At 44.7% G+C, this 72,089-nt stretch overlaps 3 protein-coding genes across 3 annotated transcripts in view; 1 reads left to right on the top strand and 2 right to left on the bottom strand.

Annotated features, from left to right (window-relative positions):
* Positions 1-12,035: 12,035 nt before the first annotated feature.
* On the top strand, positions 12,036-17,427 carry LOC311148065 (LHFPL tetraspan subfamily member 5 protein-like; the record flags this gene model as incomplete). The annotated part of the gene is made up of 4 exons (XM_084184958.1): positions 12,036-12,267; positions 13,231-13,401; positions 16,948-17,184; positions 17,356-17,427. The coding sequence occupies 4 exons, from the start codon at positions 12,036-12,038 to the stop codon at positions 17,364-17,366; spliced, it is 651 nt and encodes a 216-aa protein (XP_084041084.1). The 3' UTR covers positions 17,367-17,427.
* Positions 17,428-18,231: 804 nt separating this feature from the next.
* LOC311147289 (SRSF protein kinase 1-like) lies at positions 18,232-52,612 on the bottom strand. Its single transcript, XM_084183976.1, has 15 exons — positions 52,558-52,612; positions 51,293-51,347; positions 46,405-46,523; positions 44,299-44,407; positions 44,018-44,105; positions 43,680-43,874; positions 42,349-42,514; positions 42,179-42,204; positions 40,835-41,069; positions 39,969-40,523; positions 37,147-37,247; positions 36,800-36,907; positions 35,596-35,665; positions 21,877-21,969; positions 18,232-20,247 (listed from the first exon to the last, which is right to left on the bottom strand). The coding sequence occupies exons 1-15, from the start codon at positions 52,568-52,570 to the stop codon at positions 20,060-20,062; spliced, it is 2,121 nt and encodes a 706-aa protein (XP_084040102.1). The 5' UTR covers positions 52,571-52,612; the 3' UTR covers positions 18,232-20,059.
* A 15,271-nt stretch (positions 52,613-67,883) lies between these two features.
* LOC311147450 (protein FAM50A) overlaps positions 67,884-72,089 on the bottom strand; it is a 7,288-nt gene continuing 3,082 nt past the window's right edge. The window contains exons 6-13 of the mRNA XM_084184145.1: positions 70,669-70,735; positions 70,223-70,284; positions 70,020-70,096; positions 69,622-69,676; positions 69,206-69,254; positions 69,041-69,111; positions 68,794-68,904; positions 67,884-68,253 (exon numbers count right to left, since the gene is read on the bottom strand). Of these exons, the coding sequence (XP_084040271.1) occupies positions 68,245-68,253; positions 68,794-68,904; positions 69,041-69,111; positions 69,206-69,254; positions 69,622-69,676; positions 70,020-70,096; positions 70,223-70,284; positions 70,669-70,735 (501 nt within the window). The 3' untranslated portion in view covers positions 67,884-68,244. The remainder of the gene's footprint in view (positions 68,254-68,793; positions 68,905-69,040; positions 69,112-69,205; positions 69,255-69,621; positions 69,677-70,019; positions 70,097-70,222; positions 70,285-70,668; positions 70,736-72,089) is intronic.

The following is a 72,089-nucleotide window of genomic DNA, read 5'->3' as shown; positions in this document are numbered from 1 at the left end:
TCATAAAAGAACAACTGTCCAGACAGAGGATTGAGTTTACGAATGGACGGTTTATTAAACCAACTTTACACAGGCTACTGTTTGGCCGTAGCCCACGCCAAATAAATGAAAGATAACCCACAAGCCAATCGTGACCTTCTCTCGTGAAGCCCAGACGTAAAGAGAGAGAACAAAAGCTAAACTTGGTCTTAACTTCCAATGCTCCATCCCCCTGCCCAACCCCCCTCCACGCCACTCCGCCAACCGCCAGGATGCCCGGCATCAGAACATTCCAGGCATTCCCGTGATTGGCAGATAGCAGGTTGATTGACATGTCGGACCCCGCGAACACTGGGTACTGGTAGGTACAACACAACCATCTACTAGCCTAACACATAACACACAGCTGTCTGTGCGGGTCGCTACACAGCCCCCCCACCACAAAGTCCCTCGTCCCCGAGGGAACAAACAAAGTCTCTGAAGCGACCCGGAGGTCTCCTTTGCCTGCGTGGCTGTGATGGCCGCAGAGTGCCCCTATGGGAACCAGGGGATGAAGGCAAGGACATGGGGGACAAGGAAGCGGGAACGGGTAATACAGTCCGTGGCTCTGGGGAACCACGCGGTGACACAGGGGGAGTGGGCTGTCTGGAGCCTTGTCTGCGGCACCTGGGGGTGGGTGCCTGGAGAATGTCATTGCCAGAGAGGGGAATTGTGGGGGTTCCTGGGGTTTGGGGAGAAGAGGCCCCTCTATATGGGGCTAACCTGTCCCGGTGCAGTGTCACCTTTCTCCCCCTGGGAGGAAGCTGCACCCGGTAAATAACCTCCCCTACCCTCTCCAGGACACTGCAGGGTCCCACCCAGTGACTGTCCAACTTGGGGCATCTGCCTTTTTTCCTTAGCGGGCTGTAGACCCAGACCAGCTCCCCAGCCACAAAGTGCCTTCCCCGGGTGTGCACATCATAGTTCCTCTTCTGCCTCACACCTGCATTCAGCAGCTGCTCTCTGGCGAAGGTGTGGGCTGTCTCCAGGCGGTCCTGGAGTCTCCGGGCATACTCCGGCCCCGGGGAAACATGAGGGCTATCCAGGGGCCGACCAAACGCCATCTCCGCAGGGGTACGGATCTCTCTCCCCAGCATGAGGAGGGCAGGCGTGCAGGAGGTGGAGTCTTGGACAGCGGAGCGGCATGCCATGAGGACCATAGGCAGGTGCTTGTCCCAGTCACGCTGGTGTTTGGAAGAGACGATGGCCAGCTGCTGTCCAAGTGTTTTGTTGAAGCGCTCCACAAGGCCATCACTTTGAGGATGGAGAGGAGTAGTGCGGGTCTTGTGCATACCCAGCCTCTCACACATGGTGGCGAACACACGGGACTCAAAGTTTCTGCCTTGGTCGCTGTGGATGGACTCTGCAGCTCCAAACCTGCTGAACATCCCCGCTGTCAGGGCGTCGACGATGGTCTCTGCCTCCTGGTCAGGCAGAGCATAGGCCTCGGGCCATTTTGTGAAATAGTCCATGGCCGTGAGCACCCAGCGGTTTCCACTGTCTGTGGTGGGGAACGGCCCAACTACATCCACTCCCACCCTCTCCATGGGAGCCCCCACTGGGAACTGTTGGAGCTGAGCATGAGAGCGGCCTGGGGGGCCCTTTCTCGCTGTGCAGTTGTCACAGCGGCGGCAAAAGTCTTCCACATCCCTCTTGTGCTGCCCCCAGTAAAAGCCCTGACGGAGGCGGTGCAGTGTTTTTGTGACCCCAAAGTGTCCAGTCCCCACCCCCCCATGAGTACTCTGGAGCACAGCCTCCCGCAATGCTTTTGGGACCACCACCTGCCACCTCTCCTCCCCCGTAGCTGACTCCTTCCATGCCCGCTGTAACACGCCATCAGCCAGCCGCAGTCGCTCAAACTTTGACCACAACCCTTTGGTCGCGAGTGAGAGCGCTGTCACCTCTTCCCATGGTGGCCTCACCTGCGCCTCTACCCACTGTAGCACTGGCTGTAGGTCTGTGTCCCGTCCCTGCTGCTGCCCCCATTCAGCCACGTCGACAGTCTGCAGCTCACAGCAGACAGGCCCGCTCGCCCGACACACTGTGGCACAGACCCCCTCCTCTGCACACAGCTCTCTCTCCCGTCCCTCTCTCCGTTCACAGTGGCGGCAGCCGTCTGCAGTACAGGGCCGACGGGACATGGCGTCGGCGTTGGAGTGGCGTGCCCCTGCCCTGTGCACCACCGTGAAGTCATACGGCTGAAGCTCCTCCAACCAGCGTGCCACCTGCCCCTCTGGCTCTCTGAAAGACATGAGCCACTGGAGAGCAGAGTGGTCAGTCCTTACAGTAAAGGGCAGACCACCCAGGTAGTACTTGAAGTGTTTGACGGAAGCCACAACAGCCAAGAGCTCCCGCCGGGTGACACAGTAGCGGCGCTCATGCTTGTCAAATGTTTTGCTGAAGTACGCCACCGCTCTCTCCCCCTCTGGCCCCACCTGGGCCAGCACCCCACCCATGCCCACATTGCTCGCGTCTGTGTCCAGGATAAAGGGCAATGTGAGGTCAGGGGGGGCGAGCACGGGGGCCTCGATCAGTGCACGTTTGAGGGTGTTGAACGCCTCCTCACACTCCACTGTCCAAGTGAAAGCCTTGTCCTTCGGCAGCAGGCGGTTCAGTGGAGCAGCAACGCTTGAGAAGCCCCGTACAAACCTCCTGTAGTACGAGGCCAGGCCCAGGAAGCTCTTCAGCTGACGCTGGTCGGTGGGGGTGGGCCAGTCTCTGACAGCCGCTACCTTGTCCTCCATGGTGCTGATCCCCTCCTTCCCCACTCGGTGGCCCAAGAAGGACACCTCTCTCCTCATGAAGTGGCACTTCTCGGGGTGGAGCTTCAGACCTGCGGCAGCCACCCTCTCCAGCACACACCGTAGCGCCCCCAGGGCTGACTGGAAGGAGCTGCCATGGGCCAGGATGTCATCGAGGTATACCAGACACTGCTGTCGGGGGATGCCATCCAGCACCCTGTCCATCAAACGCTCAAAAGTAGCTGGAGCGTTGCACAGGCCAAAGCACAGGACCTTGAACTGCCAGTGTCCTCTGTTAGTGGAGAACGCAGTTTTGGCTCTGGCCTCTGGGGAGAGGGGCACCTGCCAGTAGCCACTGCGGAGGTCTAGTGAGGAGAACCAGGAGGACCCCCTAACCAGGTCCAGCGACTCATCGATACGTGGTATGGGGTATGAGTCCTTCCTGGTTACCTCATTCAGCCGCCTGTAGTCCGCACAGAACCTCAGCTTGCCCCCCTTCTTCGGAACCATGACGACTGGCGCCGCCCAGGGGCTGTCTGAGGGCTCAATGAAGTCTGCCCGCTGCATCTCCAACACAGCCTTGTCTGCCGCCTCCTGGCGTGCCAGCGGGATACGGCGGGGACGCATCTTGATAGGTCGAGCATCACCTGTGTCGATCTCATGCTGCACCAGATGAGTCTGACCCACCTCTTCCTCACTCAGCGCAAAGCTGTCTCTGAATTCAAACAGCAACTGCCTCAACCGTTCCTGCTGCTCGGGGTCAAGACCAACACAGTTCCTCCCCCATATCTCCCTCACTGCAGACAGTGTCCTCTCCCCTCCCATCTGGGGTAGCTGGGCTGGGGGGGAGCGGCCCGGGCTCACAGAGGGCTGTGTCGTGGAGGTAGCTGGGGGAATGTAACACAACGCCGTAGGTGACAGGGGGGCTGGGGAAAAGTCACACCCAGATGTGGGGGAGGGGGGGCAGCCATGAGTCTCTGCTGCTTTAACTGTTGGAGTAAAGGGTTTGTTGGGTTGAATGAATGTGACATTAGGGGCCATGGTGACCTCCGGCCCTCCCTGGAAGCTCAGTGTGCCCCTATTTAGGTCTAACTGGCAGCCTGTGCTCCTAAGAAAGTCCAACCCCAGGATACAAGGGTCCTGCACAGCCGCCACCCACACAGGATGACGCACAGTCCTGCCCCCTACTGTCAGAGTCATTATTCCCTTCCCTTTCATGGGTGCCAGCTCACCTGTGACTGTGCGGAGCTGCACAGTTGTAGGCTCACACTGAGTCCAACCTGGCACAATATCTGGCCTCACCAGGGTTACTGTGGACCCAGTGTCCACCAGGGCGGAGCAGGGCACCCCCTCCACAGTGACAGGGACATGACAAAAGTCCCCAACACAGGTCCGGCCCACCACAACAACAGGCTCCATCCGCTTGCCCTCGTCTGCTTCTGGGGGAAGTGGAGCCTTGCTTCCCCGTCTGTGCCGGTGGGCTCCTCCTGAAGAAGATGGTGGTTGGGATAGAAAGCCAGGGGTCCGCACTACCCGGTCTATGCGGACCCCGAGCCGTTTCCCTGAGCTCTGGGGGACATGGGGCAATCTCGGCGCAGATGGCCTGGCTGGCCACAACCCCAGCAGACCCTGGGACCAGGGCGTGTGTTTCGTGCCGCCTGTAGCGACACAGCACGAATGAGTTCTGTCATTTCAGCCACCCATGCAGGCTTTTCCGGCTCCGGGCTGCTCTGCCCCCCAGCTCGCACAGAGGGTCTGTCTCCCTGCACCCCCACCAAAGCCCCAGCTGAAGCCCCAGCCCACACCAGCTCCCTCTCCAAAGCCATCTCCAAGGCTACCTGCAATGACTCAGGATGAGCCAGCTGGGTCTGTATGCGCAGCTCCGTAGGAGAGAGCGCCTGTATGAACTGGTCCCGTGCTAGCTCGCTCTGCACGGAGGGGGGCATGTGAGCATATGCCCGCCGAGAGAGGCTCTCAATGTCATTAGCTAGCACCCGTAGAGGCTCTCCAGGCTGCCTGCGTCTATTACTCAGTTCGGAGCGCAGTAGCCCGGGCTGTACACACTGTCCATAGCGCCTCCTCAGTGCTCCCACTAAAGCACCATAATCACGTCTGTCCTCGGGGCTAATCAATATCAAACAGGCCAGAGCTTCATCCGTGAGGCATAAAGCCAACTGCAGTGCCCTATCTTCATCCGACCACCCCCTAAAATGAGCTAACAGTTCAAACTGAGCATGAAAAGCTTCCCAATCCGCCTTACCGGAATACTTCGGGGTCTTAACGGATACGGACGCAGCCGGGAACTGGGTGCCGCCATGTTTGTTTACATCCTGAGCCCCAGATTCCTCGTCCTGCCGCGTCGACGTCACCCCTTCGGTCCGCCCACCAGAATCCGCGCGAAACACAGTCGACGAAGCACTCATGCCCGCTTCAGCCGCCATCACTCTAACGTCCTCCCTCAAGCGGCCTCTGGGCTCCGATGCCCTGGCGATCTCCTCAGCCAGAACCCCCGACGTCCATGCACACGCACCTCCTTGGCCATAATGGTCCCCTACCTCCACCTTCACTTTCGGATTCCCTCGAAGCATCTTCAACCTCCGTTCTCACCTACGGTAGCTAGCCACAGAAGTCAGCTAGCTAGCTGGCTAACTTTTATCAACGTTTTTACTTCTGACACCAATGTAATGACCTGACTAGATCATAAAAGAACAACTGTCCAGACAGAGGATTGAGTTTACGAATGGACGGTTTATTAAACCAACTTTACACAGGCTACTGTTTGGCCGTAGCCCACGCCAAATAAATGAAAGATAACCCACAAGCCAATCGTGACCTTCTCTCGTGAAGCCCAGACGTAAAGAGAGAGAACAAAAGCTAAACCTGGTCTTAACTTCCAATGCTCCATCCCCCTGCCCAACCCCCCTCCACGCCACTCCGCCAACCGCCAGGATGCCCGGCATCAGAACATTCCAGGCATTCCCGTGATTGGCAGATAGCAGGTTGATTGACATGTCGGACCCCGCGAACACTGGGTACTGGTAGGTACAACACAACCATCTACTAGCCTAACACATAACACACAGCTGTCTGTGCGGGTCGCTACAGTATGTTACACCACTGCCAACAACTATATATTAATTTGGGGACAGGTCGAAACACATATAAAACATTCATGGACATTTAGCTAGCTAGCTTGCTGTTGCTAGCTAATTTGTCCTGGGATATAAACATTGGGTTGTTATTTTACCTGAAATGTACATGGTCATTCATTTTTGCTGGATCTTTGTAGAATGTTGACCAATTTTGAGTCACACAAAACCGTGTGTTCTCTTGTCCAACAATTAAACCACAGATAAAAGAGGAACCCTAGTTTCTAGTAATCTCTCCTCTTTCAGTCTTCTTCTTCCACTGTGGATTGTATATGGCGGTTGGCAACCAACTTTAAGTTCTATTTTAGAACCACGTTCTATTTTAGAGACACTTGACACTTACATGCAACTTCTGCTATCAGAATAAGAAAATCGCATTGAAAAGACAGGCCAAGACCCACAACAGTTGCTTTGTGGTCTGATTGTGTTCAGATCTGGCTGACCACTTCAGGTGTACAGTGCCTTGCAAAAGTATTCATCCCCCTTGGCGTTTTTCCTATTTTGTTGCATTACAACCTGTAATTTAAATAGATTTTTATTTGGATGTCATGTAATGGACATACACAAAATAGTCCAAATTGGTGAAGTGAAATGAAAAAATTACTTGTTTCAAAAAATTCTAAAAAATAAATAATGGAAAAGTGGTGTATTCACCCCCTTTGCTATGAAGCCCCTAAATAAGATCTGGTGCAACCAATTACCTTCAGAAGTCACATAATTAGTTAAATAAAGTCCACCTGTGTGCAATCTAAGTGTCACATGATCTGTCACATGATCTCAGTATATATTCACCTGTTCTGAAAGGCCCTTGAGTCTGCAACACCACTAAGCAAGCGGCACCATGAAGACCAAGGAGCTCTCCAAACAGGTCAGGGACAAAGTTGTGGAGAAGTACAGATCAGGGTTGGGTTATAAAAAAAATATCCGAAACTATGAACATCCCACGGAGAACCATTAAATCCATTATTAAAAAATTGAAAGAATATGGCACCACAACAAACCTGCCAAGAGAGAGCCGCCCACCAAAACTCACGGACCAGGCAAGGAGGGCATTCATCAGAAAGGCAACAAAGAGACCAAAGATAACCTTGAAGGAGCTGCAAAGCTCCACAGCGGAGATTGGAGTATCTGTCCATAGGACCACTTTAAACCATACACTCCAGAGAGCTGGGCTTTACGGAAGAGTGGCCAGAAAAAAAGCCATTGCTTAAAGAAAAAAAGAAGCAAACACGTGTTCGCCAAAAGGCATGTGGGAGACTCCCCAAACATATGGAAGAAGATACTCTGGTCAGATGAGACTCAAATTGAGCTTTTTGGCCATCAAGGAAAACGCTATGTCTGGCGCAAACCCAACACCTCTCATCACCCCGAGAACACCATCCCCACAGTGAAGCATCGTGATTAGATTCTTACGAACACCATTGTGTTCTCCACAAGTGTCACGGGACTAGTCTGAAGGTAAACCGGTACCGGCTTAAAAAATTAATGGTATAGAGGTAGTTTTGTGCCAATCAAAAAAAAGGGCTTAAATCAAATCAAATTGTATTTGTCACATGCGCCGAATACAACCTTACCATGAAATGCTTACTTACAAGCCCTTCACCAACAATGCAATTCAAGAAATAGAGTTAAGAAAATATTTACTAAATAAAGTAAAAAAATTGTAACGCAATACAATAACAATACAGAGGCTATATACAGGGGGTACCGGTACCGAGTCAATGTGCGTTACAGGTTAGTCGAGGTAATTTGTACATGTAGGTAGGGGTAAAGTGACTATGCATAGATAATGAACAGCGAGTAGCAGCAGTGTAAAAACAAAGGGGGGGGGGGTCAATGTAAATAGTCCGGGTGGCCATTTTATTAATTGTTCAGCAGTCTTATGGCTTGGGGGTTGAAGCTGTTAAGGAGCCTTTTGGACCTAGACTTGGCGCTCTGGTAGCGCTTGCCGTGCGGTAGCAGAGAGAACAGTCTATGACTTGGGTGACTTGAGTCTTTGACAATTTTTTAACCTTCCTATATATATATGCCTTTGGAAAGTGTTCAGACCCCTTGACTTTTTCCACATTTTGTTAGGTTACAGCCTTATACTAAAATTGATTAAATAAAAACATTTCCTCAGCAATCTACTCATAATACCCCATAATGACAAAGCCAAAAATATATAAAAAACAGAAATACCTTATTTACATAAGTATTCAGACCCTTTGCTATGAGACTCGAAATTGAGCTCAGGTGCATCCTGTTTCCTTTGATCATCCTTGAGATGTTTCTACAACTTGATTGGAGTCCACCTGTGGTAAATTCAATTGATTGGACATGATTTGGAAAGGCACACACCTGTCTATATAAGGTCCCACAGTTGACAGTGCATGTCAGAGCAAAAACCAAGCCATGAGGTCGAAGGAATTGTCCGTAGAGCTCCGAGACAGGATTGTGTCGAGGCACAGATCTGGGGAAGGGTACCAAAAGATGTCTGCAGCATTGAAGGTCCCCAAGAACACAGTGGCCTCCATCATTCTTAAATGGAAGAAGTTTGGAACCACCAAGGCTCTTCCTAGAGCTGGCCGCCCGGCCAAACTGAGCAATTGGGGGAGAAGGGCCTTGGTTAGGGAGGTGACCAAGAACCCGATGGTCACTCTGGCAGTGCTCTGGAGTTTCTCTGTGAAGATGGGAGAACCTTCCAGAAGGACAACCATCTCTGCAGCACTCCACCAATCAGGCCTTTTATAGTAGAGTGGCCAGACGGAAGCCACTCCTCAGTAAAAGGCACATGACAGCCCGCTTGGAGTATGCCAAAAGGCACCTAAAGACTCTCAGACCATGAGAAACAAGATTCTCTGGTCTGATGAAACAAAGATTGAACTCTTTGGCCTGAATGCCAAGCGTCACATCTGGAGGAAACCTGGCACCATCCCTACGGTGAAGCATGGTGGTGGCAGCATCATGATGTGGGGATGTTTTTCAGCGGCAGGGACTGGGAAATTAGTCAGGATCGAGGCAAAGTTAATGTTGAGGGAGCCTGAGCACACACAGAAGTACCTGGCCTGCTGGGCGGAATGTAGGGAAGTCAACACAGTCAGTTATTTTAGTATCCATTGCGAATGATAATATAGCCTATTAAAACTATAGTTCCTCACAGTAGGTTATTTGAAAAATCTTTCCTACAATCTCCCCCTCGATAATCAACAAGCCTCGGTGTGAAAGAGCAAAATATAATGATCTGATGATCCTATATATCCAGCAAAATGTCTTAAAATACCTGAACACTTTTTCCTTGGGCAAAAACAGCTCACTGGCACGGAAAACTCTAAGGGCCCGGAATAGGCTAGTTGATAAGATGTTGCAAGTCCGCTAGCGAAAGCTTCGGGACGGACACAGTTGATTGATTTGATACAAATGTTGCACTTCACTATAGCGATAGCTCAAGTCAAGACAGATATAAAGGGAGGCAGAGAGGCCGAGTAGAGAGATGAATGTGATTGAAAGAATCTGAGTTTTCATCATATTTTCTACTGTTTTTATTTGTCAGCATGATGTAGGCCTATTTTTACAGAAATTATTTGACAATTAAAGTTATGGGCCTACTGCTGCATTGGCCTATAGGCTATGAGTTCCACGCGCTCATTTCTTTAACCGCCAATGGATCACGGTGTTTCAGTGTGTCCATATGGCAGAGACCGGTGCTCTCGAATTAGTTGAATTTTTACTTTTTTAATTTGTATCATTTTTATTCAGATTTGTATGATTTAACCACATGACAATGATTTTGAGAAACAAAAACATTATTGTTGAAATGAAACTGTTCCACAAAAATGCACATCTGAAAATCCTAACTGGCACGCAGATCTGTAGAAATGTAGGATACATTGTAAGCTTCCCCAAACTAGAAACTCACGCGCTGCCTATGAATTATTTATAAAAGAATTGCATACAAGTTTCCATGGTCGGAATTTGTCTATAGGCTACTTTGAAGCAAGGTAAGACATGCCTCATAATATGAAGTAAAACGTGCCGGTTTCAAACAATCAAGTATGTTTTGAAAATGCATACTGCCTCCAGCTCACATGTTGAAGCGCTGACAGCCTGTTGCCTACACTTAAATGGAGAATGGGAGGCGCGCTTCAATTACCAGTTGATTTTTTTTATATATATATATATATATAGTAGCGCTTTTGAATCGTGTTTTTAACACGCAATTGCATTTAGAATTGTTGCTCAATGAATGGGCTTATAAAAGCACGTTTCACTCCAGCAGCAACCAGCTGAGGAGCTTCAGGAGAAATCCCTCTCAGAATAGACTCTGTATGCTGTGTGATAGTGTTGGATAAATAAGATACATGACAACTGACGGAAATACACACAGGCCAATTTAATTCCACACAATTATGCAAATTAACCTATAGACCGATAAGCATGACGGTCAAATGTATTTACATTGACTGGTATTTCCATTTTTTTTTTTTATTGTATTTATCCCGGTCATTTTGACATGCAACAGTTAAAGTTTTATTTATTAGCTTTTCATTTTTTGGATCGGCCCAAAACCAACAATGGCCGGTTAATGGAAACCCTGTGTGTGAGGTACATCTGGTGTGATTCCCATGTGGAAAAGAACAGTCGACAACATACATAACATGGTCCAGAGCTATATAGTGTATATACAGTATTTAGCTATGCCTTGTGCTAGTACCGTGTGACTCCAATGTGACATGCCAGTAAACTCTGTACATTTACAACAGGGGAGAATGACTGCCTCCTCTCATTGAAACAAGTTCAAGGCCGACCGTTGTACTGCAGAAAACAGGATCACCCATTATAGTGAATGGGGAAATGGCAATCTTCGTGGTGAATCTTCATGTAAGATGTACTCCTTGAACCGATTATTTTAAAATTGCACACAGAAAAGTTATAAGGATCAACTTCAGTTGAGATAGCCTGCAACGTCACTTCCTGGAGTAGCTCAAACTGCTCATGTTATGTCTCCATGAGACGCCATCTTAACATATTTCATTTGGCTTCAATGCGCTATTGAGTCTTCAAATAGAAATGAATGGTGTTAAGTGATTGATGGCTTTGTACTTAAATGTTACCCAGAAATGATTTGATATTGAGATAAAAACGGCTCCATTGGACCTTTAATATTGTAACAAAGCTATGTTATGTTATTAAAAACAACTACTTTTTGCATTTGTGAACAATGTTGAGGTTATTACATCACATTGGAGAAATGTCACGTTAGTTAGTCAAAAGTCTTATAAATAAATCAAAAGATGAACACCTAGCTAGATGTATCTGGTTCCACTAAGCAACATGTTCCATCACCTTACTCCTAACGCCTCTCATCTCCTTACCTTGAATAATTCAACATATCACACCTTTACTGGCAGGGGTTGATTCCAACACCTTGGAGACACACCAACTCTAACAAGTAGGATCTGTTAGCATGATTAAGGGAAGCAGACAGTTTAATTAAACTATTTGTTTTAAACTACCTTTACTTGTTGTAAATCAGGCGAATATCCTCATAATCATCATGCTTTTCAAGTTAGTTTGTGAGAGTAGAGAGTTCACCTCGATTGAAAGCCTGACCAGAGTGCGCTGGGCGTCAATGTAACGTTACGTCATCAGGCGGGATGGAAGGTGCGCGGCGCTGTCCCTAGTGCTGAAACACTGGTCCGCTGTCCAGCTGCAGGAGAACACTGATCTCGTCGCGGACTTCAACACGAGCCAAAGGAAAGTAAAGAGAACGACCTGAGCGCTCAATTATTGGGTCTTGTATTAGAAAGGATTCGTTTTGTGGACTTAAGTCAGCTTTTTATACATTCAATTATAACTTCATATGACAAGTTAATCTGGATGCTTGGAAGTGTCTGGCAGACGACCAAACGGAGCGTTCACTGAAAACAAGCTGGCAGTGAAGAGAAACTCAAACTGACAGTAACTGACAGTACGTGCTGAAAAGTACCTCATCTGAAAGCTTCATGCTCATACTTTCTGGTGACTCAAGAAGAGTTATCTGCGCATCTTCCACGTCTTCACCCTCATCCCCCTCTATTTCCTTGTCAACAAGATGTCGACAACAGAGAAAGTTGAGACCAAAGTTAAGACTTCGAAAAGTGAGAAAATGCTCCCTGCACAGGAGGCGGCCAAAATCTACCACACCAACTACGTCAGGAACGCGCGAGCCGTCGGCGTCCTGTGGGCGATATTCACCATCTGTTTTTCCATCATAGAAATGGTGGTGTTCATCCAACCGTACTGGATCGGGGACAGCGTCAACACCCCGCAGGCTGGATACTTCGGACTGTTTCACTACTGTATCGGCAACGCCCTGACCTCCGAGCTCATCTGTAAAGGCAAAGCACTTAAAAGGGGCCAATCTGCAGTTAATACATCAATTTCTGGACTTAAAAATGAATGATATGAACCCGTTGATTCTTGGAGAATATAACTTATGAGCTTAGTTAAGCTTAGTTAAACTATTGTACCTCATCAAAACCCAAACTATAAGCTTGTTTTACTCCAATGTTTGTAAACAAAGTAAATGTAATCAATCACTGTATAGCCTCAAAATATGGTTACAAATATAATATTGATATCATGGATGGTCAGTCCTTGCATCCATAGCTCTGTCTATACATTTGAGAGTGGTAACATTTCTCCAGCCCCATCCCTCCGATTTTTTACCGAAACAGTGGCAGTGAGTCGCTTTGTAATTGTTACAACAGCAGATTGCCCCTTTAAAGGGTCACTTTACTCAATAACTATCTTTTAGTATTTTGTTAATTAGTCCACCGTTGACACAATGTCAGCAGTTAATTTTTCAAGACCGAGCACCTTCAGTACAGAGTAAAGACTGTGATGGGGATGCAAAACGCATTCCATTGAACCATTGCTATAAAACGCATCCCATTGAACCATTGCTATAAAACGCATCCCATTGAACCATTGCTATAAAACGCATCCCATTGAACCATTGCTATAAAACGCATCCCATTGAACCATTGCTATAAAACGCATCCCATTGAACCATTGCTATAAAACGCATCCTATTGAACCATTGCTATAAAACGCATCCCATTGAACCATTGCTATAACCACTAAACTGCTTAATGGGCACCATAGTATGGCTGCCCTATGCTCCAACCCTCAGAGATCCTATTACATTCTAATCATATTATGTAATTCTCTGCTCCAACCTCTATGTATGTGTTGCCTATTTTTCATTGGACATCAGAGAACATTGCAGTAATCTTCTACTTCTTCTTCTTCCCCTCCTCCTCCTCCTCCTCCTCCTCCTCCTCCTCTCCTTCATAAAGGAAGTGCCTTGGACTTTGCGTCCATCCCGTCCCCAGCCTTTAGGACAGCCCTCTTCTTCGTGGGTACGTCCATGCTGCTGATAGTGGGATGTATGGTCTGTTTCACTCTGTTCTGGTTTTGCAACACCGGGAGCGTCTACAAGATCTGTGGGTGGATGCAGTTTGCATCAGGTGAGATTAGAAGACATTCTCTAACCTGCACATTTTAATGTATAGTGTCCCATGTTTGGTGAGCCAAATGTAATAATAATAATAATAATAATAAATGTATATCCAGGAGCGGGCCTAGGGGAGATTGGGGGGGCCGTTTCAAAATGCCCTTGCTGGTCCACCTCTGTATCCTGCCTCTAGGCAACCTTGGCTCATGAACAGTCATACCGGCCCCTGGTTGTAGTTCTGTCATACCGGCCCCTGGTTGTAGTTCTCATCCCTATTGTCCAGGAGAGGTGACAAACCTATCGTGTCCAGTCAGTGACACCCCAGTGAAATCTCTCCTCTTTCAGAGGTGGCGTGCGTCCAGTGCTATCGTCACTAGGTGACAACAACACTGTGGACGCCAGCCCAAAGGGATTGTTTCAGTCCAGACTCTGACACCTATGTTCACACAATACATGTAACATGATACATGTATCGTTTTGTCTCTCGGTACAAGTCTACATCTATATGGAAGGTTCCGTACACACTCGGGTTTTACAACTGATGTACAAGGCTTTTGACAGAACTGTTGTGATACATCAGATATTTTTGAAGAGCTTGTCTGCACAAAAGTTTTGACACAACCATTGTGGATAGTCTCCACTGTGCCTGTCTGTCCCTCCCCCAGACATACAGTACATATTCACTCACTCATTCATTCATTGTATTTCTATACACTCACCTCCATATGTATTCAGACAGTAAATGATAAATGTGTCTCTATATGCCAGCATTTGGGATTTGAGAACAAATGTTTCATATGAGGCGACAGTACAGAATGTCACCTTTCACTTGAGGGTATTTTTATACATATCTGTTTTATCGTTTAGAAATAAAAGCTCTTTATGTATCTAGTCCCCCAATTTGAAGGAGTCATAAGTATTTGGACAAATTCACTTACAGTGTATTAAAGTAGTATAGTATTTTGTCCCATATTCCTTGCACTCAATGACTGCATAAATTGTGACTTTACAAACTTGGATGCATTTGCAGTTTGTTTTGGTTGTGTTTCAGATTACACTCTGCCCAATAGGAACATTTGATCTCAAATCCAAAATGTTGGAGTATAGAGACAAATTAAAATGTTTAGCTTCACTGTCCAAATACATATGGAGGTCACACAGGTCAGCGTATATCCTTGGTCTGTCCCTCCCCAGCCATCCTGAAGGTGATGGGCTGTATGATCTACCCTGACGGCTAAGAAGCTCCCTGTCTGCGTATCTAACTGTCTAACCCATTCAAGCTTTCCCACAGGTCTTTTGAGTAAAAAACAACAACATATATACAGTATTAATATATATAATTTATATATGTGCATTCGGAAAGTATTCACACCCCTTGACTTTTTCCACATTTTGTTAGGTTACAGCCTTATTCTAAAATTGATTCAATAGTTTTTTTCCCCCTCGTCAATCTACACACAAAACCCCATAATGACAAAGCAAAAACAGTTATTTAGACATTTTTGCAAAAATAAAATGTTCAAAAAACGTACATATCACATTTACATAAGTATTCATACCCTTTACTCAGTACTTTGTTGAAGCACCTTTGGCAGCGATTACAGCCTTGAGTCTTCTTGGGTATGACGCTACAAGCTTGGAACACCTGTATTTGGGGAGTTTCTCCCATTCTTCTCTGCAGATCCTCTCAAGCTCTGTCAGGTTGGATGGGGAGCGTTGCTGCACAGCTATTTTCAGGTCTCTACAGAGATGTTCGATCGGGTTCAAGTCCAGGCTCTGGTTGGGCCACTCAAGGACATTCCGAGACTTGTCCCGAAGCCACTCCTGCGTTTTCTTGGCTGTGTGCTTAGGGTCGTTGTCCTGTTGGAAGGAGAACCTTCGCCCCGTTCATCTTTCCCTCGATCCTGCCTAGTCTCACAGTCCCTGCCACTGAAAAACATCCTCACAGCATTATGCTGCCACCACCATGCTTCCCCGTAGGGATGGTGCCAGGTTTCCTCCAGACGTGACGCTTGGCATTCAGGCCAAAGAGTTCAATCTTGGTTTCATCAGTCCAGGGAATCTTGTTTCTCATGGTCTGAGAGTCCTTTAGGTGCCTTTTGGCAAACTCCAAGCAGGCTGTCATGTGCCTTCCGTCTGGCCACTCTACCATAAAGGCCTGACTGGTGGATTGCTGCAGAGATGGTTGTCCTTCTAGAAGGTTCTCTCATCTCCACATATGAACTCTGGAGATCTGTCAGAGTGACCATCGGGTTCTTGGTCACCTCCCTGACCAAGGCCCTTCTCCCCTGATTGCTCAGTTTGGCCGGGTGGCCAAACTTCTTCCATTTCAGAATTATGGAGGCCACTGTGTTCTTGGGGACCTTCAATGCTGCAGACATTATTTGGTATCCTCGACACAATTCCTTTGACCTCATGGCTTGGTTTTTGCAGATTATTTTTTTGTACCCTTCCCCAGATATGTGCCTCGACACAATCCTGTCTCAGAGCTCTACAGACAATTCCTTCAACCTCATGGCTTGGGTTTTGCTCTGACATGCACTGTCAACTGTGGGACCTTATATAGACAGGTAGTGTGCCTTTCCAAATCATGTTCAATCAATTGAATTTACCACAGGTGGACTCCACTCAAGTTGTAGAAACATCTCAAGGATGATGAATGGAAACAGGATGCACCTGAGCTCAATTTCTAGTCTCATAGCAAAGGGTCTGAATACTTATGTAAATAAGGTATTTCTGTTTTTGTTTATTTATACATTTGCAAACATTTATAAAAGCCTGTTTTCCTTTTGCATTATGGAGTATTGTGTGTAGATTGATGAGGATACTTTTATATTTAATCCATTTTAGAATAAGGCTGTAACGTAACAAAATGTGGAAAAGGGGAAGGGTTCTGAAGACATTCCGAATGCACTGTATATACTGAACAAAAACATAAACGCAACATGCAACAATTTCAACGATTTGACTGAGTTACAGTTCATATGAGGAAATCAGTCAATTGAAATAAATTAATTAGGCCCTAATCTTTGGATTTCACATGACTGGGAATACTGACATGCATCTGTTGGTCACAGATACCTTAACCCTCCCGTTGTCCTAGGGTCAAAATGACCCGCCACTGTGTTGAACCAACTTTATTTAGTTTTTATATTTTTTGGATCATTTGTGAGAAGGAGGCAGTGATACTTTCTTTAAAGTCTCACTGCCTCCTTCTCACAAATGATCCCAAAAATATAAAAATTAAAATAAAGTTGGTTCAACACAGTGGCGGGTCATTTTGACCCTAGGACAACGGGAGGGTTAAAAAAATGGGCCTAATGAACAAATTTTAACAGTGAGTAAATATAATCCATTTTAAGTGCGGCCCTCCGGACCACGGTGAAGACCGAATGCGGCCCACGGTGAAAATGAGTTTGGCACACCTGGTCTAACCCTAATGGTAATGTCTGTCTGTCTGTCTGTCCCTCCCCAGCCATCCTGATGGTAATGTCTGTCTGTCTGTCTGTCCCTCCCCAGCCATCCTGATGGTAATGTCTGTCTGTCTGTCCCTCCCCAGCCATCCTGATGGTGATGGGCTGTATGATCTACCCTGACGGCTGGGACGCCCCGGAGGTGAAGAGGATGTGTGGCGAGATGACAGACAAGTACACCCTGGGGAACTGTACGGTGAGGTGGACCTACATCCTGGCTATCATCTGTGTCCTGGACTCTCTCATCCTGGCCTTCCTAGCCTTCACACTGGGTAACAGACAGGACAAACTGCTGCCGGACGACTTCGAGGTGGAGGGGCAAGGTGAGAGGATAACATTAGGTGATACTTGTTGCATGAGGGATTAATTCTAAATGTTTGGGGGGGGGGGGACAGAAGAGTAAAGGTTTTGGAGTGTGGGACACTGGGATTATCTCAGGACATCTCCCTACTTTTTTATTTATCAAATTTTAATTCATCCCGTTTCCATTACAGAAAACCAATGAGGCACTGGAGTAAGACGAGAGAGAGGCCACGTTTTAAAACAGAAGAATGTTAACATCATTCTGGCGCTCGTGACCATCAGGCCAGGGATATGGCCTCCATGGCTAGGGGTTCTTTATTTATTTTTTTACAATAGACACAAAGTTGTCCTTTCCTCCAAAAACATTATTCCATTTTATTAGTCATTATGCTAGAGGGCAGTTCTTTAGACTGTACTGTACCCAATGGCACCCTGTTTTCATGTGTTTTGCCCTCTTTTGAGCCTTGGTAATTAAAACAGTCTTATTTTTTTCCTTTTTATATTTTGGATGAATGAAATGTTTTCTGTAAACAATCGTCAATACACGTTTTACTTTCTGAATGAAATTAAGTTCCAACGTTTTCTGCTCCTTGGTAAGGTCATTGTACTTCTCATGAAAAACTATCCCATCAACAGTAGTTGGGCAAAGAACCAAGTTAGACAAGAAGCATCGCAGAAGTCATAATATGAAGGCCTTTTGTTTTATTGTACGGTGTGGGGTAGTATGCAATTTTATAGTGTCCTAAATTGACATTTCAAATATGTGTGATTTAACCCTGACTGGCAAAATGGAGCTTGATGTAAATGGCCGTCTCTCCCAGTAGATCCCAAGACTCAAAATGTGAAACATTTACTTAGGACATCACTACAGTATAGAGAGGGGTGGAAATGAAGAGGAACCTGGGGAAATAATTTTGACACGTTAAAATGAGCTCTAAGGTTTGCGCTTCACAGTGACATTTTCCCCATTACCACCCCTGAACATTAGAGCACCGTCTCATCTTATGGACAAATAATAGTGACATTTACAAAACAGCTGGATGGACTTCCACACAAGAGAGCTCGCACACTTCTTCCAAATGCTTTATTAAAACATTACTACCAAGCTAAATAATTTTAGCTAAAAGACATAGTAGGGTCCATCACAAAACGCCACCCTATTTCATATGTAGTGCACTACTTTTGACCAGGGCTCCGGTCAAAAGTAGTGCGCACTACATAGGGAATATGCTGCCATTTCGGCCGCACCCTAGGATTTGTTAAAAACTGTACATGGCTGTAATACACAGAAAGGCAAACTCCTTGGTACAGGTGTGTGAGATATATATATACATATATACACACACATGTCATTTTAGATATCTTTCAACAATTTCTCTTCTTTCGGGTTGGTGTTCTTATGAACATATTACTTAATGAAAACCACAAAACCAGTCTCCCATTGGCTGAAAGTGAATATATGAAAAAGTCAGTACTATAAACAGATTCTGAATGATGTCAGGTGATATGGGTTTATGGGTTTTACTGGCTAATCTGAACAAGACAGTCCTCGATTGTACTTATTGGTGGTGGAGACCTAGAAATAAAAATAAAAGAGAGTGGAGTGCATCCTACAAGTCTATTCATGTTTGTCTGCTCTATGTGTAACTTCCTAATACTACGCTTTAATACAAAGGAAAACGATGCCTTATGGGTGAAGGTGTAACACAGAAGTATACGCTTCGCCTTAAAAAGGGAACACAGACCGACACCAATGACATGTAAATCAGAGAAAAACCAAGTGGTATCAAGATATTTAAAACAGAGACAGGGTTACAAAAGTGGAGGGGCACTACAGTTCATTGATCTTGATCTGTTCCGGGTCTTGTGCAGGCGTAGAACGAAACAAGATGGTGGTAGGAGAGTCACGATAACAACAATTACAAAGACAAGTCCTCATATAGGTGAGAAGAGTACAGAATTCTAGAACGCCAAAATGATTGACCATAAAACCAATATTGCCTAGTGGCTTCTTTAAACACCATCAGTACAAAGGAAAGAAAGGAATAACAAGCCTACAAACATCAGACGCTCCTTGATGATAAGAACAAGAAAACAAAACCTAAAACACAAACAAAACAGAAATAAATAAGTCATCTCAGATATGCTTGAATCGGAAAGTGATCTGTTGCAACAAGTCTCTTGTAAGGTGTTTAATATGCATCGCAGTGACTGGAGGCCACCACTAGAGGGCATACATCCAGGGGTGTTTTCAGGGAAATTATAATAATAATAATAATAAGCCATTTAGCAGACGCTTTTATCCAAAGCGACATACAGTCATGCGTGCATACATTTTTGTGTATGGGTGGTCCCGGGGATCGAACCCACTACCCTGGCGTTACAAGCACCGTGCTCTACCAGCTGAGCTACAGAGGACCACAAATTAAATGCTCATTTTACTTTTCAGTCATTTAGCAGATACTTAGTCGCTCTGGATAAGAGCGTCTACTAAATTACAAACATTTCATAATGTGACATTGCAGATAGAAATTGAAAGAATAGAGTGGACACGATTCCCTATTCTATTTGACAGATGATCATATCTCTCTGTTCAACGCCATACATCTGAAGGTTCAGTAACGTTACATGCTCCTGAACACGGCCCCAGGGTTTTACATTGCAGTTGTTGGAAGGCTCCATTAGAGGGTAATCCAGGCCAGGGGTGCATTCAGCAGGACAAAACGTTATGGAACGTTCTGATAGAAATCTCTAAAATGTAGAACAATCATGCCTCTATGACATGTAGAAAAGGGAACCATGTCAGCTCCAGTCATGACAGTTATCTGCAACATTCCACAATGTTTGCCTACTGAACAGGCCCCAGGGTATTTTGCATTGCAGTACTGGATGTTGTCACTGGGGGGCGATCCAGGGGTGGCGCAGGCAGTCTGCGGCCGTGGCCCTCTTCTCCGGTACCAGCTCCAGCATGGGGAGGAGGAAGTCAGCGAAACAATCAGCCTCCTCTTTGGGCCACTCGTACTTATCCTGCAGCACCTCTAGTAACCCCCACGGCTTCAGCTTGGTGATGTGCTTCAGGTCACCTAGGGAAGATAGCAGGGTTAGACACAGAGAGACAGCACAGTCAGTCTCAGAAAGATAGCAGGGTTAGGTAGGTAGGTCAGTCAGTCAGAGACAGGGATTCACATCACACCACCAACATGACAATACAATGACAAAACTCCAACATGACAAACACACACACCACTCAAGACTGTCATTAAAGTCTTCCTTATGGAGCAACGAACAGCCCTTGCTGTCTCTGCCAGGCCGGTTCCCCTCTCCACTGGGGTTCTCTGCCTCTAACCCTGTTGCAGGGGCTGAGTCACTGGCCTGCTGGTGCTCTTTCATGCCGTCCCTGGGAGGGGTACGTCAATTGAGTGGGTTGAGTTACTGACGTGATCTTCCTGTCTGGGTTGGCGACCCCCCCCCCCCCTTGGTTTGTGCTGTGGTGGAGACCTCTGTGGGCTATACTCGGCCTTGTCTCAGGATTGTAAGTTGGTGGTTGGGGATATCCCTCTAGTGGTGCGGGGGCTGTGCTTTGGCGGAGTGGGTGGGGTTATATCCTTCCTGTTTGGCCCTGTCCGGGGGTTTCTTCGGATGGGGCCACAGTGTCTCCGGACCGCTCCTGTCTCAGCCTCCAGTATTTATGCTGCAGTAGTTTATGTGTCGGGGGGCTGGGGTTAGTTGGTTATACCTGGAGTACTTCTCCTGTCTTATCCAGTGTCCTGTGTGAATTTAAGTATGCTCTCTCTAATTCTCTCGTTCTCTCTTTCTCTCTGAGAACCTGAGCCCTAGGACCATACGTCAGGACTACCGGGCATGATGACACCCTGCTGCCCCCAGTCCGCCTGGCCTTGCTGCTATTCCAGTTTCAACTGTTCTGCCTGCGGCTACGAAACCCCTACCTGTCCCAGACCTGCTGTTTTCAACTCTAAATGATCGGCTATGAAAAGCCAACTGAGAGACCTGAGCCCTAGGACCATACGTCGGGACTACCGGCCGTGGTGACTCCTTGCTATCCCCAGTCCGCCTGGCCTTGCTGCTATTCCAGTTTAAACTGTTCTGCCTGCGGTTATGGAACCCCTACCTGTCCCAGACCTGCTGTTTTAAACTCTAATGATCGGCTATGAAAAGCCAACTGAGATTTATTCCTGATTATTATTTGACCATGCTTGTCACTTATGAACATTTTTGAACATCTTGGCATGGTTCTGTTATAATCTCCACCCGGCACAGCCAGAAGAGGACTGGCCACCCCTCATAGCCTGGTTCCTCTCTAGGTTTCTTCCTAGGTTTTGCCTTTCTAGGGAGTTTTTCCTAGCCACCGTGCTTCTACACCTGCATTACTAGCTGTTTGGGGTTTTAGGCTGGGTTTCTGTACAGCACTTCGAGATATTAGCTGATGTAAGAAGGGCTATATAAAATAAAATTGATTGATTGATTGATTCCTTATGCTCTTGTTACAAATAAAAATCAAGACCGTCATTCAGCAGTAAACCAGTGATTGTGACTTAACAGTATACTATTGACATCCTTCAAGACTGATTAAGGAGCATAGAGGGACATCCAACAAAAAAACGAATGGCACTATGAACTACACGCACAGATGTTTGCGTTTACAACAAAGGGGTGATGGGTCTTAATTTTTAAACGTTACATAACAGCTTTACCTTTCTTGGTGAAAAAATCCTTGGAATATTTCCCAGCCGTTATGAGTTTGCGTGGGACTTGCCCCAGCAGCTCAATGATCAATGCAATATGGTCTGCTCAGACAAAGAGCAAAAAAAGAGAGGGGGAAGGGAAGAGGGGAGGGGAGGGGAGGGCGAGACAGACAACATATTCATCAGACAGTGTTCCAGTCACATGCCCACCCTGGGTGGAGGGGCGAGGGAGAGGTAAGAGGGGGTCAGTCTGACAGCACTTAGAGGAATCCACCTTTTATTTTTGGGGTGTACAATCCATTTTAAACCCACTTAAAACTAAGTAGAGGGGTCAATCAATTTGAATTCAATTACTTTTTGACAGCATATGTTTTGATTTGCCTATGGAAGATTAGCCAAAACATTCAGGAGATAAAAGGTATAATTTAAAAGCTTACAAAGTGTTGTCAAACAATTGTATTATTTATTTAAAAAATATTTTAGTACCATTTTTTTCCTTTTTATACCTTTAACGTACATTATTTAAAACGTGTAAACTCAGTAATTTTTGTCTTCCTATTCGCATTTGTTGTAGTTTAGACTTTCCACATACTCTGACATTTTTTGTGTTGTGCCCGCCATCGGTTGAGACACATTCTCTTGAATACAAGTTAGTAGTTGCCATGGCGCCCTGGTAGCAGCCTCGACAGAGAACTCCTGTAAATTGTTAAATATTTAGTTATTTTAAAAGTGTCTTTTTTAATTGTTTTTGGAACTAACATCTTTGTTTTTGATAACAATTCGTTTTTATTGCATAGATCTGGTGGTTTTGAGCCACGGATTTGCAGATTGACTGACAGGTCAACTCTTTTTGGCTTGGCTAGGTTTGAATCCTAAGGTTGCTTAGGATTCAAACCTTCTCAAACAGCCTAATTCATACGGTTAGAGGAGGTGCTCCCACAATGTGATTTGTACCGCATGCAAGTTCAAATATTATATTCTTCACACACACACACACACACACACACACACACACACACACACACACACACACACACACACACACCTTTTCAAACTTCTTTATTTATTTATGAAAGCAAGCTTTGCTTTATACTTACAAGACCATTCTGCTTGATTGAGCGAGCTGTTTTGTCTTGTATTAATGTGGTGCCTGCCTTTAGTTCCTTCAACCTTTATTTTAGCAAAAATATATATTTCATTAAAAAAAAAAATATGGTCAGTAGGTGCCCAACATAACACCAAGTGGTGGTGTTAAGTCCCTCATATATAGAGGTCTATAGAGCCCGTCTACATTCCTGATTTCTGTAACCGTTAGCTTACCTGTGTAATATTGACATCAGCTCAGAAACAATACACATTTACAATAGGCCTATATAAAAAAAAATACACATTTAATAGCAGGACACTGTAAAGTAATTTATTCCTCTGAAGAGAATGAATTAGGCTGTTTGAATCCTAAGCAACCTGCATACACATTGTTTGAAGTACAATAGACCAACATTGCTACTGTAGTAGGAAAACTGAAAAACCTTGGTGGAGCATGGGTGGAGTAGGCATCATGGTGCTCTTAATTTCCTTTCTTTTTCGGCCTCAGACCAATCCCTACTTCTCACTTAAAACATTGTTTTTTGGTTTTAAAATGTCTATGTTTTTACACCGGAAGGTGATTATACAAACTTAAATTATACAAAATGTTCACATGCAAAAGGTGTCTTTTTCAAAAAATTGATTTGCGCTTCAAATGATGTAAAACGTTTTGTCTCACATCATTTATTGTCCAGGGCCCGGTTTCCCAAAAGCATCTTAAGGCTAAGTTAGTCAGAACCGTCGTAGGGGCATCATTAAATTCCCAAAACCATCGTTAACTAAATATGCACTTAAAAACACTATTTAACGACTGCCTCAGACCACTCATAGAACTGCTAACTGGAGTCAGTTGCTTTTTTTGCCCTTCCGCATCACTTTATACACAGAAGATCTCAGCTAAACATTGAATCAAGATGTTCATCTGTCCTTCTGTGACCACCGATAACTTTAGAATGAAGTTGACTACAATACAAAGTTGCCAGTGTCTTAGCAATTGTTATAAACAAGCAAAGGGTCAAAAAAGATGCTTCAAATGAAAACCAAGATGACTGCATTAAAAGATAAATGCAGTAGGTTGCATTGGCCGATATATTTAAATTATATTGAAATCAATTTAATGATCAATCAATTTAGTTCTATTTTGCTAATTGTAGGATACTGTCAAATGTTTTGCATCAATTTATTGATGTGTAGGCCTAACAACATGTGCGCAATGATGTGTCAAATATTTGCTTTAGTGCATAGCCTAAGCATTAGAATAAGCCGCCTCAATATTTGCCATAAGTGATTATTTCTCTCTAGGAGCTGATCCATCATCAGTATCGAATGTTAAGGAAAGATTTGAATGGAGAACGCTGAACTGAGAGCAGCACTGCCTTCTTTCAATCCTATCAGTATAGACACATGCTCTAACGACGTACACTACCAGTCAAAAGTTTGGACACACCAACTCATTCAAGGGTTTTTCTTTATTTGTACTATTTTCTACATTGTTGAATAATAGTGAAGTCATCAAAACTATGAAATAACACATATGGAACCATGAGATTCTTCAAATATAACCCTTTGCCTTGATGACAGCTTTGCACACTCTTGGCATTTTCTCAACCAGCTTCATGAGGTAGTCACCTGGAATGCATTTCAATTAACAGGTGTGCCTTCTTAAAATGTAATTTGTGTAATTTATTTCCTTCTTAATGCGTTTGAGCCAATCAGTTGTATTGTGGGGGGGTATACAGAAGATAGCCCTATTTGGTAAAATACCAAGTCCATATTATTGCAAGAACAGCTCAAATAAGCAAAGAGAAACGACAGTCCATAATTACTTTAAGACATGAAGGTCAGTCAATACGGAAAATGTCAAGAACTTTCAGTGTCTTCAAGAGCATTCGCAAAAACAATCAAGCGCTATGATGAAACTGGCTCTCATGAGGACCGCACCAGGAATGTAAGACCCACAGTTACCTCTGCTGCAGAGGATAAGTTCATTAGTTACCAGCCTCAGAAATTGTGAAGTATTTATTTGCACTGTCGAGTTCAAGTAACAGACATCTCAACATCAACTGTTCAGAGGAGACTGCGTGAATCAGGCCTTCATGGTTGAATTGCTGCAAAGAAACCACTACTAAAGGACACTGATATGAAGAAGAGACTTGATTGGGCCAAGAAACACAAGCAATGGACATTAGACTGGTGGAAATCTGTCATTTGGTCTGATGGGTCCAAATTTGAGATTTTTGGTTCCAACCGCCGCGTCTTTGTGAGACACAGAGTAGGTGAAAGGATGATCTCCGCACGTGTGGTTACCACCGTGAAGCATGAAGGTGGTGGTGTGATGGTGCTTTGCTGGTGACACTGTCAGTGATTTATTTAGAATTCAAGGCACACTTAACCAGCATGGCTACCACAGCATTCTGCAGCGATACGCCATCCCATCTGGTTTGCGCTTAATGGGACTATCATTTGTTTTTCAACAGGACAATGACCCAACACACCTCCAGGCTGTGTAAGGGCTATTTCACCAAGAAGGAGATTGATGGAGTGCTGTATCAGATGACCTGGCCTCCACAATCACCTGACTTCAACCCAATTGAGATAGTTTGGGATGAGTTGGACCGCAGAGTGAAGGAAAAGCAGCCAACAAGTGCTCAGCATATGTGGGAACTCCTTCAAGACTGTTGGAAAAGAATTCCAGGTGACTACCTCATGAAGCTGGTTGAGAGAATGCAAAGCTGTCAAGGCAAAGGGTGGCTACATTAAAGAACCTCAAATATAAAATATACTTTGATTTGTTTAAAACTTTTTGGGTTACTACATGATTCCATGTGTGTTATTTCATAGTTTTGATGTCTTCACTATTATTCTACAATATAGAAAATAGTAAAAAATAAAGAAAAACCCTTGAATGAGTAAGTGTGTCCAAACTTGACTGGTACTGTACTATTTGAAAGTTCTCCCTACGTGGTGTTTTGGGAAACGAGTGAGAGTTCTTCGGCCGTTATTGAAAATGCTGAATCGTTAAAACACGAGTTCCATCGCTATGGGAAACCGGGCCCTGGCTATTACTTCGTAGACATGGCTATTTGCATTCATGCAAAACATATGGATTCTCCCTTTAAAGAGGGGGGTGAATATCAACAGCTGCTTTTCATTAAGCACATACCAGTTCCTGTAAGTAACTCAAAGTACTGAATAAGTGAGTCCCCCCAGTCCCCCCTCCAGTTGTTTACTTGTTGATGGTTATTTCACACTAAGGGGACCTATGCCGACATCTTTTGAACATCTTTTTTTGGTCCTGTCCGGACTGTCCTTGATTTCAACGTCTACAGACGGGACTCACTAACAACGCGCCACTTCGATACAAGTGACTTTTCGTAGCAGGTTAGGAGAGCATTTTCGCTAACCCTAACCCTTTTCCTAACCTTAAACTAATTATCCTAACCTGCTATGTTAATTCTCCAAACTAGCTGTATCGAAGTGCCGTGTTTTTAGGGAATCTCTTCCATGGACGTTGATTTTTGGTCCGGTTGATTTTTGGCCCAAACTTCAGTGGAAAAGACTAGGGACACACAGGGGACAGCCCTGGTGCGTCAGATGAGAGCTGATTTTGAGGTAGTCATCTGAATGTTCCCCGGGACAACAGTGGTTTACTCTGACATCACACAATGGAGGAGTTGAATGTTCCAGTGGGAGCAGGACATCAATAAGCCCATAGAGATGTTCCAGTGGGAGGAGGACATCAATAAGCCCATAGAGATGTTCCAGTGGGAGGAGGACATCAATAAGCCCATAGAGATGTTCCAGTGGGAGGAGGACATCAATAAGCCCATAGAGATGTTCCAGTGGGAGGAGGACATCAATAAGCCCATAGAGATGTTCCTGTGGGAGGAGGACATCAATAAGCCCATAGAGATGTTCCAGTGGGAGGAGGACATCAATAAGCCCATAGAGATGTTCCAGTGGGAGGAGGACATCAATAAGCCCATAGAGATGTTCCAGTGGGAGGAGGACATCAATAAGCCCATAGAGATGTTCCAGTGGGAGGAGGACATCAATAAGCCCATAGAGATGTTCCAGTGGGAGGAGGACATCAATAAGCCCATAGAGATGTTCCAGTGGGAGGAGGACATCAATAAGCCCATAGAGATGTTCCAGTGGGAGGAGGACATCAATAAGCCCATAGAGATGTTCCAGTGGGAGGAGGACATCAATAAGCCCATAGAGATGTTCCAGTGGGAGGAGGACATCAATAAGCCCATAGAGATGGCCCGGCTCTCTGTCAACCAGCTGGTTTTGCATTTCTCCGTGATAGGCGCATGCCCACAATTCAAGCAGTGTGTCTCTGGGCAGTACAGTAGGGATGGCGTGCATCTAACGAATGAGGGCAACAACCTCTTCCTTGAGAGTCTGAGAGCTTGACTCTCCTCTGTTCTAGCAAGACGCACACAGTAGTACACACCACACTCACTGCCACTCCACGAACCCAAAGCTTAACTTAATAAATTAAGTGTGTGTTTGTGTGTGTGTCGGGACGGGGCTGTCATAACTATAGACGAAATAATGGTCAAAATGTCTCCTCTGGGAGGCGAACCCGCAATCTTCAGATCCACAGGCAGTAACTAACCATTACACCACGAACCCTGTTCTAAACACATTGAGTATGGTTACATGCACATATGTGATTGTGGATAGTCAGATTAATATAATAGTTTGATTCAAATGTTTACATGCTTTGCAAGAAGAACATTTCCCTAATAATCCTGTTTACATGGACACATCTGAAAATCAGGCTAGTGATGGCACTGATAAATGCAGAATATCGACAATCAAAATAAATGTTCTACCACAGCGTCCATGTTATTTTTGGGAAGCATATTTGACACTTCCCTCACACTAGAGAGGGAGGCTAGCTCGTCTGGTGCTGGCACATGCGCAGATCAAATACCTTAAAATCGGTGATCCAGCGGTGTGTTTACATGTCCTAATAATGCATTAAAAAGTCCTCAGAAAACCAGGTGTTTTAATCGGTGTATGCTTACTTAGATGTTGACCTTACGCCAATTAAGATGAGCAGAGTAAGACTTTCACATGACTATTGCATAATTTGCCTACTGCCATAATCAATTTAACAAACAGATCACCGACCATTTCGAATACCACCGTACCTTCTCCGCTATGCAATCCGGTTTCCGAGCTGGTCACGGGTGCACTTCAGCCACGCTCAAGGTCCTAAACGATATTATAACCGCGATTGATAATAGACAGTACTGTGCAGCCGTCTTCATCGACCTGGCCAAGGCTTTCGACTCTGTCAACCACCGCATTCTTATTGGCAGACTAAATAGCCTTGGTTTCTCAAATGACTGCCTCGCCTGGTTCACCAACTACTTCTCAGATAGAGTTCAGTGTGTCAAATCGGAGGGCCTGTTGTCTGGACCTATGGCAGTCTATGGGGGTGCCACAGGGTTCAATTCTTGGGCCGACACTTTTCTCCGTGTATATCAATGATGTCGCTCTTGCTGCTGGTGACTCTCAGATCCACCTCTACGCAGACGACACCATTTTGTATACATCTGGCCCTTCATTGGACACTGTGTTAACAAACCTCCAAACGAGCTTCAATGCCATACAACAATCCTTCAGTAGCCTCCAACTGCTCTTAAACACTAGTAAAACTAAATGCATGCTTTTCAATCGAACGCTGCTGGCACCCGCCCACCCGACTAGAATCACTACTCTCGACGGGTCTGACCTAGAGTATGTGGACAACTACAAATACCTAGGTGTCTGGTTAGACTGTAAACTCAACTTCCAGACTCACATAAAGAATCTCCAATCCAAAGTTAAATCTAGAATCGGCTTCCTATTTCGCAACAAAGCCTCCTTCACTCATGCTGCCAAACATGCCCTCGTAAAACTGACTATCCTACCGATCCTTGACTTCGGCGATGTCATTTACAAAATAGCCTCCAACACTCTATTCAGCAAATTGGATGTAGTCTATCACAGTGCCATCCGTTTTTGTCTCCAAAGCCCCATACACTACCCACCACTGTGACCTGTACGCTCTTGTTGGCTGGTCCTCACTACATGTTCGTCGTCAAACCCACTGGCTCCAGGCCATCTATAAATCACTGCTAGGCAAATCCCCGCCTTATCTTAGCTCATTGGTCACCATAGCAGCACCCACCCGTAGTATGCGCTCCAGCAGGTATATCTCACTGGTCATTCCCAAAGCCAACACCTCCTTTGGCCGCCATTCCTTTCAGTTCTCTGCTGCCAATGACTGGAACGAATTGCAAAAATCTCTGAAGCTGGAGACTCTTATCTCCCTCAATAACTTTAAGCATCAGTTGTCAGAGCACCTTACCGATCACTGCACCTGTACACAGCCCATCTGAAATTAGCCCACCCAACTACCTCATCCCTATATTGTTATTTATTTTGCTCTTTTGCACCCCAGTATCTCTATTTGCACATAATCTCTTGCACATCTAGCATTCCAGTGTTAATACTATTGTAATTATTCTGCACTATAGCCTATTTATTGCCTTACCTCCATAACTTGCTACATTTGCACACACTGTATATATATTTTCTGTTGTATTTTTGACCTTATGTTTTTTACCCCATATGTAACTCTGTGTTGTTTTTATTGAACTGCTTTGCTTTATCTTGGCCAGGTCGCAGTTGTAAATGAGAACCTGTTCTCAACTGGCTTACCTGGTTAAATAAAAAAATTAATAAAAAAATATTAAAATAATACTGTGCATGTAAACGTAGTCATTGACTGACAGACCATTTAAAATGGACAGTCTGGAAGCGTTCGTTCCAAAATGATTGTGTTAATTTAATGACGTAGCTAACCAAGTTAGCAAGCATTTTATTTTGACTGCGCACAGCAGGTTGCGCAAGCAAGCAATGATTCTGATGTTTTACCTGGGTGCACCGTGTGCAGCACCCGCAGACTACTTTTTAACCTTCAGATTTTCTGGGAACACGCTGAAAAGTAACTTGACACTATCAGTATGCCGGAATTTATTCTACATGTTTCAAACAGCGATGCTGTCAGTCGAGTCTGGTAAATTGCATAAACTTGCAGTGCACAACTGAACCGAGGCTATGTTTACATGTGTGTTTGGGGTTCAACCATTTTCTACATGCAGTTCAACATAGCTAGCTTACCGTTTCTTAAAGCACATTTTCTCGGCTATGGTTTGTGTTGTGGTCTTGGTTGTTCTTAGCCGAGGAAATGTAGCATAGCTAACTGCAGTGTTTATCCTGCCTGAAATATGTCTACCTTGTCTTACTGTAGCTTGGTCTATTGAGTAGGCTACCTAGCTAGTTTTGCAATACCCATTGCATACATTCTAAGGTAGTTAGCTAGCTGTGTGACACGTTCCCACAGTTTGCCGTTGGCTTTGAACCTGCTTTGAGCCTATTTAGCTAGCTATGTTTTGTGGAAGAATGTAGCTATGGCACATTACCAAAATTGGAGTTATGGTACAGTCTTGTTGGGGTAACGTTGGCTACTCAACTAGTTAAAATAATAAAATAATATGCCATTTAGCAGACGCTTTTATCCAAAGCGACTTACATTTATGCGTGCATACATTTTTGTGTATGGGTGGTCCCGGGGATCGAACCCACTACCTTGGCGTTACAAGCGCCGTGCTCTACCAGCTGAGCTACAGAGGACCACCCATACACAAAAGTTAGTTCGGTAGTAAACTTAAGCAATGCCGCTCATTGATTGTAGCTAGCACACAATGGTAACTGGCTAGCATAGCAGCCAAGGACGTTCGCTAGCTTATTTGTGCATATTTGTTAGTGCTCTGATTACACGCAAGTGTCTAGGTCAGCAGTTTACACGACTTCAGCCTTCTATGAAAAGCCTTACTTGGCAAAACATAGCTAGCGTTCCTCGCTTGTTGTTTAGCTACCTAGCCAACGTTAGCTCTTATCTGACTGGTATAACGTTACGTTAGCTAGCTAGATCGCTACATTAGCTAGCTACCTAGCTAATCAAAACCACATTCATTGGCCAACTACCTTTTATTTGCCTGTTCGCTAACTAGCTAGCTAGCTTTAAGCTGACTGGTGTTAGCTAGCTACATAGGCTAGTCACTGGACTTTGGACAAGCAACCTAACATTAGCTAATGTTAGCTAGCTAGTTAAATCAAAATATCAGTTTGCATTTATTGATTAATCTCAGCTTGAATACCACCATATCGCTATCTACAGTAGCCTAGATATGCTCGCATACACTTCTTATGACTGGCAGCCTGGTGCAAGCAGCTGTGTTGTTGCCGAGCAACCGACCCGGTGTTCGAACTCTGAGCTTCGACAAAAAAAAAAACATGTTAGCATTGTCAGAAATGCTACAAAAAGGTAGCACATAGTTGGTTCTTAAATGTACAGAAACGAGCACGTGAGAGCGATAAATTATACATTTTTATCAAAACTGTTGCCCCTACAAACGTATTCAGTCCGAAAGGTGGCAAGTCTAATGATCACTTTATGGACGCTGTAGTCTCGTTCTTATCCAACGCCTAGATATTGAGCTAGGTCGGGGCAAGAAAGTAACGACCCTGTTAAAAATCCTGTATGTGGTTCTCGGTAACGGCCGGACGGCTCATGACGAGAGGCGAGGAGTGTGTTGCTTACCTCAAATCAAGTTGATTAGATTATGTCCATCAACATTGGTGTCATATTGGCTTAGCTATGATGGTCGGGAGATTTGAATAGAACATTGAGCTTCAACCAATCCCTACTATTGTCGGTACCAACCGGACATTGGAATGTAGCAATTGGGTGGTGGGACTTTTGTTGCTGTCATAGGACCTTGCCTGCACTACCTCCCTACTCTCCCACGTCCCCCAGGGCAGGCCGCAGACACACAGTAGCATACCTCTTCTGGTGAAGTATTCCTGTGAGAATTTCCCACTCAGTGCATAGTGGCGGGGAACTTTTCCCAACAGCTCAATAATCAGAGCTAGGTGGTCTGGAGGCCCGGGGCAGGTCACGGAGAGAGAGGGGGTGGAGGAGAGCAGGATAGAACAGGGAAAGAGGAGAGAAGATAAGAAAGAGGGGAGAGAAAGCAGAGAGAGCAGGGGGAGAGAAAGCAGAGAGAGCAGAGAGAGGGTGGGGGGGGAGAGAGCAGAGAGAGGGTGGGGGGGGAGAGCAGAGGGTGGGGGGGGGAGAGCAGAGAGAGGGTGGGGGGGGGAGAGCAGAGAGAGGGTGGGGGGGGAGAGCAGAGAGAGGGTGGGGGGGGGGAGAGCAGAGTGGGGGGGGGGAGAGCAGAGTGGGGGGGGGAGAGCAGAGAGAGGGTGGGGGGGGGAGAGCAGAGAGAGGGTGGGGGGGGAGAGCAGAGAGAGGGTGGGGGGGGGGAGAGCAGAGAGGGGGGGGGGGGGGAGCAGAGAGAGCAGAGAGAGGGTGGGGGGGGAGAGCAGAGAGAGGGTGGGGGGGGGGAGAGCAGAGAGAGGGTGGGGGGGGGGAGAGCAGAGAGAGCAGAGAGAGGGTGGGGGGGGGGAGAGCAGAGAGAGGGTGGGGGGGGGAGAGCAGAGAGAGGGTGGGGGGGGGAGAGCAGAGAGAGGGTGGGGGGGGGAGAGCAGAGAGAGGGTGGGGGGGGGAGAGCAGAGAGAGGGTGGGGGGGGGGAGAGCAGAGAGGGGGGGGGGGGAGAGCAGAGAGAGGGTGGGGGGGGAGAGCAGAGAGGGGGGGGGGGGGAGAGAGCAGAGAGAGGGTGGGGGGGGAGAGCAGAGAGAGGGTGGGGGGGAGAGCAGAGAGAGGGTGGGGGGGAGAGCAGAGAGAGGGGGGGGGAGAGCAGAGAGAGCAGAGAGAGGGTGGGGGGGGGGAGAGCAGAGAGAGGGTGGGGGGGGGGAGCAGAGAGAGGGTGGGGGGGGAGAGCAGAGAGAGGGTGGGGGGGGAGAGCAGAGAGAGGGTGGGGGGGGGAGAGCAGAGAGAGCAGAGAGAGGGTGGGGGGGGGAGAGCAGAGAGAGGGTGGGGGGGAGAGCAGAGAGAGGGTGGGGGGAGAGCAGAGAGAGGGTGGGGGGGGGAGAGCAGAGAGAGGGTGGGGGGGGGAGAGCAGAGAGAGGGTGGGGGGGGGAGAGCAGAGAGAGGGTGGGGGGGGGGAGAGCAGAGAGAGGGTGGGGGGGGGAGAGCAGAGAGAGGGTGGGGGGGGAGAGCAGAGAGAGGGTGGGGGGGGGAGAGCAGAGAGAGGGTGGGGGGGGGGGAGAGCAGAGAGAGGGTGGGGGGGGGGGAGAGCAGAGAGAGGGTGGGGGGGGGAGAGCAGAGAGAGGGTGGGGGAGAGAGCAGAGAGGGTGGGGGGAGAGAGCAGAGAGGGTGGGGGGGGAGAGCAGAGTGGGGGGGGGGAGAGCAGAGAGAGGGTGGGGGGGGAGAGCAGAGAGAGGGTGGGGGGGGGGAGAGCAGAGAGAGGGTGGGGGGGGAGAGCAGAGAGAGGGTGGGGGGGGGAGAGCAGAGAGAGGGTGGGGGGGGGAGAGCAGAGAGAGGGTGGGGGGGGGGAGAGCAGAGAGAGGGTGGGGGAGAGAGCAGAGAGGGTGGGAGAAAGCAGAGAGAGGGGGAGAAAGCAGAGAGGGGGGGAGAAAGCAGAGAGGGGGGGAGAAAGCAGAGAGGGGGGGAGAAAGCAGAGAGGGGGGGAGAAAGCAGAGAGGGGGGGAGAAAGCAGAGGGGGGGAGAAAGCAGAGGGGGGGAGAAAGCAGAGAGGGGGGGGAGAAAGCAGAGAGGGGGGGGAGAAAGCAGAGAGGGGGGGGAGAAAGCAGAGAGAGGGGGGAGAGAGCAGAGAGAGGGGGGGAGAGAGCAGAGAGAGGGGGGAGAGAGCAGAGAGAGGGGGGAGTGAAAGCGGAGGATACAGGGAAATAGAGGGGGTGGTGAAGAAGCAGAACAGAGCCAAGTGGCAGAATTTTAAGACAAATGGATACAGATGACAAAACCCTAGAGTTACTCTAGTCCAACAGAGAAATCCACAGTATCTTTGCCAACCAAACAACTTCAGTGGTTCGAACAGAGGTTTCAGTGCAGAAAGCCTCTGTATCAGTGGACTGAAGTCTTGTGACATAAACACACATCCAGGAGGAAGATACGTGGTTTCTGTTTCACATAAGACATGCCAGTAAGATGGAGAATGGTAATGAAATCATTAATTGGGGTTAGCTGTTGGAAATAGACAGAAACTCACCAAGACAGTTCACACACACACAGCCAATCTATAACTAAGTGTTTAGATTCAAGGTATGAGCAGTTAACATGTGGCAGTAGCAGATCGATAGCTGTAGCTGATCGCAGCACCTGAAGACTTCATATAGTAAACTGAAATGACATTCCTCATTACAAGGCTGTACAAGCCAAGGTATGCCAGTTAGCCCTGGGCTAGGCTACATCTAACTCAGCCAATACCTAACATGCCACTGAAACAATCAAGCCATTACAAACTGAAAAGGTTAAAGTTACTCCACATGCAGATGTGAGCAAAGCATCGTGCAGAGGCAGCAAAGGAGGAGGGGGGGAGGAGAACAGGTGAGGAGTAAATGAGGGAGGAGTAGGAGGAGGGGAGGGAGGAGAACAGGTGAGGAGTAAATTAGGGATGAGGAGAGAAGGATGGGGATGTGGGCCCATCTTCAGAAATATGGCTCCAATTTGTTATAGGGAAATAGACACAGGAATGCAGGTACTCAACATCACATGATCGTAGATTTACTTATAACAATGTCCAATAAACACCGAACAGGTTTCCTTGGACTAAAAAGCACTTTCAATGGAAGATCTGCACTGAACACGTTTTTTAGTCCAAGGCTACGCTTAAAATATCTGGGAAACTGGCCCTTTAAGATTGACTATAATTTACATATAGCCAGGTACCATACCGTAAGACGTGCTGTTGCCAACTCTCCGGAAATATATGGCATGACCGTGATGGAATAGTTGGCTAAAGCACAGTGTATTGGACCAGGATAGCTGACATATGCTGAACCAAGTCTCTCCAACCCTGTTCCTGGAGAGCTACCCTCCTGTAGGTTTTCAATCCAACCCCAGTTGTAGCTAACCTTATTCAGCTCATCACCCAGCTAAATTATTCAAATCAGGTGTGTTAGATGAGGTTTTGAGCGAAACCCTACAGGATGATAACTCTCCAAGAACAGGGTTGGAGAAACCAAATGGCTATTAAACTCATTCATATCGTTGTAATTGGAGTAGCAGAGACTGTGGTGTTTATATTGTCAACTACACTACTATTCAAATCATACAATATTGTACCACCAAACGCATTGCACAGTATTGTACCATTGAATACACACACCCCCCACTGCAAAAAGCTTCATAGCTTCAAAATGCAAATTAATTACTTAAAAATCATACAATGTGATTTTCTGGATTTTTGTTTTAGATTCCGTCTCTCACAGTTGAAGTGTACCTATGATAAAAAATGACAGACCTCTACATGCTTTGTAAGTAGGAAAACCTGCAAAATCGGCAGTGTATCAAATACTTGTTCTCCCCACTGTATATAGCCCTATATTCAACAAACATTAAAAACAGACTGCTACAGTGTAGAGGCAACAACACTAAAACAGGAAAAGACCAGCCTACGTAGATCCAAATCAAGCAGCAGAGTATGTATCATTACCTTCATCCCTGGCGTAATCTTCCCCGGAATGGGGCTCAAACAAGTAGTCCCCCGTGGCCAGCTCAAACGCCTACAGAGACAAGTAAACAAACTATAAACATAAATAGCAACACAAACAGGCGGACTAAATCACAGGAAACAGACACTGTACTGTAGGGAGAAAGACCGTCAGCCGTTCTAAATATTACCTCCTTTCTGTCCAGACATTCCTCTTCCCTTAATTCAAGTCAAATATCCTTTATTATCTCAAATTGGGAAATTCACTTGGTTAGTAAAAGGGAATTCTAGTCATCCTTAACTTTGTGATACATCCAAGACCACCTAATTTACAGAAACGACAAAATGAACCTCTTCTTCTCACACACACACGTATATTATATATATATAGAACAAAAATATAAACGCAACATGCAACAATTTCAAAGATTTTATTGAGTTAGTTCATATAGGGAAATCAGTCAATTGAAATAAATTCATTAGGCCCTAATCTATGGTTTTCACATGACTGGGCCGGGGCACTGCCATGGGTGGACCTGGGAGGGCATAGGCCCACCCACTTGAGCGCTTGGCCCAGCCAATCAGAATGAGTTTTTCCGCACAAAGGGGCTTTATTACAGAAATAAATACTCCTTCAAACGATCCCACAGGTGAAGAAGCCGGATGTGGAGGTCCTGGGCTGGAGTGGTTACATGTGGTCTGCGGTTGTGAGGCCGGTTGGACGTACTGCCAAATTCTCTAAAACGGCGTTGGAGGCGGCTTATGGTAGAGAAATTAACATTCCATTTTCTGGCAACAGCTCTGGTGGACATTGCTGCAGTCAGCATGCCAATTGCACGCGCCCTCAAAACATCTGTGGCATTGTGTCGTGTGACAAACTGCACATTTTAAAGTGGCCTTTTATTGTCCCCAGCACAAGGTGCACCTGTGTAATGATCATGCTGTTTAAATCAGATTATTGATATGCCACACCTGTCAGGTGGATGGATTATCTTGGCAAAGGAGAAATGCTCACTAACTGGGATGTAAACAAATTTGTGCACTAAATAAATAATAAATATGCTTTTTGTTCGTATGGAGCATTTCTGGGATCTTTTACTTCTGCTCATGAGACATGGGACCAACACTTTACATGTTGCGTTTATATTTTTGTTCAGTGTGTTATGCATGTAGAGTGTGTCAGCGGTCGTCGGTTGTCCAGGCTTACCATGCAGGCTGTGCTCCATATGTCGGCTGGTGTATTGTAGCCAGACCCTATGAGCACCTCCAGAGAACGGTACTGTCTCGTCTGGATGTCTTCTGTAAAGTGCTTGTGCTGCGGAGGAGACACACAGGTCAACGGGAATATTGCCCAGACTGGAGTTCAAATAGTAGCAGTTTTCAAATACTTTTAAAAAGGGTCTAAGAGTGAGCATTTCAGTGAGACTATCTGGAGGTTTGCCATTTTCCATTGCACCAGGCACGCTCAACCAATCAGGCAGGCAACATCAATGCCTGTTAAGACTTAAGCATGAAATCCCTTCGGTTCCTTGGGTCATCTGCACAGATACTCACCACCCAGCAGGCGTTCCCCAGGTCTGCTATCTTAACCTTCAGTCTGTCTGCGTTAAGTGGCTCCAGGGGGTTGACCAGGAGGTTCCCCGCTGCCAGTTTGGCTGCATCCCGAGAGAGAGGGGGAGGGGGGAAGGGAGAGGAAGAGAGGGGAGAAAAACATGCAACATTATAAAATCCATGTACACAAACAACAAGTGTGCGGTTAAAATTGGCAAAAAAACACACATTTCTTTCCACAGGGCCGTGGGGTGAGACAGGGATGCAGTTTAAGCCCCACCCTCTTCAACATATATATCAACGAATTGGCGAGGGCACTAGAACAGTCTGCAGCACCCGGCCTCACCCTACTAGAATCTGAAGTGAAATGTCTTGTTTGCTGATGATCTGGTGCTTCTGTCACCAACCAAGGAGGGCCTACAGCAGCACCTAGATCTTCTGCACAGATTCTGTCAGACCTGGGCCCTGACAGTAAATCTCAGTAAGACAAAAATAATGGTGTTCCAAAAAAGGTCCAGTTGCCAGGACCACAAATACAAATTCCATCTAGACACCATTGCCCTAGAGCACACAAAAAACTATACATACCTCTGCCTAAACATCAGCGCCACAGGTAACTTCCACAAAGCTGTGAACGATCTGAGAGACAAGGCAAGAAGGGCCTTCTATGCCATCAAAAGGAACATAAAATTTGACATACCAATTAGGATCTGGCAAAAAATACTTGAATCAGTTATAGAAACCATTGCCCTTTATGGTTCTGAGGTCTGTGGTCCGCTCACCAACCAAGAATTCACAAAATGCGACAAACACCAAATTGAGACTCTGCATGCAGAATTCTGCAAAAACATCCTCCGTGTACAACGTAAAACACCAAATAATGCATGCAGAGCAGAATTAGGCCAATACCCGCTAATTATCAAAATCCAGAAGAGACGTTAAATTCTATAACCACTTAAAAGGAAGCGATTCCCAAACCTTCCATAACAAAGCCATCACCTACAGAGAGATGAACTTGGAGAAGAGTCCCCTAAGTAAGCTTGTCCTGGGGCTCTGTTCACAAACACAAACAGACCCCACACAGCCCCAGGACAACAACAACAACACAACTAGACCCAACCAAATCATGAGAAAACAAAAAGAGAATTACTTGACACATTGGAAAGAACAAACAAAAAAACAGAGCAAATTAGAATGCTATTTGTCCCTAAACAGAGAGAGAATACCTGACCACTGTGACTGACCCAAACTTAAGGAAAGCTTTGACTATGTACAGACTCAGTGAGCATAGCCTTGCTATTGAGAAAGGCCGCCGTAGGCAGACCTGGCTCTCAAGAGAAGACAGGCTATGTGCACACTGCCCACAAAATGAGGTGGAAACTGAGCTGCACTTCCTAACCTCCTGCCAAATGTATGACCATATTAGAGACACATATGTCCCTCAGATTACAGCGATCCACAAAGAATTCGAAAACAAACCCAATTTTGATAAACTCCCTTATCTACTGGGTGAAAAACCACAGTGTGCCATCACAGCTGCAAGATTTGTGACCTGTTGCCACAAGAAAAGGGCAACCAGTGAAGAACAAACACAATTGTAAATACAACCCATATTTATGTTTATTTATTTTCTTTCCCATTTGTACTTTAACTATTTACACATTGTTACAACACTGTATATATACATAATATGACATTTGAAATGTCTTTATTCTTTTGAAACTTCTGAGTGTAATGTTTACTGTTAATATTTATTGTTTATTTCACTTTTGTTTACTATCTACTTCACTTGCTTTGGCAATGTTAACATACGTTTCCCATGCCAATAAAGGCCTTAAATTGAAATTGAGAGGGGAAGGGGGGAGGAAGGGAGAGAGAGGGGGGGGGGAGGGAGAGAGATGGGAAGGGGGAGGGAGAGGAAGAGAGGGGAAGTGGGAGGGAGAGGAAGAGAGGGGAAGGGAGAGGTAGAGAGAGGGGAAGTGAGAGGTAGAGAGAGGGGAAGTGAGAGGTAGAGAGAGGGGAAGGGAAGTGAGAGGTAGAGAGAGGGGAAGGGAGAGGGAGGAAGGGGGAGGTAGAGAGAGGGGAAGTGAGAGGTAGAGAGAGGGGAAGTGAGAGGTAGAGAGAGGGGAAGGGAAGTGAGAGGTAGAGAGAGGGGAAGGGAGAGGGAGGAAGGGGGAGGTAGAGAGAGGGGAAGTGAGAGGTAGAGAGAGGGGAAGTGAGAGGTAGAGAGAGGGGAAGGGAAGTGAGAGGTAGAGAGAGGGGAAGGGAGAGGGAGGAAGGGGGAGGTAGAGAGAGGGGAAGGGGGAGAGAGAGAGGACAAGCAGCCATTTCAACACTAACCTGACAGTCAAATAAAGGAGGAACACAACAAACTACTGTACTTAAACTCAGATGAGGAGATGACTTTGTTCAATCATAATGAAAAGCCCTCCTAACCTCCTGGTTGTATCGCTAGAGATAAACACATAGCCATGTCTACAGCTCCACCACATAGCAGGGCTCTAAAGTGCAACCATTTTACTTGCATATGCGTCTAAATATTTTGCTGTGCGACCTGGAATTTGTATTTAGGAGCACCAATGGGCCTAGAAAAATGATCACCCAGATGATCATTGTTGCAATGATTAGTTCACTGTACAGCAGCCCTTGAGTGCCATGGAGAATACACAGAGCAGATTCATGAACGTCGTGCTTGCACCATTACTACAAAGAAAATGTTAACTCAAATATTTTTCATTATGCCCCTACATTTTTCAGTTTAGGCACACACGTGCTCCTCCCTGCATAGCAGCGTAATGTTCTCAACATCATGGTGGTCTACTCACCATCCTTCAGACTCTCCTGTTCTTCTCCATACTGACGGACATCATCCAGCAGCTCTGTGGCCTCCTCCTCCCCCCAACTCCTGTCCTGCACCTCCTCTGTGACTTCCTCCCGACTCCTGTCCTGATTCTTCTCCTGATGCTCCTCCTCCTCCGGTGACAGCTGCTCCTCCTCCCGGACTCTAAAGCTTGTTGTTTCAGTCTCAGCCATCTTCCTGGTCAGAGCTCCACTCCACTCCTCACTCTCTGGGGTCTCAGGCTCCTCTGTTTCTGGGGACACCAGGCCGTTACACACGGGTTGAGGAGGTGGAGACTCCTGACCATTTGACTCCTTTTTTGACTCCTGTGGGTTTGACTCCTGTGGGTTTGACTCCTGTGGGTTTGACTCCTGAAGAAGACCGTGATCCTCTGCTGGGTCTGTGTTACCGTTGTGTTGGTCTTCCTCCCTCTCCTTTGTTTTATCCTCTTCCTCAGGATGAAGGCCGTTACAGTACATCTTTCCCGCAGTTATTATGCCTTGTGGTCCTAACCGCGTCACATCCACACCCGCAATGCACGCTGGGTAAACAAGAAAATAACATGTCAGGCTGGACTAGTAGTTCCCTTCTAATTAGTCTAATTCTGTGTTGTTCTTCATCCTGGTCTTGGAGACCCACTGGGTGTGCAGGTTTTTGTCCCAGCCCAGCTGATTCAACTAATCAAGGGCTTGATAATTAGCAGATCAGTTGAGTCAGGTGCATCAGTGGTGGGCTGAGCAAAAAGCCTGTACAACCCAGTGTGGATCTCCAGGCCCATGATTGAAAAATACTAATCTAACCAACATCCCCTTGAGGGACAAAATTGTACTGAATTGAATTCCAGACACTCACTGGTTGAGTCTTGGATGGCTACCTCCTGTAAGGAAACCTGTCTGAGAGGAGCACAATATGTCCGCTCCTGTTTGGAAGAGACTGGAGACTCTGGGTCCTCCTCTTCATCCTCCTCCTCCCTCCCCGGAGCCTTCTCCATCTCCTCCAGATCCAGAATGCATTTCTCCAACAGCTCCGCCTGACGCTTCTGCTTCTTCTTTAACTTCTTCTTCTTGTTCTTGGACATTTTGGCCATCTGCAGAACAGGAGGAAGAGGAAAAGGAACAGTGAGACAGACAGACAGGACTCACAACAGGGTTTAGTAACAACACCAACAGGGTTTAGTAACAACACCAACAGGGTTTAGTAAGAACAACAACAGGGTTTAGTAACAACAGGGTTTAGTAACAACAACAGGGTTTAGTAACACCAGGGTTTAACAACAACAGGGTTTAGTAACACCACCACCACCAGGGTTTAGTAACACCACCACCAGGGTTTAGTAACACCACCACCAGGGTTTAGTAACAACACCACCAGGGTTGAGTAACACCACCACCAGGGTTGAGTAACACCACCACCAGGGTTGAGTAACACCACCACCAGGGTTTAGTAACACCACCACCACCACCAGGGTTTAGTAACACCACCAACAGGGTTTAGTAACAACACCACCAGGGTTTAGTAACACCACCACCAGGGTTTAGTAACAACACCAACAGGGTTTAGTAACAACACCAACAGGGTTTAGTAACACCACCACCAGGGTTTAGTAACAACACCACCAGGGTTGAGTAACACCACCACCAGGGTTGAGTAACACCACCAACAGGGTTTAGTAACACCACCAACAGGGTTTAGTAACAACACCACCAGGGTTTAGTAACAACACCAACAGGGTTTAGTAACACCACCACCAGGGTTTAGTAACAACACCAACAGGGTTTAGTAACAACACCACCAGGGTTTAGTAACACCACCACCAGGGTTTAGTAACAACACCAACAGGGTTTAGTAACAACACCAACAGGGTTTAGTAACAACACCAACAGGGTTTAGTAACAACACCACCAGGGTTTAGTAACACCACCACCAGGGTTTAGTAACAACAACACCACCACCAGGGTTTAGTAACAACACCAACAGGGTTTAGTAACACCAGGGTTTAACAACACCAACAGGGTTTAGTAACAACAACACCACCACCACCAGGGTTTAGTAACACCACCACCAGGGTTTAGTAACAACACCAACAGGGTTTAGTAACAACACCAACAGGGTTTAGTAACAACACCAACAGGGTTTAGTAACAACAACAACAAACAAATCTCAAGCAGAGGCAACGAATGAAAAGAGGCAACTTACTGCTTTTGGAGCGGGCGCTGTGCTGACTGAAAAGACAACAGAACCAAGTAAGAATACAAAACAATAATAATCTTGTGCCCAAACCCAGAAAATGCAGAGCCTCCCAATAAACTGGAACTAGGGCACTGCATCACAGTAGTCGGTCTGTACGGTGTGTGTATGGCCCCTACCCGCTGACCCTGAGGGGGGGGGAGCCCCTGCTTTCTGCCACTCTGTAGCCTCCGCGGCCAGCCTCCTCACGTACGGCTCATTCACCGTCAACAGGATGTTCTCTGGCTTGATGTCCGTGTGGATGATCTTACACTTGGTGTGAAGGTAGTCCAGCCCCTGGAGGACCTGGATAACGTTCCATTACATTTCAGTCATTTAGCAGACGCTCTTATCCAGAGTGATTTACATTCAGTGCATTCAATTAAGGTAGGTAAAACAACCACATGTCACAGATACTGCAAGTAAAACCTTCAAAACAAGCACAAACACGTATGGGAGGAACAGATGCCGGCCCCATGTCTCTCATGACACATTGTTTAGATAAATGTCAAATTGAGTAGCTAGCACACGCAATATTTGGTTCTGGATTCTGAGATTAGGGTAGCCAAGGTATGAGGATATGTATCTTAGTACTAGTTACTTGTCACATGATGCTCTTGGTACTAGTTAACCGTCACATGATGCTCTTGGTACTAGTTAACCGTCATATGATGCTCTTGGTACTAGTTACCTGTCGTATGATGCTCTTGGTAATAGTTAACCGTCACATGATGCTCTTGGTACTAGTTACCTGTCATATGATGCTCTTGGTACTAGTTAACCGTCACATGATGCTCTTGGTACTAGTTACCTGTCGTATGATGCTCTTGGTACTAGTTAACCGTCACATGATGCTCTTGGTACTAGTTACCTGTCATATGATGCTCTTGGTACTAGTTACCTGTCGTATGATGCTCTTGGTACTAGTTACCTGTCATATGATGCTCTTGGTACTAGTTACTTGTCACATGATGCTCTTGGTACTAGTTACTTGTCACATGATGCTCTTGGTACTAGTTAACCGTCATATGATGCTCTTGGTACTAGTTACCTGTCGTATGATGCTCTTGGTACTAGTTACCTGTCGTATGATGCTCTTGGTACTAGTTAACCGTCATATGATGCTCTTGGTACTAGTTACCTGTCGTATGATGCTCTTGGTACTAGTTAACCGTCACATGATGCTCTTGGTACTAGTTACCTGTCATATGATGCTCTTGGTACTAGTTAACCGTCACATGATGCTCTTGGTACTAGTTACCTGTCGTATGATGCTCTTGGTACTAGTTAACCGTCACATGATGCTCTTGGTACTAGTTACCTGTCATATGATGCTCTTGGTACTAGTTACCTGTCGTATGATGCTCTTGGTACTAGTTACCTGTCGTATGATGCTCTTGGTACTAGTTAACCGTCGTATGATGCTCTTGGTAATAGTTACCTGTCGTATGATGCTCTTGGTAATAGTTACCTGTCGTATGATGCTCTTGACGCAGGGCAGAGGAAGGCCCTGGTAGTTGGACTTGATGATCCACTTCAGTAGGTGGTGCCCCAGCACCTCAAACACCATGCACACATGAGTCCCGTTGATGCCGGAGATCTTGAAGTCATCTAGTAGCTGGACCACCATTTCCCTCTTGGGGTCATCAGGGTCTGTGTTTCTCACCTACGAAGCAAAGCCAGGAAAACCAAACTTATCAGAACAAATGTGTCCGAAATGAAAAGAAAAGAGAGCAAAGGAGGCATTTTACAGATGAAAAGATCAGGCTGATGTCATGTTGGGTATAGCTGACTTAAGTTAGTACTCACAGATCTCAGCAGTTTGATCTCATCCACAGCTGTCTCTGTGTAGTGCTCTGCACTCTTCACTACCTTCATAGCCACAAACCTCTTCACCCTAAAAAAACAGACTGTCAATCAGTCAAGCTGACACAGAAGACAGTCTCTTTGTCCCAAATGGCACCCTATTCCTTAAATAGTGCAATACTTACAGCCTGAGCCAATACGATGCCATTTCAGATGTGCTCAGAGAAAAACATCCACCTTTACGTGTGTAATGGACAGAGAAACGTATGATAAGATGTTCTTACTGGATGTCCCAGGCCAGCCACACAGTGGAGAAGTGTCCCCAGCCCAGCTTCCTGATCACATGGTACCTCCCGTTGAACAGGTCTCCTATCTTTACATGGTGGTAACCACCTAGACACACAGGAGAGGGAGATTGGTGACAGAAGAAAAACAAGTTCAACATTCATTATTTGTTATTAGGACTAATAATATTTTTTTTTATGTATACTGAACGATTTCAACAATTTGACTGAGTTACAGTATATTTAAGGAAATCAGTCAATTGAAATAAATAAATTAGGCCCTAATCTATGGATTTCACATGACTGGGCAGGGGTGCATCCATGGATGGGCCTGGGAGGGCATAGGCCCACCCACTGGGGAGCCAGACCAGAATTCTCCTCAGTTTCATCAGCTGTCCGGTTGGCTGGTCTCAGACGCTCCCGCAGGTGAAGAAGATGGATGTGGAGGTCCTCCGCTGGTGTGGTTAAACGTTGTCTGCGGTTGTGAGGCCGGTTGGATGTACTGCCAAATTCTCTAAAACTACGTTGGAGGCGGCTTATGGTAGAGAAATTAACATTTAATTATCTGGCAACAGCTCTGGTGGACATTCCTGCAGTCAGTATGCCAATTGGATGCTCCCTCAAACCTTGAGACATCTGTGGCATTGTGTTGTGAGACGAAACTGCACATTTTAGAGTGGCCTTTTATTGTCGAACAAAGGGTGCACCTGTATAATGATCATGCTGTTTAATCAGCTTCTTGATATGCCACACCTGTCAGGTGGATGGATTATCTTGGCAAAGGAGAAATGCTCACTAACAGGGATGTAAAGAAATGCCTGCACAACGTGAGAAAATTAAGCTTTTTGTTCGTATGGAACATTTCTGGGATCTTTTATTTCAGCTCATGAAACATGAAACCAACACTTTACATGTTGCGTTTATATTTTTGTTCAGTATAATAACATCCTGTGTGGGTTTACTTAAGTCTGAAATTGACATTGATCAAAGTGAGGAGACTCTTCTACAGCTGTGTTTATTTTGTGAACTTTGAACAAAAGTGGCAAGTGTGTACATTGTAGAGGTCTTCTCAGATGCCGAAATTGAGATCCGATTTTTTCTCTCAAAATTTACATTTTAGTCATTTAGCAGACGCTCTTATCCAGAGCGACTTACAGGAGCAATTAGGGTTAAGTGCCTTGCTTAAGGGCACATCGACAGATTTTTCACCTAGTCGGCTCGGGGATTAGAACCAGCGACCTTTCGGTTACTGGCACAACGCTCTTACCCACTAAGCTACCTGCCGCCCCCGAGCAGAATTTATGCTGACAAACATCACACTGACTCGAGTCACTCAACATTAGAAAACTTAGAAAATAGCCCAAATACAATAGCAAAGTAGCCCATAGGACTATTAAATAGGCTAAGCCTAAATTAATAAATTAAGATATTTAAACTAGTAAATTGAATAAATTAAACAAATGCATTAAATAACTCAGGTCTTGAAAATATGGGCCAAGAGCCTCCTCCGTATCCACAACGTGCATGAGACCCATACAGACGTTGGTTTTCCCTCCCTGTAGCCTCTCTCATTCCCTGTAGCCTCTGTCATTCCCTGTAGCCTCTGTCATTCCCTGTAGCCTCTGTCATTCCCTGTAGCCTCTGTCATTCCCTGTAGCCTCTGTCATTCCCTGTAGCCTCTGTCATTCCCTGTACTCCCTTTCATTCAGTTTCTTCACATTAGCAAATAACGACTCAGTGTTTCAGAAACTCACTTTCTTATAGCCTAGGCTATCATTCTCCCCCCCCCCCCCCGGAGTCTTCCTCCTCTCTCACAACAAGTAGGCTACAATATCCCACGTCAATGGCGAGTTTTCATAAAGAGAACATGCAGTTGTCACAAAATGATATTGACACATTCGGTTTGATGAAAGGTGACCGACCCCCTGACAATAACTTAAGAGAATAAAATGTAAATGAGTGAAATTTGCATTTGTTTGTTTAGGAACTAAACTCTTCAAAATATACATTTTGGATACTGTCGGTATTTCACATATTTTCCACGTCGGATCTCGGGTAGTTCCGTGAAGACCTCCAGTACATTGTGAGTATACGAGGACCACTCACCTTTGCAGTAGTCATTGGGGTCCTCCTGCTCCTCGTCATCAGAGCCTAGGATCTCCTCCGGCTCCTCTGGCTCCTGGGGAGAGGCCTCTGCTTGGGACTGCTGCTGAGCAGCTGGGTGCCTGGAAGACACATGAATGTTCTGGAAGTATAACAACGATAACAGAACATACAGTGCCTTCAGAAAGTATTCATACACCTTGACTTATTCCACATTTTGTTGTGTTACAGCCTGAATTCAAAAATTGATTAAATATAATTTTTTTTCACCCACCTACACACAATAGTCCATAATGACAAATTGAAAACATGTTTAGTCATTTCTGCAAAACGTATTGAAAATGAAATACAGAACTCGAATTTACATAAGTATTCACACCTCTTTGCTACGACACTCCAAATTGAGCTCAGGTGCATACAATTTCCTTAGATCATTCTTGAGATGTCACTACTACTTGATTGGAGTCCACCTGTGGCCAATTCAAATTGTTTGGACATGATTTAGAAAGAAAACACACCTGTCTATACAACGGTCCCACTTGACAGTGCATGTCAGAGCAGAAACTATACCACAAAGTCCAAGGAACATCTGTAGATCTCAGAGATATAAAATTGTGATGAGGCATATATCTGGGGAAGGGTAGAAAACTATTTCTAGAGTGCTGAAAGTTCCCAAGAGCACAGTGGTCTCCATCATTAGGAAATGGAAAAAATATGGAACGACCCAGACTCTGCCTAGAGCTGGCCGTCCGACCAAACTGAGCAACCGGGCAAGAAGGACCTTGGTCAGGGAGGTAACCAAGAACCCAATGACCACCCTGACAGAACTACAGAGTTCCTTGGCTGAGATGGGAGAACCTGCCAGAAGGACAACAGTCTCTACAGCACTTCACCAATCTGGGCTTTATGGGAGAGTGACCTGACAGAAGCCACTCCTGAGGAAAAAGGCACATGACAGCACGCCTGGAGTTTGCAAAAAGGCATGTGAAAGACTTCAAGCATATGGCAAAAGATTCTGTGGTCTAATGAGAAATAAATGGAACTCTTTGACCTGAATGCAAAGCGCTATGTCTGGAGAAAAGCAGGCACAGCTCATCACCCATCGAACACCATCCCTACTGTGAAGCATGGTGGTGGCAGCATCATGCTATGGGGATGCTTTTCAGCAGCAGGGACTGGGAGACTGGTAAGGAGAGGGAACAATGAATGGAGCTAAATCCTTGAGAACCTGCTTCAGAGTGCAAACGACCTTAGACTGGGGGCGAAGATTTACGTTCCTACAGGACGACTCAAAGCATACAGCCAAAGCAACGCTGGAATGGCTTCAGAACAAGAATGTGAAAGTCCTTGAGTGGCCCAGCCAAAGCCCAGACTTGAATGCCATTGAACATTTGTGGAAAGACTTGAAGATTGCTGTTCACCGCTGCTTCCCATCTAACTTAACAGAGCTTGAGAAAATCTTCAAGGAAGAATGGCAAAAAAAATCCCCAAATCCAGATGTGCAAAGCTGATACAGACATACACAAGACCACTCAAAGCTGTAATTACCACCAAATGTGCTTCTACAAAGTATTGACTCAGGGGTGGGAATACTTGTGCAAATGTGATATTTCTGTATTTAAAATTGAATACATTTGCTACAATTTCTAAAAACATGCTTTCACTTTGTCATTATGGGGTATTGTGTGTGTAGATGGGTGAGAGAAAAAAAATCAATTGAATACATTCTGAATTCAGGCTGTAACAACAAAACGTGGAATAAGTCCAAGGGGTATGAGTACTCTCTGAAGGCACTGTATTTAGAACAGAGGCCTCTGGCTGGGGCTGCTGCTGAGACGCTGTCGACTGGCTGCCTGGAGGTCATACTAGTCTGAGTAATGCACTAACTACAGTATGACAACAATAACAAAATATCACAGACTATCGCCTTCAATTTTAACATGTCTCGCACGCTAAATGCAGTATTACATTCTACCGCCTCTTTCATAAAAATAGACGTTTTCCCAAGGATGACGTAAACTTTTTTTCCAGAGATGAGTGACTTGCATGGCATTTACACTGACATTTGATACAGGACTGTTGCCCTTTTCCATTCAAGACGTCTCAAATCAGTGTAACAGCCAGCTAACTGGCTTACTGCTCTAGAAATAAACGCAAGTTATTCACATACACAGGATGGCCGCAGTATGGAAATCCATTGTTCGAAAAATACAAAAACGTTTTGCCTATCTAGGCTAATGTGAAGTCTCGTGATAAGGTTTGGTTTTGGGTGCTGAGACTAGGCTGTGTTCTTTAGCAGAAACTGCCATAATCTATAATAATACCTTGATGGACATGGCATTTCCACCGTCCATAATGTCATACTTCAGTTAACTTCACCGCTCTCCTGCTGTTTTAAATATAGCTAGCAGCACAGCAGATAGGCCTTACATAACATAGGGCCTACAGAAGGATGTCTGCCATGTGTGATGGCATAGTGCGGGTTGGCTTGGCTGTTGGCTAAACCACAACAATCTCAATCCTTCCTATACACAGGATTTACTAAAATACTGTACATCATTCATAACATTCTAAGATATTCAAAATGGGTGTTATAGGATTCTTTGAGGTACATTGTCGTTCTGGGCAGGCCCAAGAGGCACTGACATTTGTACTAAACTGTGTGCCTGCCATGCCGGGGCAACTCAAATCTGACCCAGTTACACTTCAGCCGGCTTTACATTTTGCGATATATAATTAGGGACTGATTTACTGTAGACCTGGGACACCAATTAGCTAATTAACTGAGTACAAGTAACTGTCAGAGGGGAAACAAAAACCAGAAGTGCTTTGGCGCTCCAGGAGTAGCCCTGCTGTCTGCATTCAGACATCCATATCTGTCCGGGTCACAAACACTATGTAAATATTGATGTTAGCAGCTCAAGACATTTCCAGATATGCTGCATTCCTTCTGACTACAAAGAATAGATAAACCAGAGGCAGTTATAGTTAAGACACTCAAAGCCTATAATGAATCAACACACAAAGTCTTTCTAGAAACTTCACACAAAGCATGCATTGCATTTTCTAGAACATATCGCATACACTGAGTGTACAAAACATTAAGAACACTGTCCTAATATTGAGTTGCACCCTCCCCCCTTTTCCCTCAGAACAGCCTCAATTTGTCAGGGCATAAACTCTACAAGGTGTCGAAAGGGTTCCACAGGGCTGCTGGCCCATGTTGACTCCAATGCTTGCCACAGTTATGTCAAGTTGGCTGGATGTCCTTTGGGTGGTGGACCATTCTTGATACACACGGGAAACTGTTGAGCGTGAAAACCCCAGCAGCGTTGCAGTTCTTGACACAAACTGGTGCGCCTGGCACCTACTACCACCCTGTGAATGGCACACATACACAATTCAACTCGAGGCTTAAAAATCCTTATTTAACCTGTTGTCTCCTCCCCTTCATCTACACTGATTGAAGTGGACTTAACAAGTGACATCAATAAGGGATCATAGCTTTCACCTGGTCAGTCTGTCATGAAAACAGGAACCCTCGACACCTCTTGGAAAGAGGAGAGGTGTAGGCTGTGTCTTTGGCATGTAATAGAGAGAAATAGTAATGGAGTCTTTTTGTAGGCACTAACTCCGCCATGGTTCATTGGCCAAAGCCTATGGGGAAGTGAATGCTATTCTTGGGGGATAAACGCTGAAAATAAGGTCTGTGGTAAACACAGGCATAGGAGATCTTATACATTACTTGAAAATACAGAGGGTTTCACTCAGTTTTGTGTTGCATTGGATTTGACCCAAAGCTGTAGTTTTTAATTTAGGCCATGTTGTCTTGCAGTATTACTTAACAGCCTTGTTGCAAACAGAATGGATGATTTGGAGTGGATTTTATAAACACACACTTCCTTATTTTCACTTTGTCATACAGGCCAGTAATGTAGAGTGAATGCAATGTTGATCCTTTTGTATTTTCAAGTGTTGTGGTGGCAGCATCATGTTATGGGTATGCTTGTCATCGGCAGGGACTGGGGAGTTGGTTACAATCAAAATAAATATGAAAGGAGCAAAGCCCAGGTAACACGCATACCATAACATGACACCTCAGTCTTCTGAAAACGTTTATTTTACTGTGCCAAAGACAAACCAGAATGGCTTTCCAAGAGGTGTTGTGTTCCTGAATGGCCCAGTCTCCTTCCTGATTTAAATCTGCTTAAAAAAAAAAAATCTGAGACAAGGTTTGAAAATTGCTGTCCATCAATGATTCCCAACCAGATTGACTGAGCTTGATGAATTTTGACAAAACAATGGATATACAGTATGTTGCCCTAAGAGTTGTGCAAGGTCAGTAGAATACTATTCAAAACGATTCGCAGCTGTAATAGCTGCCAAAGGTGCTTCACCATGTATTAACTATGGGCTGTGAAGACAATCAATACATCCTCATTTTTGTATTTCTAAGTGGAATAGGTTGTGTAGATCGATAGGGGAACCAAATCGAACGTAATCCCTTTTTATTTTAAGGCAGCAAAATGTGAATACTGTGCAAGGGGTGTGTAGAGTTTCACTAGCAACTGTACTATGATCCTAAATAAATCATTAACTAGGTGATATGGTGTGTGGTAAAAAAACAAACAGATGTGCTGATTGACAAGGGAAGTGACTTCATCATGGATATTGCTAAATCAGAACGTCTGCTATACAGTCTGGAGTGGACACAGACCACAACGCCCAGTCAATCAGTGCTTTTTAGGACACCACGGAAACTGGATGTATGATCTCGGCCTCCAGCTGATTCAATGCTTTGGGTCAAACCAAATGCCTGTGTCATTAGATGTAGCCAAGTGTTGTGCGGCAAGACATGTTTGTTAACCAGTAGGTATGCAGAATGACTCACTTCTTGCTGGACTTCTTCGCTTTCGCCCTCTTCTTCCTCGCTTGAAGAGCTAGAACTAATGCAATGAAAGACATTTATTCAATATCTAGCTAGCTATCACATTACTGGTTAAGCAGTATTTTAACTAGCTATCACATTACTGGTTAAGCAGTATTTTAGCTAGCTATAACATTACTGGTTAAGCAGTATTTTAACTAGCTATCACATTACTGGTTAAGCAGTATTTTAGCTAGCTATAACATTACTGGTTAAGCAGTATTTTAGCTAGCTATAACATTACTGGTTAAGCAGTATTTTAGCTAGCTATAACATTACTGGTTAAGCAGTATTTTAGCTAGCTATAACATTACTGGTTAAGCAGTATTTTAGTTAGCTATCACATTACTGGTTAAGCAGTATTTTAGTTAGCTATCACATTACTGGTTAAGCAGTATTTTAGCTAGCTATAACATTACTGGTTAAGCAGTATTTTAGTTAGCTATCACATTACTGGTTAAGCAGTATTTTAGCTAGCTATCACATTACTGGTTAAGCAGTATTTTAGCTAGCTATAACATTACTGGTTAAGCAGTATTTTAGTTAGCTATCACATTACTGGTTAAGCAGTATTTTAGCTAGCTATGTTTCCATATAGTGACTCGCTGAACGGAACGTTATATGCTAGCTAGCTATCCAACGACAGTTGAAAGGTGGCTGAGGTAGCTAGGTTAATGAATTATTAGCCAGCTAACATTAGCCACAGTTGTTTCCTGCGACAATAGTTAGCCAACATTGTTAGACAAATCAAATAGTTGGCAGCATTAGCTACATACGTGAGTTACTGGTTGAAGATTATCAATAACGTCCTCCTTTAAAAAGGAAGCGACAACTGCGATGTTTGGCCAGCTAGCTAGCTTTCGTGCAACCACCACTCACTGAAGATCTGCTAATGCCAATCGCACAAATAATGCACGATTCCCTCCACGTTTACTCAATTACTTTGTCATAGTTAACAATGATATGAATCAATGGATTGTAGTTAGATAGGGGTCAGGTTGATGCCTGTCCTATCTTAGTTAGCATTAGCTAGCTGCGCCAGTGCGTGCCTGGCGTTCAGTTTAGCAGGAGACATGCAATTCCACAAAACATTTCGTACATAAGAGTACGTCGATAACATGAACAGTAGCTTTAAATACGACATCAAAATCACGTTTGTTCATATATTATATTAACACAAAACTGCTTACTGATTAATTGTTTGTCTTTTATGCCTTTATAACAATTACCTTTTCTCTCCATGTTGGCCGGGTAGTTCACAGATCTTCCTTACGCCAACAGCACAAACGATGACGTCACTTGAATATGATAACGAGAAACCTTCAAATTAAAAGCCAGCGTTTCGACACTGCAACAAAACCGACGCGTGCGCAACTATGTGGCAAACAGACGTGGTTGGTTTGGATTGTTGACAACATGTAAACTATATTTCGTCTCCAATGTTTATTGAAAACATGAATACATTTGTACAATGAGGACTTGTTGAAATCAAAACAAGACATGGTATCAACATGATGAAACCAGTCACTTATGATTCCCCACATGGCAGTTTCTTGTCATTGTTGGTAGCTGCACTACATGGCCAACAGTAGGTGGACACCCCTTCAAATGAGTGGATTCAGGTATTTCAGCCACACCTGTTGCTGACAGGTTTATAAAATCGAGCGAGCACACAGCCATGCAATCTCCATAGACAAATGGGCGGCAGGTAGCCATGGGCGGCAGGTAGCTTAGTGGTTAAGAGCGTTGTGCCAGTAACCGAAAGGTCGCTGGTTCTAATCCCTGAGCCGACTAGGTGAAAAATCTGTCGATGTGCCCTTGAGCAAGGCACTTAACCCTAATTGCTCCTGTAAGTCGCTCTGGATAAGAGCGTCTGCTAAATGACCACAAAAAAAACAAAAACAAAACATTGTCCGTAGAATGGCCCGTACTGAAGAGCTCAGTGACTTTCAACATGGCACCGTTATAGGATGCCATATTTCCAACAATTCAGTTCGTCATATTTCTGCACTTCTAGAGCTGCCTGGTCAACTGTGAGTGCTGTTATTGTGAAATAGAAACATCTATGAGCAACAACGGCTCAGCCACGAAGTGGTAGGCCACACAAGCTCACAGAACGGGACCGCTGAAGTGCATAGTGCATGAAAATCATCTGTCCTCGGTTGCAACACTCACTACCGAGTTCCAAACTGCCTCTGGAAGCAACTTCAGCACACAAGAAATGTTCGTCGGGAGCTTCATGAAATTGGTTTCCATGGCCGAGCAGCCGCACACAAACCTAAGATCACCATGCGCAATACCAAGTGTCGGCTGGAGTTGGACTGCTCCTACTGGGGGACTGCTCCTACTGGGGGGTCCGACCGGGGGCTTCAAAGCCTCTCATTGGCCAATACATAGAATCAGTAATCCGGGGTTTATATATACACTGAATAAATATATAAACGCAGCATGCAACAATTTCAAAGATTTTACTGAGCTACAGTTCATAGAAGGAACTCAGTCAATAGAAATAAGGCCCTAATCTATGGATTTCACATGACTGGGAATACAGACATGCATCTGATGGTCACAGATACCTTTAAAAAAAAAGTAGGGGCGTGGATCAGAAAACCAGCCAGTATCTGGTGTGACCACCATTTGCCTCATGCAGAGCGACATCTCCTTCGCATAGTGTTGATCAGGCTGTTGATTGTGGCCTGTGGAATGTTGTCCCACTCCACTTCAATGGCTGTGCGAAGGTACTGGATATTGGTGGAAATTGGAACACGCTGTCGTACACGTCGATCCAGAGCATCCCAAACATTCTCAGTGGGTGACATGTCTGGTGAGTATGCAGGCCATAGGAGAACTGGGACATTTTCAGCTTCCAGGAATTGTGTACAGATCCTTGCAACATGGGGCTGTGCATTATCATGCTGAAACATGAGGTGATGGCAGTGGATGAATGGCACGACAATGGGCCTCAGGATCTCGTCACGGTATGTGCATTCAAATTTACATCGATAAAATGCAATTGTGTTCGCTGTCCATAGCTTATGCCTGCCCATACCATAACCCCACTGCCACCATTAGGGCACTCTGTTCACAATGTTGACATCAGCAAACCACTCGCCCACATGACGCCATACACGTGGTCTGCGGTTGTGAGGCCTGTTGGACGTACTGCCAAATTCTCCAAAACAACATTGGAGGCGGCTTATGGTAGAGAAATGAACATTTAATTATCTGGCAACAGCTCTGGTGGACATTCCTGCAATCAGCATGCCAATTGTGTGACAAAACTGCACATTTTAGAGCAGCCTTGTATTGTCCCCAGCACAACGTGCACCTGTGTAATGATCATGCTGTTTAATCAGCTTCTTGATATGCCACACCTGTCAGATGGATGGAGTATCTTGGCAAAGGAGAAATGCTCACTAACAGGGATGTAAACAAATTTGTGCACAACATTTGAGAGAAATAAGCTTTTTGTGCATATGGAAAATTTCTGGGATCTTTTATTTTAGCTCATGAAACATGGGACCAACACTTGTTGGTTTTATATTTTTGTTCAGTATACATCATTGGTTTGAACATACCAGTATTTGTGTAAACTATCAAAATAAATCCTGGTATATGTATTTTCCTAGGTGGTTGCATTGCTGTGCAAAATGTTTTACTGCACCAGAGTGCTTCAAAAATCGATATTCCCAAAGCTTAGTTTATCTTTGCAGGGGGAACTCTTATTTTGAAAAATAAATCCACGTTTGTGCTGCCAGCATAATTTCCTGCTGCTAGCAGAATGGAAATGTGAAAACCTATTCAACTGGCAAACCCACTGACTGGGCAAGCCAATCAAAATCCAGTTTCCGAATCCTCACCTTTCTTCATAAAATAAGATAAGGAATCACATCAAATGTAGCCTATTGCAAAGAAAAGCTATATTCATTTGATTGCTACTTTTTTCTGGATTGAAGGAACTGACTGTCAAATTAGTTTATATTGTATTTTTGATTTAGTTTATAATCCTAACCGGCAGATAGTGAGACCGTCAATGGACAGGTAAACAGCGACCACTAGCGGCTGTTCAGGCTAGCTAAAGCACTGTATAATGCCTCTAAATAAATATTAGCAGTACCACTACATAGCACGTACAACACACAGTACAAGAAAATACATCTGGATTTTGTATTTAGTTAATTAAAATTAAGATCACATATCATTCAAAAATGTGCTTCACAATCAGAATTTCCTCAGCTTATTATTGCCTGTTTCAACATCTCAAAAATAATGTTCAATATGTCAGCAGCGTAGACGTCAATCTGTCGGCAGAGTGGCGATCTGGATTTACTGTACAGTCTGAGGTGTTTCTTGAGTGATATTAGTGTGGTAATTTATTCACAACAATATTTACATCCAAAAAATCATCTCATGAAAATTAGTATTTGTATTTGAAAGCCAAGTTAACAAACAGATCACCGACCATTTCGAATTCCACCGTACCTTCTCCGCTATGCAATCCGGTTTCCGAGCTGGTCATGGGTGCACTTCAGCCACGCTCAAGGTCCTAAACGATATTATAACCACGATCGATAATAGACAGTACTCTGCAGCCGTCTTCATCGACCTGGCCAAGGCTTTCGACTCTGTCAACCACCGCATTTATTGGCAGACTAAATAGCCTTGGTTTCTCAAATGACTGCCTCGCCTGGTTCACCAACTACTTCTCAGATAGAGTTTAATGTGTCAAATCGGAGGGCCTGTTGTCTGGACCTATGGCAGTCTCTATGGGGGTGCCACAGGGTTCAATTATTGGGCCGACTCTATTCTCCGTGTATATCAATGATGTCGCTCTTGCTGCTGGTGACTCTCAGATCCACCTTTACGCAGACGACACCATTTTGTATACATCTGGCCCTTCATTGGACACTGTGTTAACAAACCTCCAAACGAGCTTCAATGCCATACAACAGTCCTTCAGTAGCCTCCAACTGCTCTTAAACACTAGTAAAACTAAATGCATGCTCTTCAATCGAACGCTGCTGGCACCCGCCCACCCGACTAGAATCACTACTCTCGACGGGTCTGACCTAGAGTATGTGGACAACTACAAATACCTAGGTGTCTGGTTAGACTGTAAACTCTCCTTCCAGACTCACATTAAGAATCTCCAATCCAAAGTTAAATCTAGAATCGGCTTCCTATTTCGCAACAAAGCCTCCTTCAATCATGCTGCCAAACATGACCCTCGTAAAACTGACTATCCTACCGATCCTTGACTTCGGCGATGTCATTTACAAAATAGCCTCCAACACTCTACTCAGCAAATTGGATGTAGTCTATCACAGTGCCATCCGTTGTCTCCAAAGCCCCATACACTACCCACCATTGTGACCTGTACGCTCTCGTTGGCTGGCCCTCACTACATATTCGTCACCAAACCCACTGGCTCCAGGTCATCTATAAATCACTGCTAGGCAAATCCCCGCCTTATCTTAGCTCATTGGTCACCATAGCAGCACCCACCCGTAGTCTGCGCTCCAGCAGGTATATCTCACTGGTCATCCCCAAAGCCAACACCTCCTTTGGCCGCCATTCCTTCCAGTTCTCTGCTGCCAATGACTGGAACAAATTGCAAAAATCTCTGAAGCTGGAGACTCTTATCTCCCTCACTAACTTTTAGCATCAGTTGTCAGAGCACCTTACCAATCACTGCACCTGTACACAGCCCATTTGAAATTAGCCCACCCAACTACCTCATCCCTATATTGTTATTTATTTTGCTCTTTTGCACCCCAGTATCTCTATTTGCACATAATCTCTTGCACATCTATCATTCCAGTGTTTATACTAATTGTAATTATTTTGCACTATAGCCTATTTATTGCCTTACCTCCATAACTTACTACATTTGCACACACTGTATATATATTTTCTGTTGTATTTTTTGACTTTATGTTTTTTTACCCCATATGTAACTGTGTTGTTGTTTTTATCGCACTGCTTTGCTTTATCTTGGCCAGGTCGCAGTTGTAAATGAGAACTTGTTCTCAACTGGCTTACCTGGTTAAATAAAGGTGAAAAAAAAAAGATTTCAATATTTTTTTTACTCCCGTTTTCTGGTATCCTCTGAGACTATATGGAATAGAAAATTATCCACCATAGCCCATGGCCAACCCTAATCACAGCACATCAAGAATATAGTCCTTCTAACATAAAAAAAAGGCTATTTTTAAAAGCTTATCTGGGCTCAACAGTCACAGAATAGTTCCCCATCGAGGACCACTTTGGAAACAGGTGTTTTAATTCATACTTTAAGTGCTATCCTCTGGGAATACATCGTAAATATAGTTGTACAGCAGAGGGTGCACCCCCCTATCCACATCGACGGGACCGCAGTGGAGAAGGTGGAAAGCGTCAAGTTCCTTGGCGTACACATCACCGACAAACTGAAATGGTCCAACCACGCAGACAGTGTGGTGAAGAAGGTGCAACAGAGCCTCTTCAACCTCAGGAGGCTGAAGAAATCCGTCTTGGCACCTAAAACCCTCACAAACTTTTACAGATGCACAATTGAGAGCATCCTGTCGGGCTGTATCACCGCCTGGTATGGCAACTGCACCACCCGCAAGCGCAGGGCTCTCCAGAGGGTGGTGCCAAACGCATTACCGGGGGCAAACTACCCGCCCTCCAAGACACATACAGCACCCGATGTCACAGGAAGGCCAAAAAGATCATCAAGGACATCAACCACCCGAGCCACTGCCTGTTCACCCCGCTATCATCCAGAAGGCGAGGTCAGTACAGGTGCATCAAAGCTGGGACCGAGAGAATGAAAAACAGCTTCTATCTCAAGGCCATCAGACTGTTAAATAGCCATCACTAGCATATTAGAGGCTGCTGCTGCCTATTGAAATCACTGGCCACTTTAAGAAATGGAACACTAGTCACTTTAATAATGTTTACATATCTTGCACTACTCATCTCATATGTACAGTATCTCACAAAAGTGAGTACAGCCCTCACATTTTTGTAAATATTTGAGTATATCTTTTCATGTGACAACACTGAAGAAATGACACTTTGCTACAATGTAAAGTAGTGAGTGTACAGCTTGTATAACAGTGTACATTTGCTGTCCCCTCAAAATAACTCAACACACAGCCATTAATGTCTAAACCGTTGGCAACAAAAGTGAGTACACCCCTAAGTGAAAATGTCCAAATTGGGCCCAATTAGCCATTTTCCCTCCCCGGTGTCATGTGACTCGTTAGTGTTACAAGGTCTCAGGTGTGAATGGGGAGCAGGTATGTTACATTTGGTGTCATCGCTCTCACACTCCCTCATACTGGTCACTGGAAGTTCAACATGGCACCTCATGGCAAAGAACTCTCTGAGGATCTGAAAAAAAGAATTGTTGCTCTACATAAAGATGGCCTGGGCTATAAGAAGATTGCCAAAACCCTGAAACTGAGCTGCAGCACGGTGGCCAAGACCATACAGCGGTTTAACAGGACAGGTTCCACTCAGAACAGGCCTCGCCATGGTCGACCAAAGAAGTTGAGTGCACGTGCTCAGCGTCATATCCAGAGGTTGTCTTTGGGAAATAGACGTATGAGTGCTGCCAGCATTGCTGCAGAGGTTTAAGGGGTGGGGGGGTCAGCCTGTCAGTGCTCAGACCATACGCCGCACACTGCATCAAATTGGTCTGCATGGCTGTCGTCCCAGAAGGAAGCCTCTTCTAAAGATGATGCACAAGAAAGCCCGCAAACAGTTTGCTGAAGACAAGCAGACTAAGGACATGGATTACTGGCAGAGGTGTGGACTCGAGTCATGTGACTTGGACTCGAGTCAGACTCGAGTCATGAATTTGATGACTTCAGACTCGACTCAACAAAATGTACAAAGACTTGCAACTCGACTTGGACTTTAACATCAATGACTCGTGACTTCACTTGGACTTGCGCCTTATGACTCGAGAAGACTTGCTACTTCCCATGAAAACTGGGGAAAAAATTTTTCACACGGCCGCGCCGCTCTCCGTTTATCTGCATCTGTGAAAAAAATGTGCACCATCCACCTGTATGCATACAGAGAGCGCGCGCTGCCTGCACGTTATCCAATCACTGTAGTCCCACGTTGTTTTGATTCGACAGCATCTAAGCAGGCACATTGCAAGACAACCAATGAAGCACATCAAGCAACAACGCGCCAGTTGTCAAAATGATACCGAAGATAGTTTGGTTTGGCTATAAAAATTACGAGGTAGTCGACAAAAAACGAGTTGCAATCTGCAAAACATGCGGATCGAAGATTACAGACGGAGCTGCCACAACGTCCAACTTTGTTCGACACCTGAAGTTGCACAAAGAAAGGTAAGTTTTGAACGAATGCTACGCACCTTATCGGATGTACCGTAACTTACTAGCTAGCTGCTGCATATTTACTGTATCAACGAGACAAACGCACGTCTCCCTTGCTGGTTCATGCTTACAAAAATATGGATTTTTGAACTGCTATTATATGGACATTCTAAAACGCTTTCGTGAAAAACGCTTAACGTTCTTTAATGTACTAAGACAGTGTTATTAAAAGACCAAACTCTGTAAATATCATATTAATAAAGTATACTATGTACAAAACATCAGATGAGCCCAGAATATGAACGCAAACACGTTTAATAACACGTTGCGTTTTCCTCCCATAGAAAACTATTATAAGAAAAGGCTTAACGTGTCTTAATATACTGAGACAGTAATATTAAAAGACCAAACTATAAATATCATATTAATAAAGTATACTAAATGTACAAAACATCAGATGAGGCCAGAATATGAACGCAAACACGTTTAACAACACGTTAAGTGTTTTCCTCCCATAGAAAACCATTATAAGAAAAGGCTTAACATGTCTTATGTAGGCTACTATGTATTCTGGGCTCATCTGATGTTTTGTACATAGTATGCTTTATTAATATGATATTTGCAGAGTTTGGTCTTATAATATTACTGTCTTAGTATATTAAGCATTAAGCAACGTTAAGCGTTTTTCACGTTAAGCGTTTTAGAATTCAGTTTCAGAGTTGCTGGTGTGCTGCCTCATTGAGGTCGTTTATGTAATTTTGGTTAATCACAACTAAGCTGAACTGTCGCTGAAGACAAAATATCACAATTAAACAATGAATGCACCCCCTTTCACAACTCGGATGTAGTTGGTGCATCCCTAAACCCATCCAAGTACAACAGGAAACATAGTAAGACGTATACATTGTAAAGAGGAAAATGATAACACAGTCACAGTAGATCCACCATTAGCCTTCCCTTTTCATATCATGCCCAAACAGCAGACAGCGCATGGACAGAGTGCTACCGTAGTCTACAGTAGGTCTGTGAGGCAGCGCACCACTGGGATATATACAGTATATAATAAAATAATAACGATTATAGTAGTAATGTTCAGAGATGCAATAGATTATTATAGTGCAGTTCTTAACTAATGGGAATATTGTTTAGCTTATTTTTGGTTTAATTTGGTTTACTTTAGTTATTTAATTTATTCAATTATTTTGTTTTTCTATACTTTTCATGCCAACTTGCCATGGCCCCCCTAGAACCCCCTCGCGGCACCCAAGGGTCCCCGTCCCCACTTTGAAAACCACTGCTATAAAGCATATGACTTCAGTTTCTTGAGGGAAAGGGCTTTCTTATGAATTTTGAAGCAGTGAAAATATTCTTAATATTGCATACACTGACACTGAAATGTATTATCGTAAACCGTAGTGTACAATAGGCAATGAATATTAACACAACAACATTGATATGAGTAAAGAGTAGTTTCAAATACAACATGTGTGGCTGTAAAGGATTTTCTGACATCTGTTTCATATTCTTCTCTGTTACAGGTATGAAGAATACCAGATGAACAAAATCATCATAGATGAACCACAACAGCCTTCAATCTCACAATTCCTTGACACTCGTGTAGGGCGTTACAGCCTGACCCACCCACAGCAGAAGGCCATCTCCAATGCGATACTGTCTGACTTGATTATTGATTGCAATTTCCCTCTGTCTATTGTGGAAAATAAGAGCTTTCGTCACTTTCTGGCTGTGCTGGACAGCAAGTATACCCCAGTATGTCGCCGAACGCTGACCACAAAAACAGAGAGCCTTGCTGAGGAGAGACGGTCAAAGTTAAAAACTCAATTGAGCAACACTGACCATGTTTCAGTCACTGTGGACATTTGGTCTGATCGAAAGATGAGGGGATTCCTTGGTGTCACTGTGCACTGGATGGAGCGAGATGCAGAGAGGGTACAGCTAAAGACTAATCTCTTGGCCTGCAACCGCTTCAAAGGCTCTCACACAGCAGAGCGAATCTGTGACCAATTTGAGGCAATATGTGATGAATACAACATCAAAGCTAAATTGGACTATATAATTAGTGACAATGCTGCTAACATGCGCAAGGCATTTACAGTCTGCTTCCCCAGCGAACAGGAGGAAGATGAAGATGCTGGAGATAATCTTGATGATCCTGAGCTATGGCATGACTTAACCCAAGAAGACCAGCAAACCGTCGATGCTGCTATGGCAAAGAAACAGCGCCTGCAGTGTTTTGCACACACATTGCAGCTGGTTGTGGGAGACGGTTTGAAAGAAACAAAAGCGGCATGTCCTTCTCTCTCCAAGTTATCAAAACTTAGCTCCCTGCTCCACACAAGCACAACGTTTAAAGACATCTTCGATGGTGAATTTGGGGAGCACAGAGGCATCCCTGCTGCAGTGAGCACGAGGTGGAATTCCACACTGCGGCAGGTAAAAGCAGTCCTTCATTGTGATCAGCAAAAGCTCTGCGCAGTTCTTGAGAAGGCCGGGCATAAAGAACTGTCATTCACACCACGAGAGTGGAATCTGCTGAAGGAGTTGGTGGACATCTTAAAACCGTTCGGAGAAGCAACTGATTTGACACAGGGGGAGAAAGTCATTACAATCAGTGCAGTTGTTCCATCCATCTTGTCCCTCAATCACCATCTTGAGAAGCTGAAGCCTCAAGTTCGTTTCCTGAGTGGCCTGGTCAGAGGTCTGCAGGCATCCCTGAAAAAAAGATTTCTTGGGATCTTCATTAATGTAAAAATGGCCCAGTCTCAAGAAGGGATCACTGCCCCCTTTTCAGACACAGTCTACCTGAAAGCAGCTGCCTTGGATCCAGCCTTTTGTCTGCTGTGGATTGAGCCCCATGTGCTGGTCAACCGTGACATCAAGGCAGAGGTGGCACAACGAGTTAAAGGTAAATATTATTGACTTGCAATGCAACTTAAATGCAACGTACAATAATTTGATCTTAATCTGATATAGGATCTAATGTGATATTAATCTGACTTTAACAATAATAAAAAAATTCAGTCTTGAACAGTATCATCAACATCAGAAATAAGGGCTCTTTTGTTTCTGCTGTTGTGACACGTTTTTATTTTTATTTTTAGAATTGATCCTGCAAGATGCTGCAGAGACAGAGCAGCCTGTGCCGGTGCCTGCTGAAGAAGAACTAGAGGACATGGAAGGAGAAGGGCTGTTTGCTGCATACCATAAGAGGCAGAAAAGGGATGTTGGGACCCCACCAGCAGTACAGCTAAGTCACTACATTGACATGGCAGAAGGACAGAATGCCCTTTTGTTCTGGGCACTGAACAGTAAGACTCTTCCTTCACTCTTTCAAGTAGCCATCCGAGTCTTGGCAGTGCCTGCTTCTAGTGCTCCAGTGGAGCGAGTTTTCAGCCATGGTGGCATCATTCTGCGTCCCCATCGTGCACAAATGACTGACAGACTTTTGGCCAATTTGATCTTTTGCAAATGCAATGCAGTATAGGGGCCTCCCTCCACCTGTCCACAGCACGCATGCGCGCACACACACTCACTCTCTGCTCATCACCTGTCCACACAGCTCTCTCTCTCCTGTGGTAGGAGTTTCACATGGAGTAAGATCTGTTCATTTGCAGTGCAGGTTCCCACACTGTTTTTACTTCCAGAGCTTTGGTGTTTGTCCTTCCCCGTAAACCATTTTCTCTCTCTCTCTCTCTCTCTCTCTCTCTCTCTCTCTCTCTCTCTCTCTCTCTCTCTCTCTCTCTCTCGCTCTCTCTCTCTCTCTCTCTCTCTCTCTCTCTCTCTCTCTGCATTGTTCTAGTGCAATATGCTGTTCAAATACAAGCATTTTTTTTGTGAAAATTAAATGTTATGTTTTTTGCTGTATTTGATTAATGTTATTGTATAAAAAGGTTTAAATAAATACAAATCTTACAGACATACATGATTTGTATACATTTTATTTCTGTGGTAAGAGGACTTGAAATGACTCGAAACTAAAATGGTAGGACTTTGGACTCGACTTGAGACTTGATGGCTTTGACTTTTGACTCGACTTGGGACTTGCCTCATCTTTGACTCGGGACTCGAGGGCAAAGACTTGAGACTTACTTGTGACTTGCATAACAATGACTTTGTCCCACCTCTGATTACTGGAACCATGTCCTGTGGTCTGATGAGACCAAGATAAACTTATTTGGTTCAGATGGTGTCAAGCGTGTGTGGCGGCAATCAGGTGAGGTGTACAAAGACAAGTGTGTCTTGCCTACGGTCAAGCATGATGGTGGGAGTGTCATGGTCTGGGGCTGCATGAGTGCTGCCGGCACTGGGGAGCTACAGTTCATTGAGGGAACCAGGAATGCCAACATGTACTGTGACATACTGAAGCAGAGCATGATCCCCTCCCTTCGGAGACTGGGCCGCAGGGCAGTATTCCAACATGATAACGACCCCAAACACACCTCCAGGACGACCACTGCCTTGCTAAAGAAGCTGAGGGTAAAGGTGATGGACTGGCCAAGCATGTCTCCAGACCTAAGCCCTATTGAGCATCTGTGGGGCATCCTCAAACGGAAGGTGGAGGAGTGCAAGGTCTATAACATCCACCAGCTCTGTGATGTCGTCATGGAGGAGTGGAAGAGGACTCCAGTGGCAACCTGCGAAGCTCTGGTGAACTCCATGCCCAAGAGGGTTAAGGCAGTGCTGGAAAATGATGGTGGCCACACAAAATATTGACACTTTGGGCCCAATTTGGAAATTTTCACTTAGGGGTGTACTCACTTTTGTTGCCAGCGGTTTAGACATTAATGGCTGTGTGTTGAGTTATTTTGAGGGGACAGCAAATGTACACTGTTATACAAGCTGTACACTCACTACTTTACATTGTAGCAAAGTGTCATTCTTCAGTGTTGTCACATGAAAAGATATACTCAAATATTTACAAAAATGTGAGAGGTGTACTCACTTTTGTGAGATACTGTATATACTGTATTATATTCTACTGTATCTTAGTCCATGCCGCTCTGTCATTGTTTGTCCATATATGTATATATTCTTAAATTCCATTCCTTACTAGTTTTGTGTGTATTGGGTATATGTTGTGAAATTGTTAGATATTACTGCAATGTCGGAGCTAGAAGCACAAGCATTTCGCTACACCCGCTATAACATCTGCTAAACACGTGTATGTGACAAATAACATTTGATTTGATTGTTTTTTAAAATAAATTCAATTCAATAGTCCTGGCCGTCAATGGCCACTGAGTTTGCAGAGCCCAGCTGGGATGCTCACACTCATTCCACATGTAGCTCAGTTGATACAGCATGGCGCATGCAACGCCAGGGTTGTGTGTTCAGTTCCCACGGGGGACCAGTACAAAAATGTATGCACTCACTACTGTAAGTCGCTCTGAATACCAGTGTCTGCTAAATGACTAAAATGTAAATGTTTGACTTGCTCTTTACCAGCCCCCTTCATCAGATGATTCAACACCCCCTGCGGTACATTAGCTCCTGTTTGGTGGGTGTGGCCTGATCAATATGGGTGTGACTATTTGAAATCACGTGCAGCAATGCATACGCAATCTCCCTCGGGAACACTATAATCACAACGTTCTTCAGCTGGTCGTTCAGTGACATTTCCGTTGAATTAAACGTTGCACACCGTTCTGAACGCGCCTCAGGAATTGGTCTTTCTGATATCCTCCTCACAGTGTTACCCGGGTAACCATGTGCCGCTGTATGAAGGCTTCTAGTTGCATTACTGCTCTGACATGGGCAGGGTCGTCATTACTGCTCTGACATGGGCAGGGTCGTCATTACTGCTCTGACATGGGCAGGGTCGTCATTACTGCTCTGACATGGGCAGGGTCGTCATTACTGCTCTGACATGGGCAGGGTCGTCATTACTGCTCTGACATGGGCAGGGTCGTCATTACTGCTCTGACATGGGCAGGGTCGTCATTACTGCTGTAGCAAATCAGTAGTGGAGGCGGAGTCAACCTGCTGGTCAGTAGTGGAGGCGGAGTCAACCTGCTGGTCAGTAGTGGAGGCGGAGTCAACCTGCTGGTCAGTAGTGGAGGCGGAGTCAACCTGCTGGTCAGTAGTGGAGGCGGAGTCAACCTGCTGGTCAGTAGTGGAGGCGGAGTCAACCTGCTGGTCAGTAGTGGAGGCGGAGTCAACCTGCTGGTCAGTAGTGGAGGCGGAGTCAACCTGCTGGTCAGTAGTGGAGGCGGAGTCAACCTGATGGTCAGTAGTGGAGGCGGTGTCAACCTGCTGGTCAGTAGTGGAGGCGGAGTCAACCTGATGGTCAGTAGTGGAGGCGGAGTCAACCTGATGGTCAGTAGTGGAGGCGGAGTCAACCTGATGGTCAGTGATGCATGTTCCTCATTCCAATTCTTGCCATGATGTTGTTAGATTATTTCTGAAAAGCACAAAACATAGTTTGTATGAATTGTATTGTATTGCAATATTCTTGTTAGAGGAAAACGTTTGCACTGCACATGCAAAGACAGCATTGGTATCCAGTAGTGGTGCGTGGGTAAAAGCCATATTAATTTAATTAACTAACTTCGCCCCAGTCTGAGGTCCTTAGCGCTCTGGTGCTGTTTTTCATCAAGGATCTCTCTGTACTTTACTCTGTTCGTTTTCCCCTCAATCCTGACTAGTCTCACAGTCCCTGCCGCCGAAAAACATCCCCACTGCATGATACTGCCACCACCATGCTTCACTGTAGGGATGGTGCCAGGTTTCCTCCAGAAGTGACGCTTGGCATTTAGGCCAAAGAGTTCAATCTTGGTTTCATCAAACCAGAGAATCTTGTTTCTCATGTGCTGCAGAGATGGTTGTCCTTCTGGAAGGTTCTCCCATCTCCACAGAGGAACTCTGGAGCTCTGTCAGAGTGACCATCGGGTTCTTGGTCACCTCCCTGACCAAGGCCCTTTTCCCCCGATTTCTCAGTTTGGCCGGGCGGCCAGCTCTAGGAAGAGTCTTGGTGGTTCCAAACTTCTTCCATTTAAGAATTATGGCCACTGTGTTCTTAGAGACCTTCAATGCTGCAGAAATGATTTTGTACCCTTCCCCCAGATCTGTGCCTCGACACAATCCTGTTTCAGAGCTCTACGGATAATTCCTTCGACCTCATGGCTTGGTTTTTGCTCTGACATGCACTGTCAACTGTGGGACCTTATATAGACAGGTGTGTGCCTTTCCAAATCATGTCCAATCAATTGAATTTACCACAGGTGGACTCCAATCAAGTTGTAGAAACATCTCAAGGATGATCAATGCAAACAGTATGCACCTGAGCTCAGTTTCGAGTCTCATAGCAAAGGGTCTGAATACTTATGCAAATAAGGTTTTTCATTTTTAATACATGTGCAAACATTTCTAAAATCCTGTTTTCGCCTTTTTGTCATTATGGGGTACTGTGTTTAGATTCCATTTTAGAATAATGCTGTAACTTCACAAAATGTGGAAAAAGTCAATGGGTCTGAATACTTTCCGAATGCACTATATATTACTTTCAAAGTCCAAGAGGGGAGAAATTACCCTACAACGGTAAAACGTCACACTTTCAACCACTGTTACTACTCTAAATCAACTCTACAATGACCATTTACTGGGATTAATCTTTTTTATTTTTTTATTTTTTATGTCCTTATCCAGGTTTTTTTTTTTTATCCTGCATCTGTCCAGTTGCCTTTGTGTAATATTTCAGCATTTGCCAAAACCTGAAAATGTCTATTGAAATGCATATGATAAACAGGACATATATCAGATTTTTCACATAACACTATTTTCTTAGTAAGTGTATAGATTTAAGTCATTTAGCAGACGCTCTTATCCAGAGCGACTTACAGTTAGTGAGTGCGTACATTTTCATAGCGCCAGAAATCGAAGCATTTCCTTTTACATTTTACCTTACAAGTATTCATCGGAGGAGCTGAAAACATTGCAGCTGCCAAAATATTGCCCAAAGTTACAATCAACACAACTTTGTTAGTACAAGTCGTAATCCAGAAGAATCCGGTCTGATTCCTATTCTTTCGTGCAGGGACGGGCAACTGGCGTCCAGCCAGCGGGCCCCCTTTTGTAGCTCAAACTGCAAGTTGACAGTATTGTTCTAGTTTTTCAATTATCTCCAACAGCCGAGTCCCTCGGTAGTAATGGAGGTGCCAAAAACAAACCACATTCATGACACATCACAAACAAGGCCAAATATATATATTTTTAATGACATAAATTAGTAAAGTTGAAATATTCTAATTAACGCAGTGAACAGCATCCAAGTGCAGTTTATTTTTTTAAGGATCACATATTTTCATCGAAATTAAAGTAGGAATATTTCTTAAACAGAGTTGTTATCTTATGGTAAAGAAATCACTATGATTTCTTAGGCAACAACACTTTGTGGAATTGAAGCAAAAGTTTGAGCAGTAACAATGAAGAGTAACCTAATGATTTAAAGTGAATATAGTTTATTAATCTGAAAGTAAAATGCTTCTGACAATACATTAATAGTAAAACAACATTGAAATAAAATGTGTGTCCAGAATGATCCTGAAGACAATATTTTCACCGGATCTGAAAAACAAGAAATTAACAAGAATATTTAATTTAGGTTGCAACATCTGCATGTTTTACAATAAACCTCCCAACTTCTTATCCATTCTTTACCTAATAATAACATTTTGGCTATAATGATTCAATGATTGATAATAGGTCTATTTTAGCTATTTCCTACATGTTTTATGAACTAACAGCTGAACGTGAACAGGCCCATGCGCTGTAAGCACCGACACTCATACAGTGTCATGTGGGGCATACTTATGAAACAATCCCGTTCATTGCGGCCCAAAATTTGGAAAAGGCTATGAACCATAAGATACTATTATGCGCGATAATCTATCCAGCCATTGATGCTACATTCTTTTGATGATTAATTTGTACACCGTGACGTGCGATTGGCCACAGGAGGAACTACTGTGGAGGAACACATTACATCACACTCTACATAAACCTAGAATACGAATCAGATCGTTTGATAAAACTATAAAAAGAAAGCAATTATAATATTCCAATGTAGATATTGGCAGTGCGTCAAGGTTAGCGATAACCACTCACGGTGTATTTGTCCCATTTCTTCTCTGGGTCGTAGGGCTCCCAGCGACTGGCGGGGAAGATGTGCTTGTTCTTTTCATACCAGCACCTCAGCACCACTTTACCTGCGTGAGACTACGACACACCAAGGACGCTCATTACTGTTAAAGCTGCGCTGGCAAATGCCTTCGATTCGAATAAGTATCAAACACACTTGGAAATTGAATAGTATATTAATTGTAATTAAACAAATACGGATGGATCTCCTAACCTCATCTTTTTCAACAGTGGCGTCATTCACCAGCCGAATGTCATCGTGGACATCAAAGCTGAAGAGTGGACCTGTAGTGGAATAAAGTAAAAAAAAAAAAAATGCCATCAGTGAAGTTATACATATTTCAATATACTGTAGATTTGAGATGACCTTTGACCTCACCAGATTTGCCTCGAGCTTTTGTCACAATGAAGTCATAGAAACTGTGATGCTAGAAGAGAAAACAGAGATAATTAACTGTGATTCTAGAAGAGAAAACAGGGATAATTAACTGTGATTCTAGAAGAGAAAACAGAGATAATTAACTGTGATGCTAGAAGAGAAAACAGAGATAATTAACTGTGATGCTAGAAGAGAAAACAGAGATAATTAACTGTGATTCTAGAAGAGAAAACAGAGATAATTAACTGTGATTCTAGAAGAGAAAACAGAGATAATTAACTGTGATGCTAGAAGAGAAAACAGAGATAATTAACTGTGATTCTAGAAGAGAAAACAGAGATAATTGTTCCAATTTAATATGAAGAGCTGTAAATGTATAATAGTTCAGATTGATGTACGAGTCCAGCAGTACTCACATGTGGTATGATCAGATCTTCTTTGATGTACATCAGCTGCTCGACACCAGCAGCCCTACAGAGAACACCCAACATTTTACAACCTTCCTTCATAAAGAATAAAGTCAAGGGAAATCCTATAATGTTAGTGCCAATGGGCACTGGCTGCCGGACGGACACTATAAACCTAGGGTGTATTCATTAGACGAAGACCGTAGCAAACAGTTGCAAACGTTTTGCAAAGGAAACCGTTTACTCCAAACTGGAAAAGGTTTTGAAAACGAAAACGCACGTTTTTTTATTGGACAAATTCAGGTAGGTCCCTCTCCGTTTCATTCAGTTTGCTTCTGTTTTCTAGTGAATAACCCCTGGATAAAACCAAAGCCACTGCTTCAGTCACTTATCAAATCACCTCTTACCTGAGCTCACTGAAATCTTTCCTCAGGACCTCCAGTGCTTTCTGAAGGAACTGCTGCATGGTGTTGCCTTTCTTCATCTGTAGTAAACACAAAACGATGCATACTGATACATGCTATAGTATACAGGTATACCTCATGGGACCAAAGTTAATGCTTGCCAGCAGCACATCCATTGCTAAGCAACCGGTTTTCTCTTACTGTACCTTGACAGTCTTACGATGCCCCGATCCATCCCAGTAGGAGAATGTGATCTCAATTTCTTCACCTGTATGGAAGATGAATATGTCATTATAATGGCATTATCAATAAGTGTCATTATCATGGTAAGGTTGCAACTAGCAGGGTAGTGAACTTTTCATTTAACCATAGGGACCAATAGAAGGGCAGTGGATGTACCATAGGGACCAATGGAAGGGCAGTGGATGTACCATAGGGACCAATGGCAGGGCAGTGGATGTACCATAGGGACCAATAGAAGGGCAGTGGATGTACCATAGGGACCAATAGAAGGGCAGTGGATGTACCATAGGGACCAATAGAAGGGCAGTGGATGTACCATAGGGACCAATAGAAGGGCAGTGGATGTACCATAGGGACCAACAGAAGGGCAGTGGATGTCATCGTCATGGATATTTATTATCAAACCTACCCTTAATCTTTTCTTGCTTTCCCTCCCACTCCTGGCGCAGTTCCTCTCGAAGACGATTCTCCTCCTCCTAAACTCACAATAATGAACACATTTTAAGCTTGGGCTCTGTGTGTGTGTATATATAGGACATTTATATAGTGTATCCTCTGTGCATTATGGACAGGAGTCAAAGGGGTAGGAATGGTTTCTCCATCCCCTTCTCTGGCTGTTGTATTGGGCAGTTCAACGGTGAGAAATGACTCAGCCCCTGGAGTAAAAACGTTGTACTATCCAGGAGCACGAGTACAGGACATCAATAAGCTGCTCCCAAACATTTCAACCTGCATCAGGACACGGAGTCTATCATAGTTCATGTGGGATTCAATAACATTATGAAGGGCAGCTCAGAACAGCTGAAGATGGATTTTAAAGAACTGATTGGGTCTCTGCTTGACACCAACAAACGCCCCATAATTTCTGGCCCTCTGCCCTCCCTAACTGGCTATGTGACTATTGCAGCTCTTTGGGTGTAACATTTATTGACAATGTTGAACCAGAGTTATACTGTTGTCATTGTCATGTAGCTTAAGAAGCTTAAGTTCATGAAATAAATAATTAGCAAGTAACAGATGACATTCTTATTCTGACAATCTCTGGAACTCACTTAGATAATACTTTTGATGATACAGTGGTAGCAATACATGGTTATAACATCTACAGAAAAGACAGAAATGCCAATGGTGGAGGTGTTGCCGTTTATATTCAGAACCACATTCATGTAAAGCTTAAAGATGATCTCATGTTAAACACTGTTGAAGTAATATGCCTACAGGTTCATCTGCTTCACCTAAAGCCCATTCTTGTGGGAATCTGCTATAGACCACCAAGTGCTAACAGTCAGTATCTGGATTACGTGTGAAATGCTTGATAATATATGTGATATCAACAGAGAGGTATATATCCAAATCCATCGGATGTAGTGATCACAATATAGTAGCCATATCTAGGAAAACCAAAGTTCCAAAGGCTGGGCCTAATATTGTGTATAAGAGGTCATACAATAAGTTCTGTAGTGATTCCTGTAAAGTGTGTGTTGAAGAGGTGAAAAAATTATTGTTGTCTATCAACAATGACAAGTCACCGGCGTCTGACAACTTGGATGGAAAATTACTGAGGATAATAGTGGACGATTTTGCCACATCTTCAATTTAAGCCTACTAGAAAGTGTGTGCCCTCAGGCCTGGAGGAAAGCTAAAGTAATTCCGCTACCCAAGAATAGTAAAGCCCCCTTTACTGGCTCATATAGCCGACCAATCAGCCTGTTACCAACCCTTTGTAAACTTTTGGGGGAAATTGTGTTTGACCAGATACAATGCTATTTTACTGTAAACAAATTGATAACAGAATTTTAGCATGCTTGTAGGGAAGGACATTCAACAAGC

This window comes from Coregonus lavaretus (assembly GCF_964263955.1).
Source record: "Coregonus lavaretus genome assembly, chromosome: 20".
Taxonomy (NCBI): domain Eukaryota; kingdom Metazoa; phylum Chordata; class Actinopteri; order Salmoniformes; family Salmonidae; genus Coregonus; species Coregonus lavaretus.
The sequence above is the reverse complement of the archived record's forward strand: the minus strand, read 5'-3'. Positions and strand labels throughout refer to the sequence as shown.

Excerpts from the sequence above, each read along its gene's own strand:
- LOC311147289 (XM_084183976.1), bottom strand. Across the intron at positions 46,524-51,292 it reads GCGAAGAAGTCCAGCAAGAA|GCACCCAGCTGCTCAGCAGC; the intron begins GTGAGTCATTCT and ends TGTGTCTTCCAG. Across the intron at positions 37,248-39,968 it reads ACAGGAGAGTCTGAAGGATG|CCAAACTGGCAGCGGGGAAC; the intron begins GTGAGTAGACCA and ends CTCGGGATGCAG.